At 42.3% G+C, this 60,948-nt stretch overlaps 5 protein-coding genes and 1 long non-coding RNA gene across 6 annotated transcripts; 4 read left to right on the plus strand and 2 right to left on the minus strand.

The window, feature by feature from the left end:
- The first annotated feature begins 32,128 nt into the window (after nucleotides 1–32,128).
- tmsb2 (thymosin beta 2) lies at nucleotides 32,129–34,128 on the plus strand. The gene is made up of 3 exons (XM_053429151.1): nucleotides 32,129–32,257; nucleotides 33,396–33,500; nucleotides 33,784–34,128. Exons 2-3 carry the CDS (start codon nucleotides 33,401–33,403, stop codon nucleotides 33,819–33,821), a joined length of 138 nt encoding a protein of 45 aa, XP_053285126.1. The 5' UTR covers nucleotides 32,129–32,257; nucleotides 33,396–33,400; the 3' UTR covers nucleotides 33,822–34,128.
- Nucleotides 34,129–37,519: 3,391 nt separating this feature from the next.
- On the plus strand, nucleotides 37,520–39,512 carry LOC128446236 (protein Wnt-8a-like). Its single transcript, XM_053429231.1, has 6 exons — nucleotides 37,520–37,590; nucleotides 37,700–37,733; nucleotides 37,875–38,013; nucleotides 38,407–38,532; nucleotides 38,619–38,761; nucleotides 38,946–39,512. Exons 1-6 carry the CDS (start codon nucleotides 37,520–37,522, stop codon nucleotides 39,510–39,512), a joined length of 1,080 nt encoding a protein of 359 aa, XP_053285206.1.
- A 610-nt stretch (nucleotides 39,513–40,122) lies between these two features.
- LOC128446244 (protein Wnt-8-like) lies at nucleotides 40,123–41,964 on the plus strand. Its single transcript, XM_053429238.1, has 6 exons — nucleotides 40,123–40,190; nucleotides 40,284–40,317; nucleotides 40,413–40,542; nucleotides 40,909–41,034; nucleotides 41,151–41,293; nucleotides 41,407–41,964. The coding sequence occupies exons 1-6, from the start codon at nucleotides 40,123–40,125 to the stop codon at nucleotides 41,962–41,964; spliced, it is 1,059 nt and encodes a 352-aa protein (XP_053285213.1).
- An 8,279-nt stretch (nucleotides 41,965–50,243) lies between these two features.
- On the minus strand, nucleotides 50,244–50,607 carry syce3 (synaptonemal complex central element protein 3). The gene is made up of 2 exons (XM_053428325.1): nucleotides 50,505–50,607; nucleotides 50,244–50,413 (listed from the first exon to the last, which is right to left on the minus strand). Exons 1-2 carry the CDS (start codon nucleotides 50,605–50,607, stop codon nucleotides 50,244–50,246), a joined length of 273 nt encoding a protein of 90 aa, XP_053284300.1.
- Nucleotides 50,608–51,866: 1,259 nt separating this feature from the next.
- On the plus strand, nucleotides 51,867–54,191 carry foxi3b (forkhead box I3b). The gene is made up of 2 exons (XM_053428893.1): nucleotides 51,867–52,669; nucleotides 52,868–54,191. The coding sequence occupies exons 1-2, from the start codon at nucleotides 52,069–52,071 to the stop codon at nucleotides 53,443–53,445; spliced, it is 1,179 nt and encodes a 392-aa protein (XP_053284868.1). The 5' UTR covers nucleotides 51,867–52,068; the 3' UTR covers nucleotides 53,446–54,191.
- A 1,739-nt stretch (nucleotides 54,192–55,930) lies between these two features.
- Nucleotides 55,931–58,568, minus strand: LOC128446108 (uncharacterized). The gene is made up of 2 exons (XR_008339550.1): nucleotides 58,284–58,568; nucleotides 55,931–58,199 (listed from the first exon to the last, which is right to left on the minus strand). It is a non-coding gene; the product is annotated as an uncharacterized LOC128446108 (long non-coding RNA).
- Nucleotides 58,569–60,948: the final 2,380 nt, after the last annotated feature.

The raw sequence follows: 60,948 nt of genomic DNA on the forward strand, positions 1-60,948 counted from the left end.
TTAGAAAAAAAGCTGCTGTTGTGAAACATGTCACTTCCTGTCTGCCACAAGCTTCTCCCACAGATATGTGGATTTTATCTAATATTGTCCAAATGTAAAATCTTTGTTGACCTGACATAGATTATTAACGCCACTCGTTTAAAGACCCTCCTGTCCAGCTCGCTGTGCCTTCTCGTGTGTCAATAAACAAAAGGCTTGACCCTCCTTCAGTTCACCTCATCATGTGGATGGGAATCTGGTTAACATGAGCAGCAGTGACTCTCCACCTCTGCTATATTGATCGCAGCTCTAATTTTGTCATTTCAGTGTCCCTTCGTCAATTAAATCACTGTTGGAGCAGACACTAATGTCCATGATACTGGATCAATTACAGTCATTGACATTTTCTATTGGTTCTCTATAAGTCGTAAAAATAAATGAATGCAGCCTTAAGACTCTAGATAGGGAGTGCAGCTCCTCTGAGACACTGGGTGAAAGGGACGAGTAATTAGTCCACGTTCTTTAGGACATATTTTCATAGGTTCAACCCTGCTACGGTGCTTTTGTCTTCCTCTTCTGGCAGCGAGAGTAATTACACAAACAATGTCTGATGCACTAACATTTCTAGTTCCAAAATAGGAATTAATGATTGAGGTAAAGTAATTACAATAGCTACATAACCAACTGCAAATATTTCAACGTGTCTAAGAGCAATAAGGGGTCATCAGTCCCTCCTCTCCTGCTGTTGAATCGTTATTCGTCCTAGCCGTGTTCAGGCTGTAATTCTTACTCTGAACACAGTTTGTTTTCTGGTTTATTACAAACTTTTTCTTGAATGTTTGGTTTCTGTGAGGCATCCCTGTCAGCTCACTCTCATTAGTTATTCTGGGTTGCTCTCTAACCCAATTGTTCATAGTAGGCAAATCTCCCCGATTTCAAATTGTAATTATTACACATGTTTGAAATGGGCTCCGATTCACTCTGTGACATTAGGATTATGTCTGTGAACCCCTAGCACAGCAGGATCACTTGGCCAGAAAATCTGCTCAGTCTCAAATCTGAATTGGACTTGATTATAGTGTCCAGGAAGCTTTACCTGGCACTGATTAATCAGCATCGTGTGATATTGTTTGCCTTGAATTTAACTGACATTATTTAACATGAAACAGTCCAGCAACCCAGCTTCAATCAAGTGAAATAAGGTTGTCGTTTACATGGGTCATGCAAACAGTCAACCACATGTTGTGTTGTTAAATTACATGTAAGACTGCAGCGCGAGCAACAAAGAGGTGTTTTGTTTTTCAGATCAGTGACGTCTCTTCATAATTAACACTCTGTCTCATTTGATGATGTCTCCAGATTGTAGGTTTGCGTTTTATTGAACATAATTTCGGCTCCATCGTTTTTTTTTTGAGAGATGCCTGGCCATTTAATGTTTTTAGCAACGAATCAGTAATGTTTAATTAGTGTAATCAATATTAGTGAAATGAATCCTCCCCATGTGGGGCCTCTGGGCTCCCTGCACAAAGGGTAGAGAAACAACATAATGCTTTACCAGTCCCACACTGACGTACTTAGAAAATAACATTCTCAGTTTTAGTGAAGTTTGAAAGACTCCAGTTATTAATGCTCTTTAGTTTTTCCATCAAATCAGCTCTTACTTCTCCCTTAATTATTTGTGCACAATGTACCCTCCGCTATCCTGTGAGCTTTCCTCCTTATCCTAAATGGGACAAAAGCTTGTTATATTTAAAAGCGCTCGTCATTGCTCTGTGCTTCCTGCCACGGCTGATGCCACAGTGGGAGTGATCTGAGTCTGAGCATTGTCTGATCTGGCGTAGGCTGGTTTCCATCTGTCAGTAATAACGCATGATCAGAGAGAAATTTCAAGTCTCTCCCTCACCCTTGACACCGAGTGCTAATTCATTGGCAATTTGCTTCTAAACATCTCGGAACAAATTGTTTGCTTGCTTTTAGTTTTGGCCTCTGCGTTCCTGCTTTCAAGATGTGTAAAGAAATTTGCTCGGCATTAGACGAGGAGACATTTCCTCTCTGCATGTTTTCTTAACCTTGTTTGCTTCTGTTGCTGCAGTTCAAGGATACTTAGAAGAAAATGGAGTGAGTGAAGCGCCGGGGCGAAATAAAACACCCCCTGTGGGCTAAGACCTGTGGTAAATAGATGTAACTGTGTTTTATTTTATTTATTATAGGGGGGGGGGGGGGGCATTTAGTAACCGCCGGTAAGCCAAAGAGAAAAGGAAATCAAATGGAAAGTTAAGGAGGACAGAATGGTGTTAAACGTAAGGCAAATGAAAGTTGGACGGATACCACATCTCAGTGGGTTTTACCGAGGTGTGGAATGTGTTCAGCAAATGCATACCTCCACATCTCCCCTCGAGTCGGTCACACCCTGACTGACAACGGCAGATGTCTCCGGCTCCTGTTCCTCCTGCAGTAGGAAGAGCTGCTCTCCCTGCTGCTCTGGCAGCGAAGAGCCACCGAGGCAATCTGAGCAAAGGCATGTTATACTCTTATCTGTCAGCATGGGCCAGAGACAGGCGACACTTTCCTAACACGGAACCAACTGATTGCGACAACCCTTTATCTCCTGCAGCCCCACAGCCACAGAGACCCAGACAGCAGAACCAGAGCCCCTGCCCTCCCTCATCCCCCCCAGGCAGAAACCAAAACCCCATAGTTGGATTTTGATAGATCTGGTCCTCGGCCTTGGGGGAAAGCAGCGATGATTCCTCCAACTGTTCATGTCAGATATATGCGCTCTTAGTCACAAGAGTGAAGTGAGTACAGTGGATACAAATGTGCACACAGACACATGCACGCTCCTGTGTAGATGTATAGATCTACAAACACAGATACAGTGGAAGGTTTTCTCCCCGTTTTTCAATAAAAATGACCAGTGGATATAAACTGTGGAATCTGGACCAGCCAGACTAACTGGCTCGTTTCATTTGAAATAAAGATGGGGATCTGGCTAGCATTAGCACCTCTCTTACATAGGTCCAGAGATGATGTTTGTTACAGCCAATTCATTACATGTTCCTTGTTTGGTAAAGTGTGTTATTATGACGTGCTTTGTACAGGCAAATGTTCAGTCAATGTATGTTTGAATGGTGGACTATGCTAAATTATGTTTCTATTGTTTTTTAATGTGTTAGAATACATTGAAATTGTTGCAGCTTATGACAGGTGATGTGCTGTTGTGCACATGGGTTCAAGGTTTTGTGATTGAGAAGTCAGCGAAGGAAACGATTGATACAGATTTTTGATGATGTGATATTTAAAAGGATATAGCTCCAAGTAATAGAACATTAATCAAACCCTTGTTCAAGTGTTTTGGCTTTAAACTACAGTACACTTGGTTTTCACAAGAAAGTTGACTTTAATTCACTGGAACAACAACAAGACACTATGTGGACCAAAAGGAGCGGGGATCATAATAAACAGCCAACACCACTTATCCTTTGAGGGTCCAATGGGACTAAGTCCAATCCCAGCTGACAAGAGGCAGGGTTCACCAGCATATCACAGGGCCAACATACAGAGACAAATAACCATCTATGCTCACATTCACACCTCCGGGAGGAAGCCGCGGTACCTGGAGGACACCAACATGGACACGAGGTGATCATCAAAGTAATAAGCCGGTTTCTGCCAGACGTACAGATCATAGACGAGTCTGAAATGCTGTTTTTCCCAGACGGCGGCTTAAACATACAAATATGCAAGCAACACAACATATAAGAGCTAAAGCGAGGTACATATAAGAAATACACAAGCAAAAATGTGTAGGCACAGGTGAGATGCTGATAGCAGCTGCAGTGAATAAACACAATGCAAATGGAATTAATTGTGCGACTGCAGCTTAATGTATGGATTTGCGAGTAATGTAGAACCACAGGATGAATAATTAGCAGGAGATGTATTGATTCTTGAAAGTGACAACTCCACACATGCACAAACACCTTGTGCGTTATTGAATGTAACTGTTACTCTGAATCACAGAGCAGCAGAGACTCAAATGACAATGGCATGGCTAACAACATCTGTCCCCCAGCTGCTACCTGTCTGCCTGAGCAATTTGAGGCAAAAATACACTTTCAGTGCAGTTGAACTGACACTGTCATTTATTATCAAAGACAGATATGAACCTGAGCCTTTGATAAACTGCAGGTTTACTTCATAAAAAGAATCATTAAAGGTTAAAATGAGTGCAGGTCTCATTCACACAACAGCTTCAACAACCAAAGCTTTTTCAGCAAGATTGTATTTCCTCCCACACACATTTGTTTCTTATGAGGGAATATTAAGGAAAACTCAAATCGATTCATTCCCACACTTGGAGCTCCTCGTGCGTCAGTTCATCATTTACAACCTGCCTCTAAAAGAGAGTATTATTGTCCAGAGAGAAGGAAACAGACCCGATCTTTCTGTCACTGCGTGTTTGTCTTTAAACGCACATGTAGTAAAATAATACAAATACGACTGAGTGTGTTTTGACAGAGCTATGACTGGACTGGAGATATTAAACCTGTGTGTATTCTCCTCAGGTGGATGTGGTGACACGCCGTGTTTTCTTTCTTGAAAGCTAGAAGCCTGCAGAGGCGTCTGGACCAAGCGCTGTGACATCTATCACCATATTTCATTAGCTGCTGGCTGTGTTTGTATAACCCCACAGCTAAATGCAAGCTGAGGAGTCGGCGGCGGAAAACAAACCTTGCACAGATGGCCGACAGGGAAAGGAAGGAAAAATAGCTTTCAGGATGCTGCTGACAAAGCAGACATAATTCATTAATACCTATTGTGTACTCTTTCCTCTCAGTTTCTTTCTCCTGACACACACACATGGCGGGGGCGGGCGGGGGGGGGGGGGGGGGGGGGGGGGGGCTTACATTTGTCTTTGAACCCAGTGATTTATTAATTTAGACAATCCAGCTTTCATTAAAAAAAAGCAGGCCAGACTACTTTATTTAATTGTTTCTGTCTGTATAATAGTTGAAGTGCTCTTTGGCTTGTTTGTTGTTTTGTGAAAGAATGACAAAATAATAAACATTATAATAATTTTATGAGAGGTCTTTGTTTAATTTGGTTTGAGGATGAAGGTGACTGCAGAGCTACAACTCATGATAGTCTCTTTTAATATGGAAACAGACAAGCAATTAAGAGTTTAATTGTTTTTACCTGATGAGAGCAACACAAATGATACGGTCCAATAGTGGTACATGATTTATTTTTTGTCTTAGGAGGCAGTGATAAGCCCAAGCAGGGGAGTACCTCACCAGGGAGTACATGGAAAATATTTGAATGGCACAATTCATTTGACAAAAGAAAGAAAATGATTTAATTGAACAATATGTTGGATGTAATACCTGAACTCTGGGCCAGGGTTGCGTCCCGTCCTATTTTTTAAGGCTGGTGGTTCGTGACTGATCGACAAAGCACTAGAGATAAAAGCACAGTGTGACTGTGTGAGGATGGGTGAGTATGCCTTGTGCCATCAAGTACTTTCAGTTGTCATTAAGACTAGAAAAATGTTATATAAATATGGTCCGTTTCCCAATTAAAATATCCTTTGTAAATGAGCAGATACATCGAAACAGCTAGTTAATACAATTTATGAAATGTTCGAAATATTAAAATAACTGAAATGGATAAATGGTTAAAATACTCAGCTCAATGTAATAGATAAATGGTAAAACCCCTAAAAGTAATGGATTAGATGCTTATTGGAAAAACTGTCTGAAATAGTTTAAAGTAATAGATAAAACAGTTAACTTATGTACACATTACACCGACTGGAATGAGGTTTTTAGTTTTTCTCGGATTTCTCACCTCTTTTCATCGAGTCTCTTTTCAATCATCATCAAGCATCCTGCTCCTTCCTCTAAACTCTGCCATGTTTCCGTCTGCGATTGTGTCTGTGTTTGTTTATTTGTTAGTTAGCAGGATTACGCAAAAACCTACAGGGTGGATTAACACGAAACTTGGTGGAAGGATTTGATATAAGACCCCACATAACTTTGCTGTGATTCTGCATCAGGGGACGGATCCAGGATTTTTTCTTTTACTGTATTCAACTTAGGGGATTTTTCAATATTTGCATTTGATTTCTCAAAGAAAAATAATGGTTCTTGATGAAAATCAGGCATGTCTATGCGACTGAGATTTTTGAGCAGATCCCAAAATCACATACACGGAAATATGAATACCTTAGTATTTTTTTCACGAGTGGGTGTGGGTTAGGCTATGAGAGAGTGTGAGTGTGTACCTGTGATTTTTGTTATGTTTTGTGTGTCTGTGTAAAGGACCTCCTTGAATTTTTGATTCACCTCAAGGTGTTTATCTTACTAGTATCGTATCTTTCCAGCAGTAGTGTCTTGTCGAAGTCGATGTTCGAAGAGAGGAGACGCGGACCCAGTACTTACAAGTATAATGTTTATTACACAAGAGTATTACAGGTCAGGACGAGCTCTAGAGACTCGGAGACATCACCTAGCCAAATGGGGAAAATCCGCCTTGACTCTGCAAGGTAAAGCGTTATATAGGGGAGTTGTTTACCACAAACCTAGAGATATAATGACGTCACACAACCGGGCCTTCTGCCTAAATTTGGGAATGTGTCGTACCTTAAGATTTAAGGACCCGCTAAAAACCATCTCTCCTCTCATTATTCCATAGGCAGTTCAAGGATAGTTCAGACAAGGAGAAACACACTGAACACATCTGGAGATAATACTTAAAGGTTTGAACTTAAGATTCAAGGCGCCTTAAGATATTAACATGTCACTATGATCTATACCTATGCTAGAGAAACTCATTAGCTGAATATTAACATACCATTTATGGTTTGTAACTGTGCTATGGATATCTATTAGCTAAGGGAATATACTACACTAGTAAATAGAAATTAAACACATTGCTTTTAGAAAACTATGACTGACATGATGCAAACACAGAGGAGCTGGACAGATTAACAACAAACCGAAATGGTGTGTTTACACGTTTTGGATGGTTGCTCTGTTTCCAGCACCTCAGTGTCAAGGCTGCAGCACTTTCAGTTTCTTATCTCCCTGGTTTACATCGTCACTCTACCTCCCACCTCCTCTTATTCCCCACTCTGTGATTTCAGAGTCACTAAACTCTTGAGTTTTTATTAGCTGCAGAAGCTTTTTCTACCATCTCATTCCATTTGCTCCATCACCACTATCTTCGTCTGTTCCACCTCTGCTCTATAGCTCTCCCCCCCCGCTTCTCCATCACTCCCCTGCCTCCCCCTCCCTCTATCTGTATGAAGCTGATCAAAGCACAGTGTGCTAGAGTTCTTTCCTCCTTCTGTCAGAAGCAAAGAGACATGGGAAACAAAGGCTCCACAGTAGTCTGCCACAAATAACCTCTTCACAGCACAACACTCACTCACTCACACACACACACACACACACACACACACACACACACACACACACACACACACACACACACACACACACACACCCACACACACACCCACACACAAAGACGTGCATACCACTCAGCCAAAGTGGCAGCGGCAAAAAAGGTGAGTAAGGCAGATCAGTTTGAAAGCAGCAAGTGCACGCTGCCACTTGTTGGGTCTCTATAGTGATCCCTGGCATAAAAGGATGCAGCTTCTAATTATCTCCTCTTCACACCAAACTGACACGACACACAAAGAATGTCTCGCCTGCCAGGGGGACGCCCTCTGCTTTGTGCTGCAGAACGCGAGTTTAAAGTCTGTCGCAGCCTAAATAAGAGCATAAGGAAATCAGAATACACGAATATGCGGTTGTGTTCAGACTTTTATATTATCAATGGCCATTTGTTGGTTTTTTTCCACGGGGTCTGCTGTCATTTGACCATCTACTTTGTGTTTTTAGACAGCCAATCAGGAGAACTGTGAATGATGCTCCACTTTCCCCTTGAGCCAGGTCCCGTCGAGCCTGTGGGTAAGATCTTTAAAGCAGCTACACTGCAAAACCACAATGTTTGCATCCCTTCTCTGCCTCCCTCCCTCTGCACTCACATCCAGCAGCACTCCACTTGCCCTCCATGAAACTCTCCAAGCTCCCCCTTCACACTTACATACAACGTTATGCAACGTTTTTTGCATTAATCAGAAGCCAAGTTAAGTCTTTCAGATCAGATGCCTCGTTTTGAAACCTGCAGGTCCAACAAACCCTGTGACTGATGTCAGATCTGAACGGATGATCGGAGAGGAGGCAGCGGGACACTTTGATATTACTTGCTCCAATTTAGCCCCCAGGGACAGCAGAGTTTAATGAGAAATCTCTGTTGTCCTGTGTGGATGCTCGTAGATCCGGCGGCCAACAATGAGTTTTACTGCCGCAATCTCTGGGAGAGCAATGCATGCACTAGACTGTGTAACTATGGTGAACAAAAAAGTTGTGTTATGACAAAGAGGTCTAAGTGAGACGACAGTATGATGACATAACCAGAGTCATCATATAAAAGCACTTTATACCGATGAAAACAACTCAAACCATCCAAATTCTCCTTTTCATATCTTTCGTTTCTCTTTCTTGTTTTCTTCTGTATCGACGGGTTGTCAGGGATTGCGGCACCGTGACTCTCCGGTTACCCAGTCCCTGCTCCATGACTGCTAGGCAGCGTGGGGAAAACTGTGTGGCTCATTATCCTCCATTAGGGGTTTTGGCTCAATCAGCGTCGAGGCAGCTCTGGGCCGGATAATGAGAGTGGCTGAAATCACTGAGGAAAGGCTGCAGCTAACAGCCTCACAGAGCAGGTGCCGCTCGAACACAAACCACTCTGTGCCCAGTGCCTCGCCGCCAGGGACTGCAGCGTACAGTGACACAGACATGCACATATATGCATGCTCTGTGCCCACTCATGCACATTTCTGCACACACAAACAAAAGTAACGCGCCTACACACAAATCGATTTAGCCGTTCAAAGAAGAAAAGCAAAACAAACTCCTTCTGACAGTAATGAACAGAGCCAGGCTCAGAGATGAGGCTGATGCCAGTTGACATCTTGTGTGAGGACTGTCGTCTACGCACTTTTCTTTAGAGCAACACTGTCGCCACAGAGATCTCACTTGCCCCCACTTAACACTTGTGTCACGTATTAAAGGTAACAAGGCTTTCACTCATACACAAAGGTCATCCATCTTGATTTCTGACTCTTCCATCGAGTTTCTGCTTCACAGGCAAGTGGCTACGCTCGAGTTGTTCTTCAGGGCCACTCTGGTACGTCTGTAGTGATACTGACACGTGTTTACTGGCAGTTGCTCCTCTGTCCCTCTCATTCTGTATCTCTCTCTGCAGATGTACATGGGTGACAACAGCAAATAGTCCTATCGCACAATTTCACACCTTCAACAGTGGAGATTATGCTCCATTAGCCTTCTCAGATTTTGAAGTTTTATCAGTAAATTGTTTTCATGCTCTGGATTAATCTGCCGTTTTTGTTCGTAATCGGTGTCTTGTTGCCCATTTTCTGTTTGAACAGATATTTGGATGCGTCTACAGATATTGTTTGTACATCAGCTCTTCATTTGGATGAAACTCTGCACTTACAGTGTTTGAACTACAAACAAAATTGCCTGGGGAACAACGTTGACGTGTTGTCAATGGTTGACGTATAGAAACAACATGATCAATTTAACATGTCTTTAATTTCTTGGAGAAAGCCAGAATAAAGCAGACAAGCAGAGAACATGCAAACTCAAATTATTTATTACACTTAAAATTTGGATCGGCAATCTGTGCTCATCCTCATTGTAATGAAGGAGGAGGGGGATGAGCCAACAGTCTGTTGTGTATTTTCTTGCTACAAGAGGCAAAATGCCTTTTCTTTAAGTCATTGAAGTTGTCAGGACTAAGTGCTCTGCTGCCACAAGCACAGATATGTACGGTTCACAGGATACACAGAACATCTCATGTCAGTGGACTCTACATCCCCCACGTTTCTGAAGCCACCACAGCCGATCGCCACACGGCTTCTTCACTGTGGAAGAAAACCCATCATCTGCCGCGATACCTTCCTCTCTTTGTTGGCTGCGGGCTCACAGACTGAGTCAGAGACTGAGGCTCTACTCTGTTGAGGGCTTAGGCGGAGATCTGCTCACTAGCTCAGCCATCTAAGCGCTACAAATGACCCACAATATGCTAGAGTGCCCACAGGGGAAATAAAGCTTCCAGACATGAGACTCCATCTCCACTGCGCTCAAGTGCGGGAAGTGGAGGGGCAGAAAGCGTTTAACTCTGCTTGCTTCACTGGCCTCCCGCGTCTTGTTAAAGGCCTATGGCCACTTATGACAGAAGGGATAGGCGAGATGATGAAATGCAATGGGCCAAGAGGAAAAGGGTCTCGGCTGAGGAGGTCTGGGAAGTGAGGGGGAAGAGGATCTGAGAGCAGATGGGAGATTTGAATGGTCTTAATAAAGACAGGGAAAGTTATGCTGCTGCCCACACGCAGTGTCCGTGTGTGTGTTAAACACTGGAGCTGGAGGGGCTTTGTTCTGGGGTGGAAGGAAAAACATCAGGGCACTTACTTGTTGCATTATTGAACAAAAAGTGATTCAGCACTTATGTTGCTGTAGATACTAGATTAACTTTCAATTACGTTCCCCTCCTACCAAAAACTACTCATCTACTCACCAGCAGCTTCATATTTATTGTTGTGGGGAAACGTAAATCCAGTCTCTCTGTGCTTAGCTCCACCAACAATAGCAAGTTATGAATAACAAAAATATCTGTGGTCCAATTTTCAGGCTGTAGAGATAATAACTTCTGTGCCGGATGTGCTTTTATGATAACTCTTAATAATGAGTGTCACTAACCAAATTTACAATGACTGACTTTTATTCATGGGTCCTAGTAAGTCAGGACAGGGTGACAGTGAGTCGACCTCATGCCAAGATCTGGAAACTGAAGCAGATAAATTGTGTTGATCTATCTGCCAGTTTATTATTAATAGAACGGATTTACATGAAACTATATGCACAAGATGGACGACATGACGGCTCACCAACGTGAAGCCAAAGCATCTCGATCACCACGTGATAGCTGGCTGCAGTACAGGTCATAAATCCCACCTCCGCTGTATTAGTGGTTGGGACGTGGAATGAATAGTACACATCAAATAAATCTTTCTAAAAGATGAAAAGACAAAAAAAAATAAAAGACAAATTTCCCCGAGAATAATTCACGGATCATGATGAGAAGTCAAGCACATCAGGACTAATATCTATGAGTATGTGCAAATTGGTGCAGGCTTGATAAATTGAAGGGGACTGTTAGACCTTGGCGAAGCTATGTGCTCTACCGTGTGCCATTCTAGATTACTATGTCTGTTGTGACTTCAAAATGGCCAATTTTACCAAAGCTGGCAACCTCACTGCGACGAGCAGACAATGGGAGACTGCTGTTGGTCTTAAAACTCCAATTTATCTGCAATTTTCAATAACAACCCTGACTGTTTTCCTGTACCTTTTTATAATAGAGTGCTCATTTCGGGCAGAACTGGCTCCCAGTGAGCTTGGAATGGGCTCCATGCAGTCAGACTGTCAGAATACACATGTTGGCAGAGCCTCGTCGGTCGTCACCCTGCTGCGAGAAGGTCAGCGCCGCGCTGATTCAGAGAGCCACACCGCCTCCCCTGGAACCACTCCCACCCTTATCAACGTGCATGACGGCTACCCTTTGTGACAGGATGATTTACCACTCGTGTCATGCTGACCAGAGAAATATTAGATTCAGATTTTCCTCTACCTGAATTTGCTGCTGGTGCTGTTGTTGTTCTTTAGGAATCAAAATCCTCTCCAGTTTGTGGAACGAGGCCAAAGACCCATTTGTGTGTGAAGTGGCTGGGGCAATAAAGACACACAAAGATGAGGCCCGCACCAAATTACATGAGTTTAACACCTTATAACATGCTGCCCCTGTGTCCTGACTCATCCTCCACCATGACCACTGCTCAGGCATCCAGGGGAAATTCGAATCTTGCAGCAGGAGATGTACTCTAGCGAAACATCTTCTCGTCAGCCTTTGGCCTTAGCTGTGCTATTCTCCCAGGAAAAGATGAGGAAGTCTTATCAGTGCGTTTCTCGAGTGAAATGCTTGCAGCGTATGTCCAGGATTAGGATGATGGAAAAAAAGTGCCACCATCTCCCCTGTACTTATTTTGAAGACATGTTTCTGCAACTAAAAAGTCAATTTAAGTAGTTTGAGGCTTTGAGTAAATTCAGCCATTCCCTCGATCAGATGCTCATTATTGTGAAAATAAGAAACAATCAGGCAGAAGATTTTCTTGTCTCGGTCAATTAGTTCTTATAGAGGCTGATGTAAATTAGCTTGGAGATCTGAGCTCTGTTAACTAAACATGTAGCAACACATTAAGCAACCGATGCTCGACTGATGCAATTGAAAATCTGAGATTCAGTTAAGTGTCATTTTAAAATAAGATAACAGCAGACAGTGTGACTGGAGAGATGTGATTTGACAGATCACAAGAATGAGAGACTCTCCGAGAACAAAAGCACGTTTAAATATGGCAGATATTTTGAACCTTGAGATCAGAGCAATCATCAGAACTTGTCTTTGTTCTAGTTTTTTTAATCAAATACATTCGCCCATTACAGACCATGTGAAGTAAATGACCTGGTAAATTAAGCAATTTCAGCCGTGACTTATATGTTGAGATTTTAGATTTCTACCGTGTTTCATTAAGTATTTTGGGGGGGAATGTTGGATTATTAAAGTCAAGCTAATGATCTGTTAATATGCCATCCTGTTATGTCTTATGGCTGTAATGATGAGTTGATTTATTAAGACAGAGTATTAGGGCCATTTAAGGGGGGAAACACTTTTTGTTACAAGAATAAAGTTATGATTTTAGTCAACATGTCATTTTACAGGAATATCATGTTGCCTGTGTTAAAATGAGGAACTTGGCACTTATTGTTAAGTTTTAGTCTTAACTCTGCAGCATTATCTGTACTATCAGGACTCTGAAAAGAAAGAAAATGTTTGGTTGTGGTCGTCGGGTGGTTACATCTGCGTGCTATTTCAAGGGGTTTCGTAATTACTTAAGAAACAATGCAGATTAGTAATGCAGATTTGGGATCTTGGGTGGGGGAACTAAAGCGAGCTGTTCTCCTTCTTGAAGTATTAAAACTTTTATTCCTCATTAAATCCAAATTTTCTTTTCTTCAATGTAATCGATTTTTCAGGCAAAAGCTGCCAAATAGATTAAGGTTCTGATTCTCAAATGTGAGTCTCTCATTGCTTTGCTTCTTTGTGTTTTCTGATATTTAGAAGGTTTATTTGTTTATTTGTCGTCCAAATGATTCATCCAGAGAGAGAGAATAATCATTAGTCGCAGCCCTACTACTGACACACAACAAAACAGCTATTATACAGTAATCCTAAATCCTAGTTTCAACACATCATCCACAGTGACGCACCCACAGGAGGATTGTTGAGTGCAGTGGATTAGAGGTGATTCAGTGATGTCAGTTTGGAGGAGGTGTTTGGAGGAGGCAGGCAGAGCAGTGACAGCGGTGCAGCACAGAGATCACGAGTCCTGACCACAAAATGAACAAGGGAGACCTGTGCTTCTAAAACAGAGGATGACCCAGGCATGAATGATGTCAGTGTACAAACAGAGATCACGATACTTAGTACACATAACAATGACTGCCCACTTTAGAACAGCTCTGGTTCCTGATGTACATTTTTCCATTCATTTTCTCCATCGACGTTTCAGAAAATCATTATGTAAAGAGTTTAATACCTGGAATGAGGCCGACCAGCTACGAGATGAATCGCAACCATAAAAGATTTAATTCTGGGCAAAAGAAAAGATTGGAAATGGAAAAAGAGGCAAAAGGTAGAAGACTGTACATCATTAGTTCAAGAGTGAAGAAGCTACGTGGTTGCTCTTTGGTAAATGTATTCGATACTAGAAAAAATGATTTTTGAGGTTGTGCTAAACATTTCCATCTTACGCGAGCTCAATCAATAAGAAACGTTGCTATTGAACCTGAGAATGGTGGGGAGTGTAGTGCTTATCCTTGGCATCACAATGAAATCACTGTTTTCTTAAAACACCGTGGCTCTGCTTGTCAATGTCTCTCTGCAAAGTGTTCACTTCTGTTCGTTAATTGTTGTCATATATTGGTCCTTCTGTGTATTTTAACAGCTGTTGCTCTTATTTTTATGTAAGGCAGGCCTTGTTTATGCCTCTTTATTTTTCACAGCTTTCATTCTTAACGTCTACACTTTTATTGCCTGCAGATGAAAACTTGCCTCTGCGGCTAACTCTGTCATATTTCAGATACGTTATTAACGTGCATTGTCAAATGAATCAATAGAGTAAAGTAAGTTATTCAGTCTTGTTGCTTCCGACATTGTTTCCCAATCTAGTTGCTCTAACTCAGATGATTAAAATATAATGGCGGATAATCAGAATCTCTATTCAGAAAATGAATAGGATTTATTCCTCCACAATCACGCTGTTGAGCTCTATTGTCGAAAGGTTCTCAATTCAATCAAGGACTTCTACCTTGTTCTTCTGCTTGTGACTCAAAGCATTTCCTACCAGCTGTTAACAGAGAGCTGGTCTGTAAAAGCAATGACATGACTCGCATCATTCCTGATGATGCTTTACATCACCGCGACTCTGTATGGATGCGAACTGATTCATGCATTAAGCGTTACAGATTTATCATTCGGGCTCTTTGATGTTTCTTAAAATAAGAATGTGTGTTTGCTGTTGCCTCCACCTCTGTTCCTGGCTCCAGTGCCACCTCCCACCCTGTTCGCCTCAGGGGGATTTATGCCATCCTCCGGTTTGAGGAGAGGGAGCTCGGGGACTCATAATCTGTGTTCAGCTGTCAAGATGATTTATCCAGCCAGCTGCAAACATATGGCCCTGTGTGTGTGTGTGTGTGTGTATCACATGTATATGTGTGTGCGGTGTCGAGTGCTTGTAAGCATATGTCAGTGCAAAAAAAGAGAGAGACGGAGGAAAAAAGAGAAGCTGGTGCTGGTGAATGTGCTCATCCAAAATACTTTCACTTCACATGAGCGTGATTGTAATTTCAAGCCTCTCAGGGAGTCATCATGTGGCACATTGACTGGAGGAAGATAACCGGCCGAGGCAGCCTTACACATCCGTGTTCTATTCTATCTACACATAGAGCCCCACTGCTCCCGTTTCGGTGTGCGTGTGTGTGTGTTGTCTATGACAAGAGGAGCTTATTGCTGCAAATGTTTTATGCACTGCACATAATGACTCTGTGTCGTATCTCTCCCCCCTACTGGATACCTTCTGTCACATCTTCAGCGGGTGTGCACACAGATACCTGCCGTCCCCGCAGCACAGTCCGCTGAGCCAGCTGCGTTTGCTCTCAAAGATAAACCGCTAAACCTTGAATGACACATCGAGCGCTTTGGCGTGTGGACACACACACAACCTCATCCACACAGGTTTGCACAGCTATCCTTAATGGGACTTTGCATTGAGTTCAATTCATAACCAAAAGGACAACCTTACCAAAAGCTTGTGCCTGACCTCTACTACAGTATAACCAGTTCACGTCTATTCCTAACCTTAAAGATCGGGGAAGGGGATCTATTGGCAGAAATTTAATTGAAAATAATCTAGTGATGCTTTCACTAGTGTGCTTCATCTAGATTGTACTAATTGTTGTTTTCTATACCCGAGAATGGGCCCTTTATGTTTAAATACTTTATATTAACATCGGGAGCGTGTCCCTTCTATGGACGCTGCAATGATTTTAACAGTATTCCAAACTGGACAAACTAAACTTCAGTTTTTATGACAACTGAAGTTTACCACAGGTTCTCCCTCGTGTTTGGAAGGGGAGGTGAGGGGTGTTCAGCTGTAACATGCAACTTCACCATTAGTTGTCACTAAATTCTTCACACTGAACCTTTAACCTAACCACAATTCATATCTTACACTTAAACTTAACCAAGAGCTCAGAGACGACCTTTTGCCTCATTGAGATCAGGCTTTGGTCCTCATTGATGAGGTCTAGTGGTCCTGGGAAGTTCATTGTTTAGGCTGGATAAAGTCCCAAAGGGGAAACAAAAGTAAGAACACGAATTTTCACTCTCTTTCTTCATCTTTCAATGACTCACTTTTGTCTCAGCTGGGCCACTTCTAATTCTTCTAATACAACAAAATGCATAGCTCTCATTTTGTCAAAGCAATTGTTTACAGAGTATTGCAATAGCCATAGCAACTGGAGTTTACCCTCACATGTAAATTGCACTATCAAAAATCGTCAATGCTGATAGATTCGTCAAACTTGTCTCAAAACGGTTGTCTGCGGGATGGCAATGATAAGATGCTGCAGTGATTAGAGCTGGAAACACACAGCTGATGAAACAGTGGGAGATACAGCAGAGAGGAGATGAATGGGGGGAGCGAAACAGGCCCGAGCCTCTAAGAGAATTTTCAAACATGCAGACGTGTGTAGGTGAATAACAGTGATCAATATACAGGGTTGGGAATCGCGTAAACATTTTTTTAAATGTATCATTTGACATTATTTCAATATTTTCTATGTGCAATAAAGTTCCATCGCGATCTGCAATATACGAAACAGGCGATTCAAGTGATGTCATCATGTGCTGTACGGTTCATATGTCATGTAAACCACAAAATCCTGGACGAAAGAGTAAGAAAGGTACACGACAGGAGGTTTGTTATTACATATATCATCAACAGGGCTACGTTTTGTCGAATTCTACCCATGATGCATTTCAGTGATGTCAACATCAAATGTTTGTTTCAACACCAATAGCAGAAGCGAGTTAGAAAATAAACATTCGGCTCCCACATGTAGGAAACCAAAGCAAACAGCAGGTGGTTGATGAGAACAGGGCGAATCGGTGTGGGAGTCAAGCAAAACTCCAAACAAGAGCAATAACTTGTGTTTTCCTTCTCTTCACACACGACCACTTGATCTCAGTCTGCCGAGATTAAGCATGAAAAAGGAGAATCAAGCCATCGCTTAAATACTACAGCGGTAAACGGCCCTGACAATGGTAGCTCAAGTTTTTTCAGATATTTTTTGTATACTTTTATTTTTCAGTTTTGGTTTGGCCGATTTATAATCAGGTTGCATTTCTGCCAGAAAGCCTGGAAGGCAACCGTCTCGCATGTGCCATGGAAAAGATCCTCTGACATCTCCAGCCTCGTGGTTTCACAACAATTCACACCTTCATTCATGTGGATCTGATGACTCTGTTACATTACTCCCACGTGAGCACAACAACTCTCATGTGACACTGAGCAGCAAATCAGTCATTTAAATGATCACCCGTTGTTCAGTCAATAGAACTGCAGAGGCCCCCTCCATGAATCTTATTACATGATCTCTGTGACACGATACAATTTGTCTTCTGGCATCTGGAATGTCTTATTACTTAACCTAGGTAGGTTTACATGGACAGTAATATTCAGACTATTGACTTTATGAAGAATAAGACATTACTCAATGATATCTACGTGCGCTGCCAATATGAAAATCGATTCATATTTATAATCCTAGAATTTGTTTCTATCTTATTCAAGAGTTTGCTTCTTTTAGTTTAAGAGTAGTTGCTCTGCTTGTGCTATTACTGTGCGTTTCACTCAGATGTTGTTATACAAAGGGTAAATAAACATGCATATTCCCATTTACGTGTTACATAGCACTCTGCAGCATTACGCCCATTACATCATACGTCCAATGTTCCTGCCAGCACGTTAAAACCACAGCCGGAAACAGCTTCTTGGTGTTTTCTTTCAAACTTTATAAAAAGGCCTCAACACCTTGTTATTGTTTACACTTGAACCCAGGTCATATGTTGTCAATCAGTTGTTAACTGCTGTATGACGATGTTGCAAAATACTGTGAAAACACCAATAGGAGGTTATAATGTGATTACGATACATACGTGTCTACATAATCTGGTGTCCTCATACATAATGAGGTCAGAATACTCCACATCTCTTAATTTGATTATTGCTCATTCTGGGTATGACCTTATTCAGGTTCAGGTCCTCAGAAAATGCTGTTTGCATGTCAGTATCTTATTCATATTGTCTCAATTAGGTTCATATCCGAATATTGCAGTCCTTGTAAATGTGTTTGTCAAATTGAAAAAAAATTAGGATGCAGGAGAAGTTGCTAAAGCTTCTAATGATGATTGAGGCTTCTGTGAGTGAAGCAACATAACTGACAGTGGAAGCATAGAACCGCTGACAAAGCAAACTGCCCTGAATATGTGTGTGTCCAGGGCTGCAATGATCTTATTCATCATGGATTCATCTAACCCTAACTCCTGACCCTAACAGGAAAAACACCAGTGCTCAAGAGGCAAAATGATGATGATGATGATGATGATGATGATGATGATGATGATGATGATGATGATGATGATGATGATGATTATTGAATAAAAGAATATTTAACAGTCACTGGTTATTTTTCTGTCGATTGATTAATTGACTAATCACTTCAGATGAATTTCTGTCATCGCCGCTCCCCAATCGGCTTCAGTGTCAATACTGATTATTCCATCTGTTCATTCCTCATCATTTCAGTCCCGACAGTCAGTGGATAGCTTGCTGCAGCATTCAAATAGCCAGGCAAAGTCCAAGGTACCCATGTTGGCATGCATTTGACTGGGCATTGTAAAGGTTATGTATTGAAGGATGATATTAAACTGAACTGCAAATATTATTCTAGGAGCAACTTCATTTTATTTCTTGGAAAACATCTGTATTGTCTATATTATGGTTGTGAATTAATTTACATAAATAAGCACACTGCAAACGGTCCTGGTGTGAAGAAATTTTTTCTTAAATATAAGTAAACAGAAGATAGGATTTCTTAAAACACTGATCCTGTGAGTGAGTCAGTGTCAGAGGAGGAAGGGGGGGGGGTGCAGGAGACCTGGGGGGGTGGAGAGGGGAGCCACGCTGTGGGTCAAGCATGCATCACACCCTGTAGCACTGGTAACTGTGGGTAGAGAAAACACTGCTAATCTGATCAGAGTAGGTCAGGACACATATATGCTCACACTCACACGCAAGTACATTCCAGCAGTCACATGCGTGCGCGCACACACACAAACAACCAACCACACACACTCACGCAAACACACACACACACACACACACACACAGACACTCCATTCGTAGCTTTGGCAGAGGCGCACAGGCTCCTCACAGTGTGATCAAAATGACATTCAGTGGCGTGAAAGAGAGGGAGAGATGAAGGGAGGTTATCAACGGTCCATTTGGAAACATCTGGGTCCACACTCAGTATCTCCCTCCCTCGAATAAACTTCCTCTGCCTCCTAATTTTCCCTCCATCCTGTCATTTCCATCTTTCTCCAACAGCAAATCTCTCCCCTCCATGCCACCATCCATCCTTCCTCCCCTCTCTTCCTCCTTTTCCCCCCCTCCATCACTGCACCCAGAGGCCCATATACCCCTCTGGTTCTGCTTTAATGGAAGCAAATGCAGTAGCACAGCCCTCCAAAACACAACAGGTACACACAAGTGCAACACACACACGCATGCACAAGGTTTGATGTGAGGTTGGTTTCTAATGCCATCGTCATGGTAACACTCCCTCGCTCCTTCTCTCGCACAGACGAACACAGCGCACATCCCGGGAATCTGTGTGGAGTCTTATGTAACGCCATAAACCCCACGCACATTCACAGAGACAGACAGACAGAGAGACCGACTGACGGACAGAGAGATGGGAGTGAGTCAACGCAGCAAATCATAGTGAGAGCATCTGTCATCAACGTTATACCTTTGACAAGAACAGTATGTACCACTGTTTTACTTCAGCCTCATTATAAGACACACTCCAGCACACACACACACACACACACACACCCACCCACACATGCACATATAAGAGGCTTCTTCAGCGCTCCACAACGTAGGGAGAGATGGAAATAGCTGTTTAACTAGTTGTGGCAACACCACAGGTTCATGTATCAGCATAGTAATTATTCCTTGTCCTCCCTGAAGGCGATGGACATGGAGATGGGGTTTCCTAAGTGGGGGAGCGGGGAGCAGGGGGCTGGAGAAATGAGAGCGGGATCAGTAGAGGCATCACTGTAGATATAATAAAGTGAATGGTAATTTCTGGTGTTAGAGGAACATGGGAGTCATGGAGGAAACGAATACGGCAATAAAGACTCTCTCTGGCCTATTAATATGTACAAGTGAGGCTGTTTTGGGCAAAAGGGAAAACTCCTGGATGCTGCTCTCCACCTCGTCGGCTGCAGGCACAGAACATTTGTATGTGTGTTTGGTGATGCTTTGTTCTCCCCAGTGCACAATAAGACCAGATGCCTGGCGCGTGATTTATTGATTTAAACAGGAGAACAAACGGGTGAACATGGTTTGATCCATGCCTCGTCTTCATTAAGACTGACTCCTTGATGAAACAGGACGTAGGTCAGCCATTTGTATTTAAGCTTGATTCCTGCAGAAGTTAACTTCTGCAAAGGTTCCACATTTAGCAGCCTGCAGAGATTCCTCAAGAGGGAGCTGCTCAGTCATTGATCAGACAAGCTCTATACCTGCAACACCTGTGGGAGAGGAGAGTGACATCAAACCAAACCAATGCGACTAGTGTGTGGCGAGAGTGTCGATACTTGACCCAGTTCCTGACGGGTCGGGCCAGTTTCAAACACACATTTTGAAATTATGAAATTATATTTGTGCTTGAGTCAGGTGCCGTCACGTTGGCAGGGCCATCTAGTGGGATTTCTTATACATTGCATGTGCCTATTAGAGGGGAAAACGTCGGCCTCGGCTTAGGTTTGAACACAGAAAACATAATGCATGGCAAAAATGTTGGGTTTGGGTTGAGCTCGGTTATTTCGGTCTCTGGCTTGCACAGGTTCAGACTAAACTGCAGTCCAATCCACACCATTACACCCCCAAGAAAAGAAATGATATCAAACCAAATCAGTCCAATCTTGAAACAATTCTATTATTATCAAAATTATATTCAAAGTTCATACTGTGCACATACATACATAAAAGTAAACAGTCAAGTTTAAGAGCAAACCCCCACATCTGTGCCAGGCCCATTGAAAATATAAACGTTTGAGTCTTCAACTAAACAGTCAATTTTAGAACTCACAAAACTGTCATTGCTGTGCACTCACACTATCGGCTGTTCTCGGCCCCTGTCAGCTCGGGGCCTCAAACAATTCCCTCTTTGGTCCACCCTGTTTCAATACTCCTAACTACACATGTAACAAAACAATCTCCACCACAGCCACAGCTCTCTGTGGTGAGTTCACACTGAATGCACTGGCACAATGAATCAGTGCAGACCATCCCACCACTGCACTGAGTGAATGAAAGTAAAAAACAGTTCCTGACGGGAATTAAATGAAAGAACTATTTTATGAAACAATTTTATACAATCTGAAGGGAAGTAACTGTGTGAAACTATTGTCAAATTCATGTGAAATATCAGGCTTCAAAGAGTTTTGAAAACTTACTTCCCTCTCTGATACAACAGGGCTGTTCTGTTTTTATTCAAAATTTGAACTTCAATTTAAATTACAATTTTTTTTTAAACTAATAGTGATTTCACCAATGTTTTGAAATGAGGTGCAGCAGACTGTGTATTGTACTCTGATGGGGGCCTGTCTCTAAAATGCACTGTCACTCTGATGTTTCATTGCCTGTTGCCCTATCAGAAAATTAGGAAACTCCTTCATGCAAATAAACGAGAAAAGAACACGATGGATGGAAAAATCTTGACACCAAAACCACCTCAGAATGTGTGGACTGCACGTCATATCATGGAGAATGAATAATAATATCTGACAGAAGTGTTATCCAAATAACAAAAATGGAATCGGTTCGATTTGTCAGAACCACGTAATTTCTACAATGTACTTTGGGATGAGGTTCAAATTGAATTGAATGCATTGCTTATTATTTGAAACTATGGGAAAATAATACCTTTTCTATCCTAATATCCCATAATTGCTGAAAGTATTTACCTGAGACTCCCTCTGTTCTAACTGGCGAGTGTGTTTTCCTATTGTCAGCGACCGAGCAGTTCAGAAGCTGCAGTTTTTATCTCAAGTTGCTTGAAGGAGGTGAGGTGAGGAGGAACGCTCATCAGCGGCCAGCGGCTCCGTCACAACCAGCTCCTCTAAATCATCATGTTTGCTTCCCAGAGGAGCTGTGGGCCAATCATACCCCCCCCACCTCCCCATCACTCCAAGAAAGAGTGTGTGTGTTTTGTGGCACAGCCTATGGTGCATGAAATCTGACTGTCAGGGTCTGCTGACTCACCTGCCTGCAGACACGTAGACCCATATTTACACACACGCATGCACACACACACACACACACACGCACACACACACACACACACAGAGAAGCTGGTAATTGGGCTCATGAAGCCAAAAGGACAAGAACGGCAACAACAAAAAAATCCCCGTCTTTGTGTAAGTGTGTGTGTTGAGGGTGAGAGTTCTTTTTCCTGTGTTTCAGTTCAAAATGCCCTGCCATACGCTCGCCCTCCTAAAACCAGACAATTTCCTGTGAAGCCATCAGAGTGTGACAGCAGCAGGTGCCTAATGGGCAAAGCTTTAGGAAACAGGGCATTACCAAAATCCAGCAAACTCAATTGTATTAATCCTCGGGATTAGCAGCTTTAATTCTCAACACGTTTCCAGTTTAAAAGTCTTATTTCCTCCCTGAAAATGGAAGCCGCATGTGAGGTGAATATTCAAATGTTTCAAGTGCTGCAGAAGAGTTTTTTTCTTCTTGTCTTTAGTTAGTAAAAGAATGTTGAAACTTTGGGCCGTGACAGCACATTATATATTTTCCTGGAGAAAAAGCAGAAGCACAAGACTGGGAAGTCAGGATATCGTTTTCAACATGTCCCCTCAAATCGCTGATCCAGCTGTCAGTTTCCTGATGACCACGGTTCTGGCTAATTAACTCTGCGATCAATCGCTCGTTGATACTAAAGACCCATTATCTTAACCTCACTCTGCAAAATAACCCTCAGACTATTGAGAACTGTCAGAATTAATCTACCTTTCTACCTTCCGCCTGTCTCTCTTACACTCTCACACACACACACACACACACACACACACGCACACACACACACACACAGCTTTCAAATAACGGATTTAGATTACAGTGAGCAGCTCGAGCGTCATGACGATAAAGTGCGTGTGCTCCGAGGGCGAGCCTTATTGGAATTCATATGATGTTTGTTGACTCCCTTCATATAAACAGGTGGCTGTGTGGAGATAACGTGCAGCATATTGTGCCGACAATGACGCAGCCGCACGCACGCACGCGCACACACGGTGTTGTGTATGTTTTTTAATCCTAAAGCAGTGACAGGGAGTTGTTTTTTTAATCTCTCTATTTCAGAAGAGAGAGCGCCGAAGCCTTTCAGGTGAATGAGCAGGGATTCCTGAACAGATGTCACCTTGTATCCACCCGGTGTGGAGCTGCAACGGCAAAAACAAAACCAGGTTTGTTATTGTTTCCGCCGCCGCTGCAGAAAAAGGTGAATAATAAAAGGCTCCGTCGCTCTGTTCTCCATCGCCTGCCTCCCGCGTTTCCACAGACTCACTTTCGGTCAACTGTCGTGGCTCGATTCCACCTATTTAGACAAGTCCTCAGGTCGCATGAGTGGACAGGAGGCCCCTAAAAAGAGGAGAACATATTGTTTTGAAAAAGAAGGGGGAATGAGCAAGGTGGAATTGTGTGCATGTGGTGTCTTCTTTTTTTTAAATCTTTTTTTGTTCTTTCAAACCTGAATACATTCAAACACACACACACACGCACACGCACGCACACACACACACACACACACACACACACACATACTAACGCGTCCTTTATTCAACTCCTCATTGTCAAGGTAACAAGAACCCTGGCCTCATCTTATTGATCCACAGCTCCTTTTGAATAGAGGATGAGAACGAGACAGAAGCCCACAGAGCGTGTGTGTTTCTGCATAAAAGTGTGTGTGAGCGTGTGTGTTACTTTACTTTCACTGTGTGTTATTTCACTGTTATTCTACCTCTGTGTACGAACTGTGCTTTATAAATAAAATTGCCTTGCCTTGCCCAAATCAAACAGACTTTCAGACTGCGCTGGAATGATTTAGAACAACTTGTTAACGCTGCTTTATATAAGTCCGTGTTTTTTCTATTTATTTTTTTCCGGAACTGCGGCTCACTATGCATAACTGTTGCATAAATATGTATTTTCTCTTCCGGTGATAAAGTCAGGTCTCCAATTAGTCTCCTCTCTGGTTCTATTTCTGTCCAACGTGACCTGTTCCAGAGATGTGGAGACGTAGGGCTTTCTCACGTCACCGCTCTAGACGTTTTAGACAGTTATGTTATAAATGACCAGATGCCCTCACTTTTGAAAAGCCAGTATGACTCACACGGCCCACGCTGCCTTTATGTAAAGTTACAGTAAACCACTAATAGCCCTCTTACTGTATACGTTCAAGAAGGACTGCATGATTGCTGGCCATTGACAGGTCGATCTTGTACGGCAGGGAAGCATGAAGTACTTTGAGCTTAACGAAGGACTTCAAAGCAAAGGCTCAGCTTGTGTCTGCGTCAACACAACTGTCAGTCGCCGAAATAACAAGGAAACTGATTGAGCTGGAAGACCGATCAATACCAGTTGCACGGCAGAGATACTGAGACTCGACTCGCGCTGCTATGGAAGTTCTCTGGACGTTGGTGAAAGGAGAACTCAGCCAGCAACTGATGTGTTATGCAGAAGAATTTAATGTAGACTTGATGCATCAAGGAGACCAGAAGGTGGAACAATATACAAACTCTAACAGAGTGACATGAGCAATTGTCAAACGCAAGTCTGAAGATGTCTCCCACAGCATCCCCATCTATCTCCCTCACCCTGCGTCACTCATTCCAACAGCAAATCCATGAAAGGCTAGAATTGCTGTCACTCTCTATGGTACATGTAGGTGTTGGCATCCTATTGGATAGTTAAGCCGAAAGTATGTATTCCTAAATCCCATTGTGTCCTTACGTCTTGCCACTGGTGAAATACACACAAGAGTTGGAGTTGGTGCATCTCTGTCTGGGAATCTGAGTTAGATATGAACGTCCATGTGCGTAGACACTACAATGCTCTGTTGGTTGGTCCTTTATCTATAACCTGACCTTGGTTATTGCTTGGAGAGAGAAAGGAGCATGTGTGGAACGAGGCAGGCCCCCACTCTCCTTATGGTGTAGAGATGTAAATTGTAATATACATAACATATAGTGGCATATACAGTAATGTGTGAGGATGGTGAATATTCCTCAGCACAGGCTGCTCCCCGGAGGTGAGAGCAGAGGGACCCTTAAAGACGACGATGGCGATCAGCTGCTGAGCATTATCCCATCTGTGTTTCTCTATAGGAGATAAAGACATCCTTCAAAACAAAAAGATTTGCTGCTGAAAAGTCCTGACACACAAGTTCTGTTTTAGCATTTATAAGCCGGTCGGATTGTGGCACCGTCCTGGCAGGAAACAGCGAAGACACATTGTTTGACGACTGCAAATGGACTCGAGCAGCTGGCTTGTGTTAATTTTGTTTAAAACTTTAATGGCCATTTGGGTGGATTTGTAATGTTTCTGCAGCAGGCCTTTGGCCGGAGGTTTAAAAAAATGTATCGCACAAGCGAGACTTAAGTTACACGGTATTAAACATTCATGTGCTGAGCGGTTTTTACGATCCCAGGTGAATTAAGCAGAAGCTGTGAACAGCGTTTTAAAGCTGAATGTTAAGTGTTGGCCGGTGCTAGCTCCCGGCTAGTTTAGCCTGCAACGCACCGTCCCCAAAGTCACATCTCTGTTACTATAACCAACTCTGAATCTCTCATTGTATATTGGTACTTCATACACTACTATGTAAACGTGAAGTTTGCAACTGTTTAAAATGGAAAGCAGTGGGCCTGGGCTCATTATCAACAATGAATGATGGCTACTAGCAGAGCACTGAGAAAGACAAATGAAGGATACTAAAAAGCTATGGGCCGACAGCTGGAGAGGTGTTTGACATCCAATATGTATTTCCCTGCACATGATGTGTCTGTGTGCTCAAATACCAACAGACCTGCTCCACATTCACCCACCTTACTTCCTTTACACTCACGGTAATCCATTACTATATCTGTGTACATTTATTACCTACGCCAAGGAGGTCGTGTTTTTGTACGCATTTGGCTTTTTTGTCTGTCTGCTACTAAATAAAAATCCGGATCTAGTGAATTTAAATGAGGTTTCATTCAGGGACTGTCGGGTGTTAGCAGAAGTTAGCGGCCTACTGAGTGACGTGCTGCTTTCTAGCTATTTTCCTCTTTTCCACTGCCAAAATGTTTATTACTATGTAATACAGATGATCAGTGTTAGATCAGTGTGTCATGCTGTTCTACTCCTCATGCTGTTGTGTTATGAGCTGCTGTTAAATTGTGCCATTTCAGCTCCCTCTACTGTTCATTTGCATGTCCTTGTACTTTTGGATTTATGTCTTATGTGTTTGACAGGCCTGTGGATGTCAGAGAGTTGGATTTACAGTCTGGCAACATGACTGCACCAAATGAGACAAACTTGCTACACTGTGTGACGTTTGGTGGAAATAACCCAAAATCTGATATTCAGACGTACATTGAAACGGAGAATTAAGAAATTTTGGAAATATTACATGAACAATAACCACATGTTTATCTGGAAAACAAATCACGACTCAACACAGAAATAGCTGACATCAGATCCTGAAGAGAGACACTGACCAACTTAAACTTAGGGACATCATTGGAACCCATCCTCAACACACTTTTTTTTACTAACTTCTTACTGTAACAACTTACCAGTTTTGTTCTCCTCAAGGCAAGAGATCACTTTTCATACTGCTTTTGTGTTTGATTTGAACAAACAAGAGAATCTGTTTGTCTTGCCCCTCGTTTGCTCATTTAATTAAAAGAAGGATTGATCATTTGCATAATCCTTTCAGGCCCTCACTTGTGCACGAGCTTAATGTATGGCAATTCATCCCTGAGAGAAAGAGTAGGAAACCCCAGAGGAAGGAGAGGAGGGAGGGAGGCTGTTGAGAGAAGATGTATGTAGGATATTTACTCTGATGTGTTCAGATTCGCAAACAAAGCCCTAAACACACACACACACACACACACACACACACACACACACACACATTACTCTCTGATACCTGATAAGATGCATCACAAACGTGTTTTGTATTTATAGCAGCGCTCTAATCTTCCATCTATCTCTCCCTCTCTCTCTCTTTCCCGCTTCCTCGTCCCTCATCTCAGTCTCCATCTCCTCTCCTCCCTCTCCGCCGCTTCTGTCCTCCTCTTTTCATCTCTGTCACTGTCCTCCAGCTGGCTAGGTGAGATAACTCCTCCACGCCAAGATACTTGCTGCTCATTGGCCTGCTGATAGAACACATGGGGACACCAATCAAACACTGCATCATTAGTTGTGAAGAGATGCCGAACGGAGGGAGTGTTCTTATCTGGTCTTGTGCACTTTCCTAACCCATCTTACACAGTGGGAGAAGTTAGCCTTCTTCCTTTCTGCTGGTTTAAGGCAACTCTCCTAAAAACCGACTCCACTGTTCATCTGATCCGTTTTCTTGAACAGCTAATTCTTCCGTGAATACAGACTAATCAGATTTATTTGAGAGATAAGTCAGTGCTCTTACTAAAAGTGACAAAATAAAAAGACACATTGGCTCAGGCCGCTGCATATCAGAGTTAGACGTCGTCCATTCTGTTGGTTTAAGGCTGATTAAAAGTGCCGGGCAGGATTTCATTTGTGTGAATGTGGTGGGTAATTACACTTCAGCCACAAGTTTTACTTTTGGAATAACAATGTCTCGTAGCCCACTCCAGTGCAAACACTTCAACTCATCTTCTGTCAATTCGGATAATGGAAAGTAACGTAAGCTGATGGAAAGTGAGCATTGAGATGTGTCTAAGCCTGTTAACGATTCACGAGTTTCCCTTATAGAGTGCAGCAAACGCTCTGTGTCCGAGGAGGGAAACTAGAATAGCACATACCTCCACCAAGGCCCAACAGTCCATTAATGAAACCACATTTAAATTCACTAGATCTAGATTTTTATTTGGACCTGCACCCAATTGCCCACACTCATAAATATCAGTCAGATTCTTTCATCAGGATGCATGAATTATCCTCTGAGAAATAAACAAAAATGTGGGAAAACGCCCTACCTCGCAATGTGAAAGAAAGTGAAAAATAGCCCTGGATCCGCCCCCTGGTGCACACCACCGTGGTATCCCGTCCAGTAGTTTTTGCGTAACCTTGTTTACAAACCAACAAACAAACGGACACGGTTGACACCCTCCTTTGCAGAGGTCAAATTAAAGAAAGAGGAGAATTGATGGTTGAAGGAATAGTTTGACATTTGGGCCGCAGTCGCTTCCTTGACCAGAATGAAATGGAAACACTGATACACAACTCCCATGTGTGAACACTATGAAGCTGCAGCCATTGAGCGGATTAGCTTAGCATATCTTATCATAAAGACTGGACAGAAGAAGAGCCTGCTTCTGCTCAAAAGGTCACAAAATCCTGCGAAGACAAAGAACCGACACTTTATCTCGATTTTGAAAAGGGGAGTCGTGGTTTCACAGGCAGTTATTTAATTGGCTATTTCTTGAGAGTGTGTTATTCTATAAATTAAGCGTCCACATTTAGAGTATGTTTATCCATGTGGGGAAAAGCAGAGCATTTTCAAAAGTAAAAACCAGGTTAAATCCAAGTGATCCATGTTGACAAGAACATGCAATAACAGACTAATAACATCAAGGTGATGTGTAGGTTACACTGAAGAGGACACATTATTAATTAAACACAAGATCCTAAATCATGAGCACAATTGTGACTCTTCCTGGGCTCAACAAAGCACCTGGCAATAAATCCATACATGTATAGATTAACCTATTAAAGCGCATCTCCCAAAATGTCAAACTATACAATTAAACTTCCACACTGGCCAATGTGCATTAAACACAAACCCCACAGAGACCTGCACCTGAATACTAAACAAGGTCCGAACTTATTAAGTCACTTTGTAAATACAGAAAGAAAAATCCTCATATCGTCTGTAACCTGTTCATTTTTAACATGAATTAAAAAGTATAGAGAAAACATGCCAACAGATCAGAGACACGAGTGCAGTGCAAGAAGGACATTGCATTTTTTGTTTCCATATGAAAAACAATAAATGTTAATTTACTTGAAACAACAATATCTGGATCTCTTTGTCCAGTTATTTGAAATACAGGAACATGATATTAGGATTCAAGCTGTTACAGGCAGTTATGATGATATACTGGGGAATGAGCTCACCCTGGTGGTCACTTAGAGACTGTTCACCTCATTGCGGCGCTCAACCAGAAAAAGTTAAACAGTCCTGTGCTGCCATCCAGTGTTTACACCACATTTGAGCATGACTCTTTACTGTGCACCAACAAAGCCTCCACAACATTTAATGACTATAACAATTATCCATGCATCTTTAGAAACATCTTAAACTGCAAAGGGCTGCCATCCTGCAGCTGACAGCGCCTCAAAGTGCATGGTCGTTCCTGACACCACCGTTACTCCCCACACTGTCAAACAGCAGATACTTGATCCCAGGAAAAGGTTTACTGGTCGATTGCCATCCGCTGACGAGCAGCAGGCCGTAAGATTTTTTCCGACAGGTCATTTGGCTGCAGAGTATGACCTTTCTCCTCTCCGAGCCTCAGATATGCTAACATTCCCAACAGAAAGGTTAATAGGAGGGCTCGGCTCAAATTTAGAGAAGGTCAAAGATCTACCCCCTCCTCCCCACACCCACACAACCTTACAAAGAAACAAACCGCTCAATGGGGACGGGTCTGAAAGGCTGAGTCAGTGAGTGATTTGCAGAGCGGTGAAATATAATTAGCTCCACTGGGTCGAGACATATAGGTTAGCCCGGATGATTAGGTGTTGTGTGTAGCATTTAGCGAACCTTTTGTCGAGTTCAAGTGTAACAAGGCAGCATGTGATTACTCATCTTGTTTGTGAGGCCCACGTGCTCAATGGCCGCTTCTCAACGAAGCAGTTCCACACTTCAGCCAGCAGGTGGCGATGCAGGTTTCTTTGCAGAGCACTCACAAAAACGACTGACCTCATCATGACGTGGGGTGTAGTCCAGTAAAACCCCAAGTCATCCAGGAATATGAAGCGACGCATTAACACAGGGATTAATGGGCACCCACTCACTTGGCTCACTGGATCATTTCAGAGGTTGAGGTCATGTTGACTCATCATCTCTATTCTGAGATGAGCCGTCTGCTGTGAGATGCATGTCCTCAGTGGGTTGGCATCAGCAGCCCGTAACTGCACCTCTGAGGAAGACTAAAGAGGGAAGAGCAGCAGGCTTCATGATGTCAGGGACGGACCAGGAGCTCCACACATCACAGCTTTATTAGAGCCTGATGTAATCAAGAGCCGCTTGATCAGTTTGTGACAAATTAATGCTAAAAACCACTGTCACACACACTATTATCAGCTAAAATGCTGCCAAATGTGTGTATTGTTCACTTGTTAAATCTTTAATTGTGTGTTTGATTTCATTTTTTTTTTTTTTTTTTTTATTTCTGTGTCAATGTTAACGATAGCAAAGTACGAATTACATTGTGTGGTGAACATTTGACAATAAAAGGCTATAATGCAATAACTGTTACTATAATTATTACTGACAGTGTATATACCAATTATAAGGTAATAGAAGTCGATAGAGCTGCAACTAACATTTACTATTATTTTGTAATCTTTATCATATTTGATTATTTGTTCTATTATTACTTCAAAATTAAGTGATTCATTAATAAAACACCAGAATAGGATGAAAATATCCCTAATACAAATTCCTGAACTCAATGTGATATGTGATTGTTTTGTTTGACTAAAGCAGAAAATATTCACATTTGAGAGATTGAATGAAGTTCTTCTTTAATATTTTTTGCTTGAAAATTATTTACATTAATCTCAGGGTCAATTTTGTGTGTCACTGTGTTTTGTTCCGTTTTGCGGAAATGTTAAATGTTGTGTATATTTACAAAAGCCCTTCTAAGGAGAAGCATCCGCTAGTGCTATAAATGCTGTGGTGTCCGACAGCAGCCCGTGCTATATATTGCTCCATATTAAAAAGAAAACATTACGAATATAAATAGGGCTTTCTGCAATGTAAAACTCTGGAAGAATGAACATGCCACATTCTTTATTTATATAAATACCCATGACTTTTCAGCATGACATAGAATAACTATACACATGATAAATTCATATAGAGAAAACAGGATTAACTTCATTATGTTTGAACATCATGTTTAATTGTTTTCATGCTGTTGTGTGTATGTGTGTGTTTTCGTCTTGTGTTGTCTGTATGAAGGCCCTTTTAAGGACGAACACTGCAAACAAGCTCAGGCTATAAAAGCTGTGGTATGTGGCACTGGTCCATGCCATGTGCTCGTCCTGGTAAAAATAAACCTTATAATATATAAAGAGACTCTTGTGCAGTGCTATCTATGTGCAACTCTATTAAATACTCACAACACTTCACATACTGACACCATACTTCGCATTTTGACACTCAGCAGGATGCAAAGACTATGGACAAGCACACTTCACAGTATATGTGGATTCTTGTACTGGTCAGTACGATGACAAATGGGCGAAATCGTCTTTTTCTGCCATCTCATGCTATTTATGCCTACTCAGCAAAAACACTATATGATAATGATAACAATCTATTACCTGAATAATTTAACATAATCTAAATGAGATGATCTACACGGCACAGCTGTTTCCTATCTGGGGCTCCTTCCCTCTAGTCTCTTCCCCTGAGAATATTAATATTGATGACAGGGAGGAAGGCTGACCAAGCTCTCAGTTATTCTCTCTCTACCATCTCTCCCTCTCTCTCTGCCGCCCCCTCCCTCCCTCTTATACCCACACCCTGGATGCAGGCAGGCGTGCACACACCGGCAGATTCACTCAGCTTCCGCATCGCTCTCCCTTCTCCATCTCTGCGGCTCTATCCCTCCCTGCTCGCTCTCCTCTCCTGGTGGATTTTTAGCCCACTGGCTTCGTGGAACACCGGTAAGAAAGACTCATCCGTGCTTCAGTCTGTCCTTCGTCTGTTGGTGTCTGTGTGTCTGTCTCTGGACTGTGTTTTTCTGGGAGTCAGACAAAGGATTGGGGTGTGGCTGGATGAGGAGCTACTGACTGCTGATGATAGCAGTAGAATGTTTTGAAAGACGAATGCTGCGGATGATGATGATGGTGGTTGTGATAAAGAAACAATCGAGCAGATGTTTAGATGAATAGGTTTACCTGTGAATTAAGAAAGATCAGATTCTGATTACTGTTGTTCATGTCAAGGCTTGGAGGAGGTGGATGCACAGCAGGCACCATTTGCTGCTCAAAATAATCGAGAATTGATTCGCCATGCCTCTTTCCAAGAAAAAGAAAACCTCCGAAATCTGGCCATGAGCCCAGCGTGACTATTTTCTATGTGAAACTGATTTTATTAGGCCCCTTTATAAATTCAAACTGGTGAGAATGATTTTACAGCTGCTTGGTTTGCAAATGACCGGCTGCAGGCTACTGAGGGTTTGTCCCAGTTGCACAGCAGCCTCTTTGCAGAGCGGTGGTTCAAACAGGCGTGACCGGCCCAGACTGTGCAAGACAGACGAGTAAAAGACCTGAGGCTAGGTCAGGATTATGACTGCAGAGGAGCCAGTGGAGCATCGCCCCCATCCAGGAGGCTGCAGGGGTGGATGCAGAGGGAGAGGGAGAGAGAGAGAAAAGGTGGAGAGGGAGAGGATGCAGAGGAAGAGAACAAAGACTTAATTCTCACAGAGAGGGAAAAGCAAAGACAAAAGAATGAAGAGACAGCCTGAAAGAAACAGGCACATGTTAGCTGCATAGCCATTTTGTAGCGAAGATGGAGCATGTGTGGGAGGCAGCCACCATTCACAGGCAGCCATGTGGACGTGTCTGAGCTGCATCGGTCGTAGCCACACCCTTTAAGTGCAGCTGCTTGAAAAAGATCATTGGATAAACCAGCCAGAGCCATCTCGATTTCTGACAGAGCTTTTGATCACCTTAACATTTACAGACCAAATCTAACACAGATTTGATACACTCCTTTGTTATTTCATGCTGCATTATCAGACAAATGTCTGACAGGAAAGGTCAACCCCATGTGCTCAGGTATCATTCTCATCTTTCACAGCCAAAATGTCTGACAAGCCTGATATGACTGAGATCGCCAGTTTCGACAAGGCAAAGCTGAAGAAGACGGAGACGAAAGAGAAAAACCCTCTGCCCACCAAAGAGAGTGAGTGTCCCTCCTTCATTTATGAATGATGTTTAATCCTATATCTATTTTCCTGTCAGTAGCTCCTCATCACATCCCTTGCCGCCCAAATGACCACATGCTCAGCAAGCAGCGAAAAGACGCCACGTTGCTGCAACATCAGCACGTTGCTGATGTTGCAGCAACCCTGAAATCAGCATCCCCTCCCTCTCTCCCTCTCTCCCTCCCTCCCTCCCTCCCTCCAAAACATTTTCACTGAACATGGGTCCGCTGACCAACACTATCCTCTTCTCGTCTCTTTCAGCCATCGAGCAAGAGAGGAAAGGCGATGCCACACCTTGACTTCTGAGCACACGAAGAAAAGAACGCTGAGATGCCACAGCAAAAAAAGCACTTTGTTTTGATTATCACAGTATTTCAATCACTTTACTTTGTCTTCAGAAAAAAATGTATGGGTGCCGTGGAGCTCCCTGGGGTGCTGTAATGGTATATGGCACCCTCACAAGGGGGCTCTCTCGCCACTCAGCTGGAAAAAAGCTTTAGCCTGGGTGCTTGTCTTGCGCCGTCAGCCTACAGCTTACACGTCTCCCCAAATTGCCAAAATAGGAGGTGGTGTTATGATGTAGCACAGAAAGAGAGGGAGAGTAAGGCCGGCATCCAGGCTGAAGTGTGGGGGGGGGGGGGGGGGGGGGGGGGGGAATCTACACACATGGGAGCAATCTGACTTTAATCATGTGGGATGTTTTCTTAACAAACTTTTTACTTTTCTTTATGAAATAAATATGAAGACGTGGAACCAGTCGATTCTGTGTACTTCTCTGTCTCCTATATGTCTATGATGTACAAATGACAGACCCTATAATACACCCAGACACACACCCAGACAGACACACCCACCCACCCCCCCCACACAGACACACCCAGACACACACACACACACACACCCACACCCACACACAGACACACACACACACACACACACACACATGCACACTCACACAAATCGAGCGAGCCACGGATTAAACAAAACAATTCTGATGATTCATGTAGACTGTCTGCTACACACGTGTCACATGTCAGATATGGGGTCCCATCCAAAGCCATAGACGTCATCACTTTAAGTTTTCCCCTGAATTGTGCAGAGATGTCAAAGTTTAAAACACAAGCAGGTTTCATATTATATAATGGCTTCGATACATATTGTTTTATACCTTAACAATAATAACAATCATGATCAATTAAATAATAATTAGCTCCATGAGGATTGGCTAAAATCATACACATAATTCTATGCATATAAACAGAGAACTAATCCTACATTTTAATAAATGAACTACATAGCTGTACAATGCATGTTTCAAGTACTCAAAATCCTTATGAAAAGTAGTTCCATGTTCTCTTGTGAAATTGGATCAACAATAATCGAGCTGGCTTACCTCGTGGGTTTTCATTTTGCACCGGAGCTGGAATGATAACTATGAATCATTATTTTATCTTTTTTTTATCACTTGGGTCATTTTGCAAGTAGAAACTCCAAAGGTGCGGTGGTGTCGTATTGAACATTTCTGATTATTCCTGTAAATAAAGTAGTTTTAAGTGTTGAACTGGTTTGGCCAAGACAGGTAATCTGAAGATGTCACATTGGACTCATGAGCTACTGGAGCTTTCACTATTTTCTGACATCATGTTGACCTATTAATCAATTACATATGAATGGAGAACTGCGGATTAAACAGTAGTAAAAGCAGTCTCCATTGTAGCCTTCCCCTCGCCATCATCAATAACTCCATTGTAACAATTGTGTCAAAATAAAATATTTAAAAAAAAATTTAAACCGAAAAAAAGCTGCACCACCAAGGAATAATAAATAATATATATCACTGTGCTTCATAAACTTTACAGTCAAACATACAGAGATAAATATAATAAATACTGATAATACAATAATATGTCGTTTTTAAATTATTTATTACAGCTTATCCGTTTATTTTAAATCGAACACCAACAGATCACTCTACTGATCATTTATGGGCCTGAATCTCTAGCTCGCTGGCTGCTGGTGTGACTGACTGGCGTCACCAGACCTGCCACCCTCCCTCCACTCTGTCAAAACTGTCACCTCCTGCGCCTTTACTGCTCCATTTCTCGCACTCTGCGCTGCCATAAATCACGCATCAGCGCACCTCGACGTGTCCGAAATGTCTGTTACAACAATTTAATTAACCTGCATGTTTAACCTCATGTTATTGTAAGCGCCGTGAAACTCACAAAAGGGCCTGACCCCCGACGACAGGACTGTCAGCTTTGAGGCTGTGCTGGAATTCACATCATGGAAAAGTGGAATTTGGGTAAAATCTGCATGGAGCGTTTGCATTGTTGGTACTGATTTTTTAATTATGACATAAGATTTAAATTTAATTAATATTTTCACAGTTGAGCCCTCTTTTCCTGATCATCTTGGAATTAACGATGTGAAAATAAACCTATTTCTCTGAATGCAACCTAACAGCCCACTTGGTGAGAGTTTCGATGCTTAGCAGACCAGTGCAGAAACACGCCCCGCTGCAGAGGCTGCTATTGTTTGCACGTTATTAGCTCATTTAACCCATTAAAATAGTCACTCAAGGACAAATTATGAAGCGTCCCAGATTGATTTTTAATCGCTCCGTATTATTTCCCGGCCAGGTGATGAGGGGCTCTAGGTTTCACTCATAATGCAGAGTGAATATGGGTGATATGTAATTAGTGGGGATTATCCTCACCTCCACTTCACCACGGACCTTGCCCCGTCGTCCGCCTATTGTCCACGGCGCTGAGTGGAATTGTTGTGTTCAGGGATTTTGAGTGGCTAAATGGGGGATTTGACTAATGTGAGCTATTTAATAAAAAGTTGTAATGTTAATCACTATCGTCTCAAATCATAGTATATGGCTGAAACTGACATGGTGACCGGCTGATGATGAGATAATCAGCTTAATTAAACGCTGGATGATCCTGGATTTCCTTTACGCACATGATCAATATGAAAACCCATCACTTCTTGTTGTCAAGTCTGCAAGTCAAACCCCGTCGTGCACAAACATTTTACAGCGCACCAATAAACCAACTTACTGTTTAATGGCAGAAACATTAAAGCTCTTATGTGTTTATGCTCTTGTAAATTCCAGACTGTTTTCGCACCATGTTGTTTCTTGGGGGAGACATCTATTATCCTATTATCACAACGACGCCAATGTCGCCGATGTGTGAGGGAATATTTACATGACTATATACTGTCAGGCGCTGAAAGACTTTATGGCTTCTCAGTCACCGTCTTTCCCCCCGGGACGCTGGTGCCATTTCCCAAACGTTTCCAACTACACATGAGGGCTCAGTGCTGTATTCAGTGCGCCAGAACGCGCAATGCGCGGGACCGTTTGGGGAAGTCAGAGTTGCGCAGTGTCTGTGGCCTCTGTGCAAAAGCCAGCTTCACTGAAATCATCATATCCTCTCACACAATTGATTCGAGGCTAATTTCCAATATACCTTATTAAAATAGTATAATATAGTGTGTCCAGCGTTTGGTGATATATTTTAGAGACACAGTGGTGTTTGCCCTTAATAACCTTACAATTAAATGATTGGGGATATGTTGTATTTGTCCTATATGTTCCTATGACCGCATCATCAGTATACTCATCCATGGGATATATGTTTCCATTCATAGGGATTTGTATAAGGCTTAAAGCCTGGGAACGACAGGTGAATGAATGGGCGAATGAATAAATGAGGGGCTGTTAAACCGTCTGCGTAATTTCTTTGAAGTGCACTTATGCACCGACGGCTCCTATTTGTCTATACGATGCAGCAATCAATGTCGACGTTGGCGTTTTTTTCACAGTGAAACGTTACCTGCAAGACAAATCTGTCAGTCAAAGGGGCAAGGCCATATAAATATCATCAGCGTGGGGTCTGGCTACAACTTCAGTTGCCTTCTTCTCTCTTGGCATATTCACATCTTGGATAGGAGCAAGCAGGCGTCCGCTTGGAATACAGCTGCTATGGGACCTTTCTATCTCCTCACAGCTGTGGTTCTGTGCATTTGCTGTCACTTTCAGTTTGCATTAGCTTGGTATGTCGTTCTCTTTTGGAAGATTTTATTCAAAATACTACAGCGTAGTGTGTGTGTCGTGATGACCTAGTGACCTGGGATAAACCTGAATATTTTGTTTCCTCTATAGGACGGTGAATAATTTCCTCATGACTGGACCAAAGGTAAATTCATCCCTGTCCTTTTTTTCTTCTTTTTTGGGCACGTTGTGTCCTTATAATATCCATGGGAAAATATATCAAGTGCTTTGCAAATGTAGACGCATATTTTTATACAACTAACAACCAACTGCTTTCTCTCTCAAGGCTTTTCTGACCTACGCCAGAAGTGTGCAAGTGGGTGCGCAGAGTGGAATACAAGAGTGCAAACACCAGTTCGCCCTGGAGAGGTGGAACTGCCCAGAGAGCACGCTCCAATTATCCACACTCAACGGCCTCAAAAGTGGTAAGACATTTGTATCTATTAATCTGTATCATGTGCATAACATAGTGCTGCGAGTTGATGCGGTGATCAGTTGAAGTCCAGCACCGCGCAGCTTGGCTGATGCGCTCTCGCATGAAGCGTATCCTTCAATGCAGAGACGGTGCTGGAACTCAGCGCGCGCTCTAATCCTCCATGGAGAAGAGCCACAAACATTAAGTTCAATTATCTGCTGAAATATACAGACAAAAGAGCCAAGATACTCAAATATGATTATAGAACTCGTCTCCCAAAATGCCTTTCCGCATGGTTTATGCGCCTTTTACGCACAGTTTATGAGCAGCTATTTATGGCAGCAAATATAATTTTGCAGCAATGTGTATCATCTGGGTTTGCTTTCTTTTTCAACTATTGCAGCCACAAGGGAGACTTCTTTTGTCCATGCCATCAGCTCGGCCGGAGTGATGTACACGCTCACTAAGAACTGCAGCATGGGGGATTTTGACAACTGTGGCTGCGATGACTCCAGAATTGGACAGACAGGTAATTCCAAGCTGGGTCTATTTACTGTTAGAAATAGTTAAATGATTTTTTTGAATTGAATAACAGTGATTATTTCTATTCACCAGGAGGCAGAGGATGGATTTGGGGAGGCTGCAGTGATAATGCGGCGTTTGGAGAGAAGATCTCCAAACAGTTCGTGGACGCGCTGGAAGACGGGCATGACTCGCGCGCAGCAGTCAACCTGCATAACAATGAGGCAGGCAGACTGGTAAGATATAACATTCTACTGTTACCGGAGTTTCTTAAACTTGACATTAATTTAATTAAAATTTATATTTTTTGTAATATCGATATACTAAATATCTAATGTTACATGTTTACAAACGCTAGGAAAGACAAGAAAGGTTGTGCAAGTTTGATAACAACATTCTCTTCCCTCACTATCTCTGCAGGCGGTCAAAAGCACAATGAGAAAAGCCTGCAAGTGTCACGGTGTGTCCGGGAGCTGCAGCATCCAGACCTGCTGGATGCAGCTGGCCGACTTCAGAGAGGTTGGGAACTATCTGAAGATGAAGCACGAGAACGCAAAGAAACTGGAGATGGACAAGAAGCCTGCGAGGGCCGGGAACAGCGCGGACAACCGAGGAGCCATCACGCACGGTTTTCGCGGAATCCCACGCACGGAGCTCATCTACCAGGAGGACTCCCCGGACTACTGCGTCAAGAACAGGAGCATGGGCTTCCCGGGCACCGAGGGGCGGGAGTGTCTGAAGGGCAACAAGAACATGTCCCAGTGGGAGAGGAAGAGCTGCCGCCGGCTGTGCTACAAGTGCGGCCTGCGGGTGGTGGAGAAGCTCATCGAGGTCGTCAGCAGCTGCAACTGCAAGTTCCATTGGTGCTGCACGGTGAGGTGCGAGAAATGCACGCAAACTGTCACCAAATATTACTGCGCGCGTCAAGAAAGCGGGAGGAAACCACATAATAAAACGAGGCGCAGGCACCGTGGGCGCAGTCAGTGATCGCCACTTGTTACAGAGACTTCTGAGTCAATATGCTCATCACTTTACACCTAACACAACATTATTGACACCAATAAGCTTTGTACAGATTTATAATAATGTTATTTTCAACTATCACATTGCTGAAGCCTTTTAATGCACTTTATCTATAATGAATTGATCTTGTATATAAATCAAACTATGTATCATGAGAGAAAAGCTTCCACGCGAGCTAACGGGTTAATGTTGGTGCTTGGGGGTCATTTCTCGGATTTGTTGTGTTTATCTTTTGTGATGTCTAAAACTTTAAATATTTTGTAGGCCTATGTACTTAAAATAGAATAAATATTTTTTAAATATGTTTGACTCCGTCTGGTTCTTCAGTGATTCCGTTATTTGTGTATTAGTGCCCTGGTGCCATATCCTACAGGGGTAGAAAATAAGCTGTCCCCTATAATAGCCCCCTTTGAAGTGCGCATAAAGGCGTTTCCTGAACCCGTCAGCCAATGAGCTTCCTCGGACCAAGAGTGAGGAAGCACAAGGTCCCATATGTCCTTCATTCATTAAGAGAGAAAGTTTCTCAACGCAGGGTGAAAATAACGGGATCTCTCTGCTGTTGAGGGGCCAACAGATGAAAATTATGCAATTCTTACTTTGGCTGATTGCTCTTTTATGCAAACTCTGTCCAGGACACACTTGGTAAGATACTTTATATTTGCTTGCATCTTTTATATATATTGTTTAAGCTGAATATGGGCTGATCCTCTTTATCCTCTATCTCCATCGTCTCAGGGTGGCCAGTAACTTTCTTATGACGGGGCCTAAGGTAAACAGAGAATTGATATTACGCTGAAAGATTGAGCATACGATTCTAAATGTGTTTCGATCAAAAAATGTAACCGGTCACTGCCTCCCCTGCAGGCCTATCTGAACTACGCCAGGAGCGTGCAGGTGGGCGCTCTGAGCGGGATTGAGGAGTGCAAGCAACAGTTTGCGTGGGATAAATGGAACTGTCCGGACAGCGCCACGCAGCTCAAGGGCCTGAGACGCGGTAGGTTGAGAAAATTCATTTCCAGAAAATATGGAGGGTGATTAGTGAGCTATGTTTGCGCGTCAGTAAGTTAAAGGGAAATAAACTAAACATTCGTGCGTAAAACGTGTCTTATTGTTTGGATAATACAAAGGACACATGTACAGTATGTTATGTAAACACCGGCTGAATACGCTTCCATGAAAATGCAATAAGGTATATTAGAGATGTGCATCACATTAATTACACAATACGAACATGACAAATGTGTATTTTTCTGACATTTACAGTATTTACATTTTTTTTTATGGTAATCTAATTAATTAAAGTTTAACATTTCTTTGACCTTCATTCGATAAATATGACTGTTCATTTTCCCTCGGACAGCCACCAGAGAGACTTCCTTCATCCAAGCCATCAGTGCAGCGGGGGTCATGTACACTCTGACCAGGAACTGCAGCCTGGGAGACCTGGACAACTGTGGCTGTGATGTGTCTAAGAACGGGAAAATTGGTGAGGATTAAAATCCATATTATCATATGATTCATTATATGATTTCAGTTTGTGCTATCTTCTATGGTTTTTAAGTTGGTGATTTGATTTTCAGTTATATTATTGTGTGTGTGCAGGTGGTCGTGGCTGGTTGTGGGGTGGATGCAGTGATAATGTGGATTTCGGGGAGAGGGTTTCCAAACAGTACGTGGATGCGCAGGAGACAGGGCAGGACTCCAGAGCTGCTGTCAACCTGCACAACAACGAGGCCGGACGACTGGTGAGTTACACTTACACACACACACACACACAAACACCACAATCACTCATCTGACACTGCACAGTTTGAAATGGTCTGCAGTCATTTGATTTAGTGTCTCTGATTTCCCACAGGCTGTGAAGGCAACAATGAAGCGCATCTGCAGGTGTCATGGCATGTCAGAGAGCTGCAGCGTCCAAACCTGCTGGACGCAACTCTCAGATTTCAGAGAGACCGGGAACTACTTGAAGATGAAGCACAGACAGGCCCAGAAGCTTGACATCGACAAGAAGCGCATACGGGCCGGCAACAGCGCGGACAGCCGCGGGCCCATCGTGGAGGCGTTCGGCAGCATCGACAAGACGGAGCTCATCTACCTGGAGGACTCCCCGGACTACTGCAGGAGGAACGTGAGCCTGGGCCTGTATGGCACCGAGGGCCGGGAGTGCCTGCAGCACGGGGACGGTCTGACCCAGTGGGAGAGGAGGAGCTGCCGCAGGTTGTGCCATGACTGCGGCCTGAGGGTGGAGGAGAGGCGCACGGAGGTGGTGAGCAGCTGCAACTGCAAATTCCACTGGTGCTGCAAGGTGAACTGTGAGGACTGCTCCCAGGTCATGGTGAAACATGTGTGCGCCCGGAGGGAGGCTGCGGACGGACACGGCTACAGACGGAGACACCGTGGACCCAAATGAACACAACCTTAATCCCATGAATGCGTTTTATACGTTGCAGTTGTTTAACCTCTGTTTGCACTTTTTCTATCCTGTTGTTCATGTCCACTTGTATAAAGACTTGAGTTTCTATTTATGAACACTTTATATAAATAAATAAATAAAAACAAATCGTAAACAAGAGTCCTGAGTGCAAAGTTTTATTCGAGTCGAAAGGACTTATTTTACTTAATAAATCCCACATGCAAACAACTCGTCTGTTAGAATAAGAATGGACTGAATACACTTAACAGAGGATTACATGGATAAACCTGGTGCATTTCACACCTTTATCAAGGTGTTGATCCAGGGTCGATCTACAACCACCACTTTGATGTCAATGTGTATTGATTTCATTCAAAAGAGCAGCGAAGCTTTGAAAGACAAATTAGGGGAAGTATTTCCACCTTCCAGTTGGAGGGTATTTGGCCTGATAATCCGCAGACCCAGTCACATCCCACAGGCGTATGCTGATCACAATACATCAAAGCTGGAGGGGGAAACACAGAGACAAACTGTCACAGGAAAAAATGCCCAAACAGCAAAAAAAAACGGGTCTTACTGAGGTCTAGTTATTACACTGTATATCCTAGGGAAACAAGCCTGACTCACATTCCATGGATGGGGTTGATTTCTAATCTTATAATTTGCAGGGAATTAGGTTTGAGAGAAGCCTCCTCTCTCCGCCCACCAGCCTATCTGTGTCTTAAGGAGCCATTCATTCCCACCCCTACTATCCCCTCTACCCCCTGTATCTCCCAAAAATCTTACTCTCAGCTGGACGTGTCATAAATCTGTCACTGACTCAGCTAAATGAGTGATGGCATGGATATTGCCTTCATCAGGGGGTCCATGCCTTGGGGGAGGGGGGGGGGGGGGGGTCCTAACAGACAAGGGGGACGGGGGCTGGTTACAAGGCTGATTCACAGTCTTTACAGATCAGTTACTGTGGAAGCATTAAACAACAAGTTAAAGTGAGAGATTACAGCATGAACTATAACTGCACTCTATATATAGATCACATTTCTCTACCAGAACAATCCTACATGATTGTCTAGTTCTAATAGTAAATATATAGTAAGTAAATCATTTTATATAGAGATTTTTAGTCTCATAACATATATAATTTATTTGGCATAGAACAGAGTTCTAGAGAAAGTAATAAAAGATAAAGTAATATGCTGGATCTAACCCTTGATGCACATTCACACCAAAATAGGCCTATTCTCTAAATACACCAGGTTTGATGGAAATCAATAAGTAGGTAACAAACAAACAGGGCACAGGTGAAAACATAACCTTTGTGATTTAGGAGACCAAATGATACATCATCTGGAGACACCATATTGAGAACTGAAGCAACAATAAAGTCAGAGAAGTCCGGTTTAGGCATGTTGACTCAGAGTGCATACATCCACCAACACCCAAGAGTAAATTCAATAAAGCTGCACCAAATTCCACATGCTCACTGATAATAGTTCCCTAGATGTACCTCATTTGTTTCACCACATCCATCTGCAACGTTTTGCAACAATCCATCGAGTAGACAGACAAAAAGAACAGAAACAGAAACATAATCTTTCGTGTAATTACGGCATAGAATGGCTCATATGTCAGCCAAGGCCGAGCAATTCCACTCATGATTGTCTCGGTCTTAGAGTTATTTGTTATAAAAATATTAAAGAAAGAATCAGTATCGACACCAAAATGTAACTGGTTCCTCCCAGGCCCCCATCTAGTCAACTTTTGTGGAAATCCATTTAGTCGTTTTTGCCTAATCCTGCTAACAAATAAACAAACAATCGAACAAAAACAAACGTGACACAACCACTGTTATCATTTCATTATAGATCTGGAGTCAACACATCCCTAAGAATAAAAGCAACAATTTGGTCGGGGAAGCTCCAGTTGGGTCAATACTGCTTGTAGTCTTTAAAGGTTGACGTCAGCCCACTAGCACTTGTTTAACAAAACACATGAACTGTATAAGAAACACACCAAAGTCCTAATAAACAATGAGTCTAGGGGTGAATGTATTTTGATGGAACAGGTAACACTCTCCCACAGACCCTCACTTCTCATCCTTCTCCATTTGTCTGTTTGCTCCTGGGGACGTCCTGTATTTCCCATGCCATCCTGCTGTGTGTTAATGAAGGTTTAGCTCCGCTGGAGGCCCCTCACCGCTCCGCCCCTTATCTCTGCTCTCCACTGGGTACATTATTGGTTCCATATTGGCCCCATAGGATGCAAGTGACATGACCACATCTGTTGTGTTGTTAATTTCAGCAACAAAAAAAAATTGCAGTAACAGTTCTTTAGGCAACATTTTATAAAATGTTCTGTGGTTACATTTGATAGAGTTTCAGGATTATTTACACCTAAAAGGGGCTTTACAGTGATCCCATAATGTCCATGCCTCCACTACAGAGGCTGGATTGTTGTCTTCCACTGAAGGTATGTTTCCCAATCAGGACAGAAGAGGAAAACAGTGGGAGGGTGGATGATCGCCTACAAGGACCCCCCAGGAGGAGTCATGTATTCACCCAGACATGCCTGGGGGTCTTTGGGGGATCTGAGCGTGATTGATCATCCCCTCTTCCCCTCTCCCCTCCTCTCTCACCTGGGTGTGAGATGCCAAGAGGCCTGACACGGGACAGGCTGCGGCTGGGATACAAGATCTGACGCGGCCTCCAATGTCGCCTCGCTACGAATTAGAATAAGAAGCGCGTTTGAAATCACAACACCACTCGGAAAAGGACTCAGCAAAGCAGACTCCACACAACCATCACAGCTTTGTGCATGTGGTCACACATCCATGTGAAAGGAAACCATGTTTAGACTACTAATATTTTCATACCTAAATTTTTCACACAAGGTGCATAACACAATAACACAAGTGTGATTATGTACAGAGCAGAGAGGTTGCGCTAAACTTTGTTTTCATAAAGATATGTTCAAGACTTCAAGATGAACAGTTTTTTGAGCCTGCTGCAAAACAAAAAAGGTCCCGCTGTCAAGTAGACGACCTCTAAAGACGAGGTGATGCGACTGAATCCCCAAAGTCTGGCTGACTAGAGGAAGACAATAAGTAGAAAAGATGTTTCAAATCGAGACATGTCTAACTAGAATGACACTCAGTGCAGCCCAACAATCCCCTAGAAATCAATCAAATTGCACCAAAAAAAAAAAATCACACACACACATAGATACCAATTACCTTAATGTTCAGATTTTTGCCATTAAGATCCATGAATTATTCCCTGTGAAAACTGTGGCAATGTTGAAAATCGGCCAATTTTACCATATTAAAGAAACAGAAAAAAAAAACATTTATTGATCTGCCCCCTGGTCGGCAATTTACTGGTTTCTTTTCTGAAATTATTCGAAATACGTGGAGAATGCGTTGTATTTGTGTAATCTTGCTTATATACAAACACACATACATACAAATCAACTAACAAAAAAAACAGACAGGGGTGAAAAATAGATTGCCTCCCTGGCAGAGACAATAAAAACGCAATTTTGTGGTTTCATCTTTTAAAACATCTGTCTTAAACAGTCCCGTATAATATGTCTTCTCCAAGTGTCTCACATCTTGTGACCCCAGCTTAAGTTTCCAGGCTGTGACAAAGTATTGATGAAAGGAGACAGAAGAGGAGTTAATGGTAAGTCTATCTAAACTTATTTCTTCAAACATGTTTAAACTTGTTATTCGATGATATCGAATGGTTTTCTATATTTGTTAATAATATGTAGTCTGCATTATGCAGCAAACACCTGAGGGTGACCTTCATGTGTTCTTTGTGAGTCTACCAAAAAATATGTTTATACCATTGATACCAAACAGTTTTATAACAACAATTATTGAATAACCAATCAGCCAATGTCTGTGAAGGCATAAAAGTTAATTGTTAACATATTCATGACATTAAAGACATGGTTGTTTCTAGTCTTTGGTTTTGTATAATAGGCACGGGGCTGTCGGAGTGGTACGGTCATAATGAATAATTGTATCTTATGTTCTTAATGGTCAACAATAATGACCGAGATCCAACATAAAATCAACAAAATCAACCACAACTATAGGACATTCATATTTATTCACATGTATATTTTGTTCAGAAAAAACAAAGGTCTCCACAACACAGCAAAGACGACTTAAATCCCACTACACCACTGAAATACTTTGGCCATGACACAATTCTTGTACTGTGTATTTTACAGTATTTGTAAAGGATGAAGAAGTTTAGGAGTTTGTTAGTAAGAAGCTACAAACTATTATTAAACTGGGCGTTTATTTCTAGAAACTCAACACATTTTAAAATTTCAAATTAAACTTAAATATTGCTCTTTATGCAACAAAATGAATTATTAACAAACCGCATTCTATGATAGTTGCCTTCACGCTCATCACTTGTGCTGAAGACAATAGGGAAGTTGAGCAGGAAGAAGAGGAAGATGACTACTTGAAGCCACCTGGCTCGGAGAAGCTTGACATCAGTGCTTTCCCTCCAGATGTAACAGAAATAAATCATGGTGGTATGCACAAAGAACTGCAGTCATATGAAGGAACATCTCTGCAGATTTGTTGCTTTTCACCGCCAAACCAGACCAAGTGTGTATTTGGCCAATTTATTTCAGCTCAGCTCAGATATATGGTTTGGTTACGTTAACACCAGCCAGTCAGTTCAATCTGCATGTTGACAGGAGCAAGACGCCTGGACAATAAGACCAAACCATAAAAAAAAAGAAAGACCCATTAAACTTATGTACATGCTGCTAATTATGTTGTGTGTGAAACAGATAAACAGCTAAATCTTGTTTCAATATAACCACATTTCTGTTTCACACACCCCATGGTTTCCACAAGAGGGCAGCACTGTCAAGGCTAATAGCTCAAACATGGCCCTCCAAACCAAGAGACATGTCTAACAGGTCATTTAAACAATTTAGGACTCTAGCAAGCAATGCATCCTGGGTAATGCAAATATACAAGTTTGTAAATATATTTTTTAAGTTTTCAATTTTGCTGTACTTTAGTTATTCATCTGTCTGATCCCAGAACGAATAAACTCATTCCACCCTCTGCCGTGCCAACACAACCTGCTATGGTGAACAATTCAATATCAGGACCAAAACCAGGTGACAATCAAAAGCAGAATCACAATCAAGCCCCAATTGCTACGTATAGTTGGCATACAGAAGAGTATACAGGATTGTTAAGGGTGAACTTGACTGTGCAATAACATGTTAAGCATTTGCACAAAGGAAACAACAGATGGCGACGTTGTACAAAGACGAGCCCTTTTCTCGGCTGTGTGAGAAATAAGGAGATGGCATTTTATTCCCTGGGCTGAGTAACAAAGAATATCTGAGTAACATTTCTTATACAACACTAACAACTTTTTAAAAACACATTTCTACACATTTTCTTCCAACAGAAAAACAACCTTTGACTTTTTTTTAGTGCTTACTATGAATGATTTATGCTGCATCCTGGGTTTGGGTTCCAGTTGGAGAGGTGAGCAGACATCAAGCTGGAGTTGCTTTCAGAGAGTTGAACAACGTCAGGAGCTGCCTCCCAAAGGCTCACATAACTCGTCCTTCCTCTGCAGCAGAATCACAAACCTACACATACACAAATGTGCTGTTGGGACCACAACTGATTGATTGTGTGCGTGCATGTGTGTGTGAAGGTATATCTGCCTTCGGGAATCAGGACATTTGTGGTTAACTCTAAAGGCTCTATTAAAAAACCCCTGAAGTCAAGGTCCATAAAATACATAACCAAGAGAATCCCACTCCTTTGGCACTGGCCTCAACAACAAAAAGGTAATGTGAAAAATGTACGATGTGTGTATCTACATTGTTAGAATGAGGGGGAAATGCCAGTGAGTACAAAGTAAAATTTAAAGTTCACATGTTGTGAAATGGCCTCGAAGAGAGTTTGATGCGCACTTGCTGCGCTGCGTCATTAGGTCCCTGTCATCTCTTTTTGTATGCTGTGCTGCAGTTTCCCTGGGGGGAAGGAGATGATTACCCATCACACACAAGCACATACACATACACACATACACACACACACACACTCATACACCGCTGCTGCTCATTGATGCCACAGACCGGATCTCTGAAGCGCAGAGCCAATGTAGTCGGCTGCACCCTGCGGGACTCTGACCAGCATCAGCCCTAATGTGGGTGTTTGTGTTTTGTAGTGTTTCCGTTTGCTAATTTGAGCACATGTATTTATGTGCCCTGTTCAGAAACCTTTTTAAGAATATCCCACACAATTTCAAAATTGTAAAAGGTCACTGTTATTTGGGGTATTTTTTGGTAAATAGAACTGAAGAAAAATAAAGGCTTTTTACGCGGGTGATGATCTGTATAATTTGTGAAACGATGTCCTCCTGACACACAACATTACCTCTGTTCTTCATGCTTCAGTTTCAGGTCAAGCTGGCGGCCGCTGCTTCGGTGCCACCTGGATTTTTCAGACCAAGCAGCTTGTCAGGGGAGCCAACACAGACGATCAGATCACACAGCTTCAGCTGGGTTTGCACTGCAGGCAGAAAACCAAATATCATGTTTTACAATGCTGTCACTTCTCAGATGCCCAAATGGCACATTGCAAAACATACAAGGCTCCACATCACTGATTATAGCACTCAACAGCAAACAGCCGGAGAGAAACAAGTGCTACACAATTTTAGCCATTGATTCATGTTCTTGTCGGTGATTGTTCTGTGTTTTAATCTTTTTGTTGTGTCCTATCATGTTTTGTTTGTTTTATAAGTCTCTGCTTATATTTTAAAACAGGAAAAACGATATTTGCCGACCATTTCTTGAACAGGTCTCCCTGGCAGAAGAGGTATGCATCTCAATGGGACCTGTATTGTTAATGTACTTATGTCAGATTATATGTGTGACTGAAACACAATACATCATTGTGATATTGGTAATGCATAATATTTCCCTGAAACCCTCAATTATGCTTCTGTATCCCAAAGTGATCTGCCAGTTTCATCCTGCAAACTAACTGAGAGTGAAACAAGCAGGAACAGATACACTGGGATCCGTCAGAGATCCTCTTGTATTGTTTCATCTCAGTACAATAGAGAAGGTGTATCTCTTTTGTAAAAACTGCCAAGACAGTAAACTGTGAAGAAGAGACAAAGCATGAAGTGTCACAGTAAAACTAATCCTTCCCTTTAACCAGTTGTATTTTGGACGAAGCTCTGATGATTGTCTCCAGGCCGTGAGTTCAAAGTGAGTGCGCGGTTAAAATTATGACAACACGATAAGAAGATTGCTCTGACTGCCTCTTTGCCCACATCTGTCCCCCATGGCAAAAAAAAAGAAAAGAAGTTGCAACATCACACCTCACATCAAATGGCATGATGGAAAGCAACGTGTGTTAAATCCTACAGTTACTCCTATCTACCCATCAGCAGGGTGCGATCTGACAGACATCATGTAGCATCATGTAGTCCGCGCCACTGACATCTCCAAGAAAAGGCTAAGCAGCGCAGCTGTTCAATAACTCACTTTTAGCTATCACCTTTCAGATCTGGGACAACATCATATGCTTTGCATATTTGTAAATCATCACGGTCACCTGACTGACAATGTTATAAAGGGCGTGGGTGGGGATAAAACAGTTTATACATACATGCCAGTTGATTCATACAGTTAGACATGGAGTCCAGCCCTTTCAGTGTGATTTCCAGATCGGTGTATGCGGAGGTGGGAGCTTGTTCTCTGGTCTTCTCCATGTTTTCCATCTGAAATATAAATCACACAAGAACAAAACAGGTAAAAACGCAATTACAAAAACATTAAACTGAATTAAAAAATGTCCAACATTCAAATTTAAAGTCAAATATACAATAAAGGGACAATAGAAAGGTACAAATAGGTCTATCTAAAAAAAAAAAAATGTCCACAGTAGTAATTTTATGTTTTTTATTTATTCACTTTAACAAGGTGCATGAATCAAATGACTTAGTTACTTACAAAACAAACACGCCATTTTAACATCAATGGTTTGTAAATTAAATTACTACAGTGTACATAACTTGTTTTTAAAATGTATTTGAATGTGGTCAGAAGCAGTTATATATAACTTCCTGCTTCCCCCTTAACAATAAGATCGCCAAAGCAATTACAATATTTACTTGAACAAAACACAATAACAGCTGGATCTAATTCTGCCTTGACAGCTTTGCTCCCTTTGTCTCAGTGAAGCAGTTAGCTGGACACCATCAGATCTGAGAGGGATCATCCCGGTCCTCCAGATCTGGCTCCCGGCTCCGGGCTCCACACACAGCGGCTCTGCAGCGGTGATACGCCTCCTCCAGCCCCTGCAGCAGGGCCCCCAGCTCGGGGCTTGTCCGCAGGGCCACCAGGTCGTAGGCCATCCAGGTCAACTGCACTGCAGGTGGACAACATCAGTGCGAAGACACGTCAAACACACGTGAATCCGCGTAACACGACGCGGAGGCTGAAACCGACAAATCACTCACCTGACATGTTTTCAGCGCATTCTGTCATCTTCTCTAAATCCTTGTTGAGCTCCAACACGTCGTCCTGGTCCGCCTGAGGACGCTCGGGGGATGAGTCGGTCATCTAAATCATAAGCCGACATGTTTTATTTTGTATCAAGCTGTCAGTCCATTAAACACACTTCTTACGAGCTAATCGACGCTCGCTGACCGCGCCGCTGCTTCGCGGACGGTGACGGTGAGGGCAGCAGTCTGTTAGCTACGGGGGCTAGCATTGGAAGCTAATCTAAACTTCGTAGTTTAACCGATTTAACGTTGAACCACCAAGAACAACCGCGTCCCCGTGTAATGGCTGTATTTGTATGAACAGCGAGGGACGCGACAGGTTGTTATTTCATTCAAAAGTTCATCGAGACTTACGTTACAAGGCTTTTCTTCAGAGAAACGGTCAAATCTGTGAAGCGGGGAGTTCTCGGGAGAGCTTGAGGAATATCATCTACATGTTGCGCGTTCTCTATTTCAACTGTAACCGGATGTAACGTGTCGTGATTTCCACGCAACTGTTTGAATCCATTCACCCGCAAACTGGACTATTTAGAGGTAAGAGACAATGTATTGGCAATAATATTAAGATCAAAATGTTTGATTTGTATTGGCTTCCATGTGGGGTTCTGTAAAAATATGCTCTAACAAATATGCAAGTTAAAAAATCCTCTACATCTACAGAGACTACATTTACTTTGCCTAAGTATTAATAAAATATCTTAACCAATGATACTAAATAGTGTAGTGACAATGTTGTTTCCTTCTTCTGTCATATTTCTCCTGCCATAAAGAGGTCACAATAATATCTCCATAACTTTGTCCTGATAAAAAGACAAAGTTATATAGATGATCAAAACTTGATAAAAAAACAATAATTGTTAATTTATCATTATTGTTTAACGTGATAAATAAAAGAAGGAAAAACTGAACAGGTTGTTCACCTTTATGTAGACTAATCTGTATCTCCATTGTAGCCGGGCTGACATGCCAAAGGGAAAAAGCAATTCAACAATAAAGTACAAACCTACAGCCTCCCTTTACAGTACACCGACTAGTGATTAGTATCCGATCTCAATAAACCAAACAAATATAAATATATTTCAATGTCATTCAAATTTTTTATTTTTATTATTTAAAAAAAAGTACATATTATAGAACTGAATAATGTTTGAGTAACTGCATGTTGTGTAAAATAATTTCATTGTGACGGAAAAAACCTGTGGAGTGAGTGAAGGAGCTGACACAGGGGGAAATGAGAGAGCTCACCTGAGAGAGCAGCCAATCAAAAGAGATGGGGCGTTTCCTGGGAAACAGATAAAGCCGGTGTGACAGGTGACATCTTGACATAAACCAAGGGCAACAGACAGGACAGGGCTGGGGAAGATAAGTCAGCCACTGGGAAGCTTTCAGAGCATTACTTGGATCAACTCACATTCAAATACTCACAGAGGACTGAACAAGGAACTCTCAGGGGCCTCAAAACCAGTTTGATATTGAAAGGAAGAACAACTGCAGCAGAAGGGTGAGAAAGAACTTGACAATGTCTTCATTTGAAGCCCAGGGCCAGTCTCCTCCTCGATGTGGCCCTCAGTTCCCCAGCCTGGGACAGGAGCCCCCGGAGCTCAGCATGTACAGCGACTGTTACTACCCTCCTCCTTCACTGCCGAGCCCTCAGCGCACCACTCCGACCTCCTACGACCTGAGCGACTACGCCACCTCCACCCCGAACCCTTACCTCTGGTTCAACGGCTCCGGGATCAACACGCCGCCGTACCTGGCCACCGCCGGCCCGTCCGGTAACCCCGGCCCCCCCTTTGTGCCTCAGCACTACGGCATGCAGAGGCCTTACCTGGGTCCGGTCGGAGCTGGGGGCCCAGGAGGGGAGCTGAGCTGGTTCTCTCTGCCCTCACAAGAAGACCTGATGAAGCTGGTCAGGCCCCCGTACTCCTACTCCGCTCTCATTGCCATGGCCATCCACGGAGCGCCCGACAGGAGACTGACACTGAGTCAGATTTACCAGTATGTCGCCGACAATTTCCCTTTCTACAACAAGAGTAAAGCGGGCTGGCAGAACTCCATCAGACACAACCTGTCACTCAATGACTGCTTCAAGAAAGTACCCCGGGACGAGGATGATCCAGGTAATACTTTATTAATCAAACACTTCCTTTTTTATTTATTACGATGTTTTAAATAATTCTCTCTAAACAGAAATTGGCTTAATGATTAATTCACTTCATTTCAATTGTGTGTGATTATATTGCTGTAATCTTCATGGTGTGATGTATAAGTTTTAAAATCTTAACTGAATCTCACAACTCTGTTCCTTGATATCACAGGAAAGGGCAACTACTGGACGCTTGACCCAAACTGTGAAAAGATGTTTGACAACGGAAACTTCCGCCGCAAGAGGAAGAGAAAGTCTGACATCCTCCCGGGAGGTGAAGGCAGCTCGGGGGCTCCAGAGTCAGGCGACAGTGAGAGGGGCAGCCCCAAACTTTCTGGAAACCCTGCCCTTAACATCTCCCCCTCCCCGGACAGGATCCCGTCCCCCTCGTCATCGGGTCCCGCACCGTGTCTGAGCAGCTTCTTGTCTGAGATGTCTGGAGTGACCTCCAGTGCAGCCAATGAGGTCGGAGGTGACGGGTTGAGCAGGCCGCTGCAGATTAACCTGCCTTTAGATGGGCCTCTAAGGCCGACACAAGCAGGAAGCTTCAGCACTTACTCCCCCAACTCGGTCGGATCAGAGTGGGTACCGCAAGTGTCTGCTCCCCCTGTGCTCTCCTCCTCACCCACCCATTCCTCCTTAGGGTACACAAGCCCCATCCTCAGCCAGTACAACGGCTCCAATGGGCATTTCTACCCTATGCTGGGCTCGTCAGGGATCATCTACCATCGCGAGGGCACAGAAGTTTGATAAGACAATTAAGAGGGGAAAAAGTTTGTTTTTAAAAGACAGTGTACCGGTCTGGTTACTTACACACACACACACACACACACACACACACACACACACACACACACACACACACACACACACACACACACACACACACACACACACACACACACAAACACACACACAAACACAGAGTATGTTTGCGCTGACTGCGACAGTTGAGAACACGACAGCGTGTGACACCGGAGTAAAAAGACTTTGATTCTCACAGGAACAGCTGAGTCAGCCGCGGCGGAGCAACGAGTGTAACTCCCTGAAACCGCACTCAGCCTCTCTATCAGATCCTCAGTCAGCTTTTATTCAATCCAGAGGCGCTCTCTATCAGATCTGACTCATTATTAACAGATTCCAGATCTGATCTGCTGACACCAGGCCATTCCACACTGTTATCTGGGATTATCTCATGCTATCTCACACACAATGCTCAGGCAGCACATTTAGAGGAGTAGTTTAATTACACCATTGTCTACGATGTGTTGTGTAGTGGGAAATATAAGAAGGTGAATTAAAAATTAGTTTAACTGCTTAGTTCAACTATCCCATGAACTTACAGTCTTGTTTGATATACGAATACGTGTAAATATGTTTATGTGTCGTGTAACGTTATACATTTGTATTGTTGCTTTCTTGGTGTACAAAATGTATTGTTGATGTATACTGTTCATTTTGTGTTTTTATTATGAATAAAATCTTTTAGAGGTCAACTTTTGAATTATTTTATGCCTCATTATATATTAAGTATTAATAAGTAAACAGGAGCAGATGCTACGCACATATTTCTCTCAACCAGCCCCCCACCCTCCTAGAGAGATACGGTTACAGACAATAAGTTCTTACTGACAGAAAACAGTCCTGCTAGAAAAGCGATGACCAGCAGCGCAGATCCTGCGTGTCGGTGACACCTGATCCGTGTGTGATTGATAGTTAACTGGTTCTGCTCAACAGTGAAAATCCACATTCCCATAGAGGCTTTCCCTCTCTCTCGGCTACGCCAAACACAGAGCTCCGTCTCTGTCACACGATCTGCACACAGATATAGCTGACTGGATGCAGGCGGCTTTATTTATGTGAAGGGACCAACCGTTAAAAATAAAAAGGCTGTAAAGATGCTGAAGTGCGAAATGAGTGCTGAATAAACACAGCGACGGAGCATGACTCACAATATGTTGATTCATAATTACTCGATGAGTTTCACCATTACATGGTTATGTGACAGTGGAGAGTCCAAACTGTGCATCAAGTACAAACATTATTCAGCTCAAGCAACAGGAGGGAATTCAGCCAAAATAAATAGCTCTATTGTCTTATGCACAGAGAAACGTGTGTATTGTACAAATGTATAGTAAAAAGGGTTATAGAAGGAAAATATGGAAAGTAATATGCAGTATAAGTTCAATGTGAATTATATTTGAATGTATCCATGTGGTCTGTTATTCGTTTCAATGTCTTTAAGGTCATCATGCAGATACAGAACTTAACATACACATACAGTCACACTAAACCCTAATACATAAATATGAAATCAGAAGCAATAAATAGAAAATATGATTACAGTACCAACGCACATGATAACATTGCACAGTGGGTTATTATTGCACTCGGTTAAGTTCTCTTTTAGTTCGCTTTTAACTTGGATAGAAGATAAAGGAATCTGGAAGTTTTTTAGGACCTGAGGTCAGACGCTACAGGCCGGAATGAAAATATAAAATACCTCCCTACTCATTTCAGTCTACCTTTTTGCAATATTTTTAACAGTAAAATACTTTTTGCGCTTTTGTGTTCATGTAAAATCGTTTTTTGTTATGTGGAAATCAGATTCTTACTTGCTCGTACAATCATCCTGTGCCACTGCCCTTTACTTATAACATTTCATACAAACCTCTACAGTGAAGGGATGTTTATACTTTACATACTTAGCATCATTTTATTTAAAATTTTGATCCTTTTGCCTTTTTATATTTCTTAGTCCTCTTGTCAGACTCATTGTGAGTTGCCTGCTGCTTTAACATCCGAGTTTCCCGGGTGTGTGGAAAATATTACGTTTTATCTTATTTTATCTCTTATTTGAGCTTAAAAAACTATATGTTGTGATACAATTGTAATCTAATGTTTATCTGTAATCTAAACATAGACATATACTTTCATATACTTGAGTCCCGGATTTCACCATTGAATTATACATATGGGGTATATTTACTCATCAACCAACTTTTGGTATAGTTTAGTTCTGCTTTGATTACTGTAATAACCAAAGACTTCTTAACTGTGACTTTCACTTATCTGAAGCTCTCCTTCCATTCAGTTCTTCAGTTATCCTGCACATATAACCTACATATATAATATGTTTTACACATAACATAAAAGATTATATTTAACACACTTATAAAACATTAAATCATAACACATGAGTCCAGGATTAAGCAACTTATCCATACATATTGGGTATATATATATTCAAGTTTCAAGTTTTATTTGTCATGTGCAAGTTTACAAAGGGTACAAGGAAAGGTGTTGCATGAGAAGAAACAGGTCAGCTCAACAGTACAATAGTATAAAAAAAAAATACAAAACGTGTGTATATTAGAGTTATTGCACCGTGCGTGTCATCATCTACCAAGCTTTAGTTTAGTTCTTTAGTTACTTTGGCTCCTTGAATAACCAAAGTGTGTCAACGGTGACTTTCACTTTTCTGCAGGTTTCCTTCCACTCAGTTCTTCAGTTATCCTGGGCATGTTATTGAAATAAATACGATTGCTTGGATTGGTGTCAGCCTTAGGCCTTTATTTACCCTGAAACAAGGGCAGCATGACAGCCATTTACACTAAACACAGAGAGAGGGGACGAAAGAAAGAAAAAAAAAGAAAGGGGGAAAGAAAGAAAACAGAAAGTAAGTAAGTAAGCAAACTTCAGAGCCCGACCAAGTGGAATCTGACATCCTGGTAGAGAATATGAAGTGCATTAGTTGGAGATTAGGGGGCCAACCTGTCTAAATTTGCATAACTGATTTAAAAGTAAGTGATGAGGTTGAATGGATCATAAGTCCTGTTTTATTAGCCATGCCAGACTTGCAGACATATCTGATTATAGTGTCCTGTCTCAAACTGTGCCACAAATCTCAGAGCTAATACAGGTAATTATGTCTGTGCCAAACTCATAAGCAAATATGATATCTTTAGCTACAGATATGAAACTTGCAGAGCGGCTCAGGGGAAGAAGAAAAAAGGAAGATTACTTTGAAGAGGGAGACAAAAGAGAGAGTACTTGGTACTTGGTACTATGAACTGTGAACACAGCAATTTAACAGTCTTTTTTTTTATATATATATTGAGACTCTTAAGCAGGTGAACAATATGACATTTAAAGCAGGGGTGGCCTCTGGCCTCTGTCGATCCTGGAGTTTATCTGCCAATGAAAACATCACAGGCTTTTGTCTTCATTAACAGCAGATATCACCTTCTGCTCTCTTATTCAGACAGTTTCAGATGGATGCAAATTTGTAACTGCTATCCCGCGACGAAAGGGGAAGACATGGTTTTAGGAGGGGGGGAGAACGCTGTAATCCAGATGGAGATAAGACGTGGAAAAAAACCTGAGGGATTGACTTTACCGACTCCTTGAAACCTAAGTCAGTTTGCTTTTCTTGTATCTCACAACACAACGAACACTTCGCTGTTTCGGGAACTTCCCTTAGTCGGTGTGTCGGTTTCTCTGCAGCAGATCTATCCTTCATGTGGATGGTTACCTTGTCCACCGATTTCACACATTGTTAAACTTGATAGAAAATCAAGGTAATGTATCTTTTCTTCAACCTGGTATTTCTTCTACACGCTCTCGTCTAGACGATCTTACCTGTTACCAGTTTCCCCAAAAAGCATTCTAGTGAAAGCTAATACTCATTTAGCGTGGAGCACACCAGTGTCTATATGACTGAGGGGAGGCCAGCACAGCATCCATCAATCACATGTTACTGTAGCTATAGACCTTCCTCGCCTCGGGCAGTGGAATTATTGCTCAACAGGGTGATACAATTAAAATCTATAAATCCTCATCTTCACCTGCTGCCTGGCTCGTGGCAGTCTTCCACACACCTGTCGGACTAACGGAATGTGCTCACACACTCACACACACACACACACACACACACTCTCTCACACACGTACATGTTCGTTTATGTGTGCGTGTGCGTACGCGTTGTTGCAGGGCGTGAAAGGGTATGATGTTTATAATATAAACTCAGACAGGGAACGACTATATCAGAGCTCGTTGTGCATGAGGGATATCTGTGTTTTTAACTGATTATATCTCTGTAAGAACACCTCGCTGTGTGACGGACAAAGACGTTTGTAAATCTGTTCCGGTTGATTCCACTAAAAGTGATCGGAGAGCAATCCAACACTCTTTGGATAACTGCTCCCTGAACGCAGAGCTAACTGTTCTGGTACCAAATCAACCCAAAACACACACATAAACAAACACACACGCGCCTTCTGTATTTACTAAAACAGTCATGTCCTATCAAGACTGTTTAGTAAACGGCAGCAGAGAACTTCAAGCCTGGAGACATGTCGTCATGCCCAGTGCTCCAGCGCCGTATCCCCAGCATGCTGTTATTGTATAAACATCCAGACACACGCATGGAGGTGATGAAAGAATGAAACACCTTGCTCTTGGTCTAGAAGTCATTGAACAGCCTTTTCTTTTCTTGGTGTGTCCTGTAAAGGTCAGTGGAAAAAGCCGGAATTGGTACATTTCCCCTCAGCTATGCTGGCTGTTAAACACACATGCAAGCCTCTTACTTTGAAGATCGCCAGATTGTTGAATTTGCAGCTGTCCAATCAAGAAGCTATTGATCCTATTAAAACTGTTCAGAAAAATATTTCTCCACAATCCCCATATATTCAGACGCTCCCCTACGTTTCCATCCCGAATGTCGAGCAGCCATTGTCCAAAGATAAACGTCCCACTTAGCATCACATCTCATCAAATCTCTCCAGGTACAGGTACACATGTCTCCGGTCCTTCATTGTTAAACACTGCAGAGCATCCCAGTGTCCCACAGTCCAGACGATACAGCAGTGAGTGATCTCCCACTTTCCCAACATGGCTTATATACACTATTTGGAGAAAAGCGAAGTTTAAAGACAAACACAGGGCCAAGTGAGAGTGTGTGTATATATGAATCATTGCTATTGTACCCTAAAATATTTCCATGTCAACATGCTGTAAACATGGCGATATGAAGAGGGCTTTGCAATGAGGGAGGGAGAAGAAGGAAGAGTAAGAAGGGGGGTATAACGTATCTCTACGTCGGACACCTCTTGTTATGTAAACCCCTCTTTACTTGTTTTATGTTTAGCATTTTCCCGTTTACTGACAAATGATTATTTAGAACAGCTTATATGGAGCACTGAAGTAGGTCAGAGGTGTTACTCTGTGTCAGGGAAGATGTTATTGAGAGAATAAAGTAACTTCTTTAGAAATGGTAGCAGTGTGGCCATGAGGAAGTTGATATCAGTCGAGTATATCACCATGATCCCCAGAGGATGAATCCCATCAACTTTGGCTTCACCCCTGGGGCCATCATCAGTATATCCACACGTCAACTTGTTGCATTGGCACAACATTTTTTTTTTTTTAAATGTCATAGTCACCAGGTGATGGATCATAAAACCCCTGACCTTTCGTCCAGCGCCACCTGTAGGTTTACATTTGTGGTGAAGACTTCTGTCTACATTTCGCTGTCGACTCTTTTGTTATAAATAGCCTTGGTCAGAGTCCTGCACGGGTCCATTTTTGCAAACCTGCACCTGCAAAGGTTCGTACTAGACCCGACCGTTACCCATTATTTTATCCAATCAAATCCGAATCCGCCCAGACCTGTTTACAATTGACCCATCATTAAATGCTACACACACTTTAAAGGAGTTATGTCCTTCTTTTTCTCCATTTTGTTGGTTGACATGGGCTCTTTGAACAGTGTCTGTGAATTATAAGAGCACTTGTTTTCTCAGCGATGACGTGCTAGCTTGTGGCTACCAAAAGCTAACACATGGTGGCAGTTCTTACAAGCAGGACGGCTGCTGACGAAAAATTCGCCACTGGCTGTTATTGTCTTTATGTGATCCATTTTGATGTCTTCAGCTAGTTTGGTGTCAGTTATTCGAGTGGAAGTGAAGCGTCTTAGGCTCAGTATTTTCCATGGAAATCCTGGTAAAAGAAAAGCGGACATATATGTTATTCCCAGGGAGTTTTATCTTATATCATTCCTCCTGGATGAACACATGAATGAAATGATTTTATCAGATTGAAACCTGCCGGATTACATCAACGTCTTCCAGACGCCAGCTGAATCCCACAGACTTTGTGAGGCTGTATTTTGGCATGCAGGGCAGTGTGTGCACCAACACACTCTGTATGGAGGAGACTCATATTTATTTCCATTGACCAGGTCTGAAAGTGGATCAGACAGAGGTACTGACAATCCAAACGATGTCCACTTTGATGATAAATTACTTAACAGCAAACTGTAACCTCAAAAATGAAAGCAAGAAAAACAGAATTGGCTCAAGTTTCCGTCTGGAAATGCAACGATTAACCTTCAGACATCGAGGCTGCTTCAATTCTGCCTCAGGCAGCATACGAATGGTTGTTTGCATATTTTAATAGAAGCTGATTTAGAACTGAAAGAAAGTTTCTACTGGTATTGTCACATCAGATCACTCATAGCTGGACGATTATGCAAAGCGGTGGAGTTGGACCTGTCACACAAAAATCTCTGTTTTCAATGTTTTTTTTGTTTACACAAGTGCCTATTTGATTTGTTTGTCATTGTTTTTGGATAAACGATCATGATTGTAACTTTGATAACTTTGAATATCATGTCAGCTATTATGGATCATTCAGTGTTACATTTATTTACCACAGAGCAGCCATGATTTCCCTTTCTACCATGCCAAGGGGGTGAAAATCACCACAACAAGGTTGAATTAAACATGAGGTCATTTGAAAGGGATCATTCTCAATGGTTTATGGGATGTGTAGTTCTTTTACTCTGGAAATAATTGTGTACACACTCTTATAGCTTTACCTTTTTCAGTTTCCCAATATTTTTTTTTATTTTCCCTGAATCAAATATGTTTTTATCATTATTTATCTCATTGCTAGTCAGCCTAGAACTAAAAGTTATAGCACTTAATATTTATAAGGATATTCTGGAAAAAACAATAGAAAGAAAGAAAATTTATGGGAAATAAACTCGCCAAACTAGAGTCATTCTAAAAGTGGGCCATATGGTCTATTAATATTTATTGAACTCTTTCTCATCTTACTCATCGAGACATTGTAATGTATAGACTCACAAAACCCTTATAAAAACAGATTTATTAGTGGTAGTTGTACTTCAGTTGTAAATGCTGCACACACACACACACACACACAGAAGATGTATTGGCACAGACTGAG

This window comes from Pleuronectes platessa, chromosome 8 (genome assembly GCF_947347685.1).
Source record: "Pleuronectes platessa chromosome 8, fPlePla1.1, whole genome shotgun sequence".
Classification (NCBI taxonomy): domain Eukaryota; kingdom Metazoa; phylum Chordata; class Actinopteri; order Pleuronectiformes; family Pleuronectidae; genus Pleuronectes; species Pleuronectes platessa.

What these genes read in the sequence shown, in the direction of transcription:
- tmsb2 (XM_053429151.1), top strand. Translation starts at nt 33,401, where the DNA reads ATGTCTGACAAGCCTGATATGACTGAGATCGCCAGTTTCGACAAGGCA. An exon ending in CCCTCTGCCCACCAAAGAGA is followed by an intron (nt 33,501 to 33,783) that starts GTGAGTGTCCCT and finishes CGTCTCTTTCAG; the next exon opens with CCATCGAGCAAGAGAGGAAA.
- LOC128446236 (XM_053429231.1), top strand. Translation starts at nt 37,520, where the DNA reads ATGGGACCTTTCTATCTCCTCACAGCTGTGGTTCTGTGCATTTGCTGT. An exon ending in ACTCAACGGCCTCAAAAGTG is followed by an intron (nt 38,014 to 38,406) that starts GTAAGACATTTG and finishes CAACTATTGCAG; the next exon opens with CCACAAGGGAGACTTCTTTT. An exon ending in CTCCAGAATTGGACAGACAG is followed by an intron (nt 38,533 to 38,618) that starts GTAATTCCAAGC and finishes TCTATTCACCAG; the next exon opens with GAGGCAGAGGATGGATTTGG.
- LOC128446244 (XM_053429238.1), top strand. Translation starts at nt 40,123, where the DNA reads ATGAAAATTATGCAATTCTTACTTTGGCTGATTGCTCTTTTATGCAAA. An exon ending in TTCTTATGACGGGGCCTAAG is followed by an intron (nt 40,318 to 40,412) that starts GTAAACAGAGAA and finishes CCTCCCCTGCAG; the next exon opens with GCCTATCTGAACTACGCCAG. An exon ending in GCTCAAGGGCCTGAGACGCG is followed by an intron (nt 40,543 to 40,908) that starts GTAGGTTGAGAA and finishes TCCCTCGGACAG; the next exon opens with CCACCAGAGAGACTTCCTTC.
- syce3 (XM_053428325.1), bottom strand. Translation starts at nt 50,607, where the DNA reads ATGACCGACTCATCCCCCGAGCGTCCTCAGGCGGACCAGGACGACGTG. An exon ending in ATGCGCTGAAAACATGTCAG is followed by an intron (nt 50,414 to 50,504) that starts GTGAGTGATTTG and finishes GTCCACCTGCAG; the next exon opens with TGCAGTTGACCTGGATGGCC.
- foxi3b (XM_053428893.1), top strand. Translation starts at nt 52,069, where the DNA reads ATGTCTTCATTTGAAGCCCAGGGCCAGTCTCCTCCTCGATGTGGCCCT. An exon ending in CCGGGACGAGGATGATCCAG is followed by an intron (nt 52,670 to 52,867) that starts GTAATACTTTAT and finishes TTGATATCACAG; the next exon opens with GAAAGGGCAACTACTGGACG.